At 35.1% G+C, this 72089-nt stretch overlaps 4 protein-coding genes across 7 annotated transcripts; 1 reads left to right on the plus strand and 3 right to left on the minus strand.

The window, feature by feature from the left end:
- Nucleotides 1–1392: 1392 nt before the first annotated feature.
- Nucleotides 1393–16686, minus strand: LOC115965924 (formin-like protein 20). Of its 3 annotated transcripts, none has more exons than XM_031085240.1 (17): nucleotides 16114–16686; nucleotides 14276–14979; nucleotides 13976–14197; nucleotides 11707–13898; nucleotides 11405–11534; nucleotides 10076–10147; nucleotides 9280–9378; nucleotides 8923–8964; nucleotides 8232–8312; nucleotides 8082–8132; nucleotides 7915–7996; nucleotides 6362–6456; nucleotides 5832–5903; nucleotides 5637–5753; nucleotides 3826–3894; nucleotides 3666–3732; nucleotides 1393–2362 (listed from the first exon to the last, which is right to left on the minus strand). In XM_031085240.1, exons 1-17 carry the CDS (start codon nucleotides 16184–16186, stop codon nucleotides 2211–2213), a joined length of 4320 nt encoding a protein of 1439 aa, XP_030941100.1. In that variant the 5' UTR covers nucleotides 16187–16686; the 3' UTR covers nucleotides 1393–2210. The 3 variants fall into 3 exon arrangements, 2 of the variants coding, with proteins under 2 accessions (XP_030941100.1, XP_030941099.1); XM_031085239.1 differs by having other exon boundaries at nucleotides 13976–14200; XR_004086224.1 differs by lacking the exons at nucleotides 1393–2362; nucleotides 3666–3732; nucleotides 3826–3894; ... (1 more) ...; nucleotides 5832–5903; nucleotides 6362–6456 and having other exon boundaries at nucleotides 7958–7996; nucleotides 8227–8312; nucleotides 13976–14200.
- A 16448-nt stretch (nucleotides 16687–33134) lies between these two features.
- LOC115963589 (protein IMPAIRED IN BABA-INDUCED STERILITY 1) lies at nucleotides 33135–40371 on the minus strand. Of its 2 annotated transcripts, none has more exons than XM_031082655.1 (9): nucleotides 39383–40371; nucleotides 38727–39011; nucleotides 38054–38371; nucleotides 36292–36519; nucleotides 35827–35924; nucleotides 34993–35083; nucleotides 34346–34888; nucleotides 33854–33986; nucleotides 33135–33626 (listed from the first exon to the last, which is right to left on the minus strand). In XM_031082655.1, exons 1-9 carry the CDS (start codon nucleotides 39788–39790, stop codon nucleotides 33580–33582), a joined length of 2151 nt encoding a protein of 716 aa, XP_030938515.1. In that variant the 5' UTR covers nucleotides 39791–40371; the 3' UTR covers nucleotides 33135–33579. The 2 variants fall into 2 exon arrangements, with proteins under 2 accessions (XP_030938515.1, XP_030938516.1); XM_031082656.1 differs by having other exon boundaries at nucleotides 33135–33621; nucleotides 39383–40369.
- A 15300-nt stretch (nucleotides 40372–55671) lies between these two features.
- LOC115965397 lies at nucleotides 55672–60556 on the minus strand. The gene is made up of 3 exons (XM_031084607.1): nucleotides 60115–60556; nucleotides 59280–59402; nucleotides 55672–56035 (listed from the first exon to the last, which is right to left on the minus strand). The coding sequence occupies exons 1-3, from the start codon at nucleotides 60383–60385 to the stop codon at nucleotides 55866–55868; spliced, it is 564 nt and encodes a 187-aa protein (XP_030940467.1). The 5' UTR covers nucleotides 60386–60556; the 3' UTR covers nucleotides 55672–55865.
- Nucleotides 60557–67465: 6909 nt separating this feature from the next.
- On the plus strand, nucleotides 67466–69029 carry LOC115964448. The gene is made up of 2 exons (XM_031083756.1): nucleotides 67466–68192; nucleotides 68371–69029. Exons 1-2 carry the CDS (start codon nucleotides 67466–67468, stop codon nucleotides 69027–69029), a joined length of 1386 nt encoding a protein of 461 aa, XP_030939616.1.
- Nucleotides 69030–72089: the final 3060 nt, after the last annotated feature.

Below are 72089 nucleotides of genomic sequence, written 5' to 3' on the forward strand. Positions count from 1 at the left end.
TTGTAAGTCATCAAACCAATGCAATGTTATGTATTTAAAGTTTGTCACATGTAATTACGATAGGCTACAGAGGTAGAAATGTCTTTTCCTCTTCCTTTTTTTTTTTTAGTATTAAGTTTGAGAATGTATTATATCATGGTGGATCAAATAGGTTAAGAAGGCCTATCACCAAAAAAAAAAAAAAAAAAAAAAAAAGAAAAGAAAGAAAGGTTGAGAAGGTATGATTCAAATGGGTAACAATTAAAGTCGTCTTCTTTTCTTAAGTCCTGTATCAGCTCAGTGTTGCTGGCACAGTGGCACTTACCATATTATCAAATCTTGTTTATAATTAACTAAACTAACTACCAGATATTCTCAAAAAAACAAAAAAAACAAAAAAAAAAAAAAAGGATCTAGGTATAAGGAAATTAAAGCATCAGGCCAAACCTATGGTGTGCCCTCCATGTAACGTGCCACTTGGCTGTTAATACTGAAAATAGTGTTATTGAAACTTATCTAAAAATTATTGCACTTTTAAAAAAAATTAAGTTGAATTCTTGATTTTTAATTTAACCTTAATATGTCGACCTAAAATCATAAATTTAATTGTCAAAAGTCTTGTAACTCAACTGACACTTTTTAGTGTGAGCAATTCACATTGTTGAAAATGCAACAATATTTTGATTTAAAAATAATAATAAATTAATAAACACGACGACTTTCAAATAAATTTCAAATTCAAATATTTTTAAATTTTTAATTAGAATATAATTTTCGGCCAATAAGTAAGAAATGGGATCATGGGATCCGCCTTGGATCACTTATGGACAAATTTCTTTCCATATGACAGAAAAACTTGACATCAAACCAATGAGTTCAAATTTAACTCAACATCAAACAAGAACTCATCAAACAAAGTCACCACCTGCCCAACTAGAATGCCCAAAAAAAAAAAAAAAAAAAAAAGAGGATAGCATGTCAGCATCTAGTTCTAATTTAAATTCCAATATTTCTCCAATTCAACCACTCTGATTTCTAACATGACTTCATTTTCCATGCTTCGAGGATGCTCAACTGCTCAACTTAGCATTCGGAAGCTCAAACAGTTCCTTAATGGCAAGGCACTACTTAACTACAGGAACTTCCCATAAAAAATGAAGACCAAACAAGATGAAACCGCAGAATCCTCCCTCTTTTTCTTATCCCCTTTCTGTCGGTGGACAAAAGGCAGCACAAGCTTGAGCTTGCATAGGTCTATTCATATGTAAATCTGCAGGCTAAATTCTTTAATCTACAACTTAGATGCAGAAAATCGAATAGCACGCACACTCCATCGCAAGTGAAAAATATAACAAATGAAAGTCTGAATAACATAAGGCGATACTAGTTGAGACTCAGGTGCAAGCAGAGAGGAAGAGAGAAAATACAAGAACCTTGACATTTTATGAATGAGAATATTTTAACAATGAATCAAATGAAAGAAGCAAGAAATTTCTACTCGCTGCCTATATTTTGTTTATGTTACAATTACACTAAGAGAAAGCCCGTCTTCTAACTTCTAACTTCTCTTTCTCAACCTGACACCTATACAATATCTTTCGTGACGGGTGGTTCCTATCAAAATCTCAACTAAAAGGAAAAAAAACAAAAATGAAAACTAACTTTTATGTTACATGAGAAAGAATGAATTCTAAGGGGAGCTTTGTACAAGGTTTAATGATACAGTTGGGCTTTTGTACTTTACAATCCCCAAGGTATCTGCTCTGGCGCCAAAAAAAAATGCCAAATGAATAGTGAAAGCAGAAACCAATGCGATCATGAAAACCGACCCACGGTTAAAGAATTACTTCTCAAAAATGGTGCTAGAGGAGCCCCAAGCCATCACCTTGATAGCAGTCGTTCCTACATGGGACACCTCTGCTTCTTAGTCAACGATGGCAACCACCCAATGTTTTTTGATGCTTGGTCTTGTCTGCAAGGTATCTAACGTGATTTATCAATGGACCATGATCATCTGATTGAAAATCAGATCAGCTTGTTCTAAGACTTCTGCACAGTAGGACTGTGCACCCCAAGGAGCACTACTGCATCATTTAAAGCATTGTGAAAGGCTCCGACTGTCCAAACAAGCTTTCCTTTGCCATCATCTAGTTACCAACATTGGGGCAGAGCTCTGCTGTATAGCAGGAGCTAAATTTCGTATGCAGGGGTGGGTAAAAGTCAATCTTCACCTATCTTGCTGCCCTCCTAGTAAGGTTAATGCCCTTTGCCTTATCCATTTCGGCCTCCTTGTCAGCTTTCTTCTTCTCCAATTCAACCTGCTTGCAATTCTCTTCATGTGCTTTCCGAAACAACCTTACAAAATTTAGGAGGGTCGCAGTAACTGCATTTATTGATGTAGCATTCAGATTAACCATTACCACACAGAAGTAACAAATGAGGGAATCAAATCATTTGAATTCTCTTTAATGATGGGTCATGATTATGTTAAACCAAAAGGGTTACACCACTAAATTAAAGTTCCATTAGATTAATATTTTGCACCAGATATAGCTTTTTTCATGTATGTATACCTGTATATGTGTTTATCAAACAAAAAAAAAAAAAAAAGAATACCTGTATATATGATGAATGTATGCAATATATGTATATCTGTACAAACACAAATTAAACTACAAATAATCAGAGGATGATAGAGCAATGTGGATGCCATTGAAGAAATGAGTGTTCACAGTGAGATCGTGCTAGGACGCCCTTAGGGGTTCTACAGGTTTAATTTTCCCTTAGAAGAGTATCTGGATGGCTAACCCATGGGAAAACGCTAACAAATTCTGACCCGCAAGAGGCACATTTTGATAGTTGATTGGTGTTGTATGTGTAAAATTCATGGGGAATTGATCATATTGAGGTTAGTTACAACAGCACAGCCAAGTTAAGGTGTGGTGAGCCTTGCCCTTGTGCATCATGTGGAAGCTGTGGTACGAAAGAAATAGGAGGATCTTAGATAGAGGCAAACGTCCTGCCTATGCTATCAAAGAGCATATATTGCAGACCATGTTTGATTGAATGTGTGCTCTAGGCAGAATCCCTTCTATGTCTTCTGTTGATTTTATTGACTATCTTTCTTTGAGAGTTGTATTTTTTGGAAAGGGCTTGTACACATGCTATTATGTGTCATTCCCTTTTCCTTTTCTAATAAAACTTTTACTTACAAAATAAAAGTCTCTCTCAAGCAATATATGTAGTCCTCTATATTCAGTAATATCAATGTTATTAAATCCTTTATTGTCTTTAAAGACTTATCTCCACTTGAAATCCTATTTACAAGATTGGCCCATAATCTAGAGGATGCATTATGGCTCCTCCATGAAAACATGTGGTACAAAAGAAGGAAGAAAAAAAGTCAAGAAAGATGTAAATTCCCTAGGGACATCCAAGACATACAATCGCTTAATTCTATTAAGGAAGCATCCAAACTCTTTCTAGCAAAAATTATACATCCAATAAATAAGGTATAAGTATGGATTAGTCCATTTGACCATAAGGAAAAGACCAATAAGTCCTAATAGAGCACTTACTGATACAATGAAAATAGATTAGGATTTATTTGTCTTTCTTAAGGAAAAGTAAGACATACCCGTACTTTTATAATCATTAAATGGGCAGATGTCATATCCATAACTTACCTTGTTCAAATGGGCAACGGGCAGGGTCCTCACCAAAATATAGTGCAAGTGCATCTGCATTTCTTCCCTGTCCACCAAAGGAATATTCAAGAAACGTAATAAACTCTTCACTTCATTAGATGATGTATTTGAAGTGGTAGTTTATATCATATCAACTTACCACCACAGAGTATAGATTTGTTACAGATGCCACCTCTGTCTCGGCAACGCTGATGAATTCTTTCAATGTCTGGAATAAAATATAAGAACTGTAAGGCTTTGTCTGGTTGTGGGAATAAAAAAGATTTAGTTTTCCCTCGTATGTATTTGGTTGGGGTAGAAAAGTGAAAAAGATGAAAAACTCTTTTTTATTATTGAGAAGAAAAATGAGATAATAGAAAATGGTGTTTGTATATAAATTTACTCTCATGCCTCTATTGTATTAAAAAAAATTAATAGTTTATAAGGGAAAAAAAAAAAAAAAATTAACGTGGAGGGAGGAGAGGGCCATATGGGTAACTTCCCATCTAAGCCCCTCTTTCTCCCCTATTTTCTCCCCAATTTGGGGAGAAAACAAAACACCCCAAAATGGTGGGCCCAATGAGAAATCACCCATGCCACCACCAAAATCAACCGCCCCAACCAAAACAGGGCCTTGGACGTTAAAAAAATACAAGCAAATCCAGCGATAAAAAAAAAATGTGCATATTTTATGGCAAATGGAAAATCAATGGATAACATTTTTTGCAAGTCAAATGTTATGACTTGAAAGGACTTTCTAAGGGACAAAAAGAAATTTCAGGGTAAATGTTTTATAATAAAGACCCACAACAACCACCACATTCCCCAAATATTATAACTACATTTAAATCTAAACATCATTGCTGATCAAATGCCAGAAGCATTGAATTATAACAGTGTCATTAATGACCAAATCCTTGTTATCTGTAAATAAATACAGTAGGAAAAAAATACATGGGAAAAGAAACATATCTAACACCATAAACACAAAATAGAATAGATATGCAGCAAAGCCGCAATCTTGGGAAAGGATGTACTTCATAGTTGGATGACCTTTGGATTAAGGAACACTGAAATGAAAAGATTACATATTCAAAGCGGTACAAGGGTATATGAATTGTAAGTAAATTGATCAACCCATATATCCCAAAATATTTATAAGTTTGCAAACAGCATGCATTTTAATGAAACAAAATAAACATAACAATCTACCTAAAAATAACCTTAGGTTGGCCAAAAAAGGTAGGCTCTAATTGACCACTCCCTTCCACACCCCCTCCCCCCCCCCCCCCCCCCCCCCGGGGGGGGGGGGGGGGGGGGGGGGGAAACTAGATTCATAGTTAAGGGTAAGATAGAAAGCTGAACTGATAAAGGCTTTTATTTTTTAGAAACTTCCATATGCTTTGGGACAATCCAAAAAAGAAATAACCCCCTTTTATTTTGGGATGGAGAGAGTATGTAAAAAAGTACTTATGCAATCAAATAATAACACATAACAACAACAGTGAGCAAGCCTTAGTCCCAAAAGTTTGGAGAATCAAAGAATATAGATGAACTATTACAGAAAATTTCATATTATCAACAGAAAAAGTAAACTACGTATAGAAAATTATCAGCTCTAGATAATAATAGTATCTTAGCCTAGTGGTATTGAGGATGTTAATGGATCAGGTCCAAGCACCATGCATGCCCTAAAGGATGATGCCCCCCCCCCCCCCCCCCAAAAAAAAAAAAAAAAAAAAAAAAAAAAAACCTCTTACACATTATAATTCGAAATTTTCAAGGCATAAATTTTAGACTTTCTAATTGACTGACAAATTACCACACATGCCTGAAAACAAGTAATTGTCTTAAATTTCTCCCATATATTTGTATTTCCCTAAGTTGTTAATGCACAAACATGTCATTAGGACACATATAGATAGTAAAAAGAATACTAAAGAATAAGCACTTGACAAAAAGACTACAAACCTTACGGAAAACTTCAGACACAGGGCCATCATTTTCAGACGCAGTCAGCTCCTGCTTGACCTTTTCTAGTCCCTTGATTATAGCTTGCATTTCTTCTGCTAACGACTTCAATTGTATCTACAAGGAAGAAAGACACAATGTAAACATCACTAAAAGACAATACTTGAGATCAAGAACAAAAAAACAAATGGTCACCTTAGTTGCAGCTTCCAGGTTAACAAATTCCAGGTGAAAATCAAGTAGTTCAGCTGAATTAGAAGCCAAAAGCTGAGTGACAAGAAAACCAAAATGGAAATTTAGGCATAGAAGGATAACTGCCAGCAAAAGACATCAGCGGTGAAGGAACTTATGTGCAGGAAAACTTAGTATGAAAAACACAAATCAAGTAGTTGTAGTTACACCAAAGCCAATAGGGCACTAGTACAAATTAACCAAAATTTCCTAAAGCTTGTTGCTATATTGTTTACTATGATCCAACAAAGTACTAGAAAAATTCATTTCATTTACAACCCCTACCAACTCAACTTTATTTAAAATAACTCAATTCATTTAGTTCAGTTCATATGCTCTTGGTTCGTTGTGAACTGATCTACAAAATCATTTAGGTCAACTCGACCTGAACACATGGATGAACAACCCAATTCGGCCCAGGTTGCACTCTTCTGATGAGCCACAAAAATGATATTGATATGCATAACAATAACAACAAAATGTAGGGACCATACCTTGCAAAGATAATGCATAAGTGTCATCTTACTGTTGGAAGCACGTGTGTCAGTGAGCTTTAAAAGACTGTCCAACTTGAACCCAATTGCAGAACCTGTATAATTTGGGATCATTTGATGATTTAGATTAGCCAGCAAGGTGACAACAAGAACAAAAAAAAAAAATTGACATCAAATCAACTCCAAAAAATCCCATACATTGAGAGCAAATAAGACATGTCATCAATGCAAAGAAGTTCACAGAGGACCCAAAGAATAGGGTATCATGTAGGATGCAAAAAACAACAACAATAATAACAGTAATTTTTTATTAGTACTGTTACTTATAAATAAATAAAAAAGTTAAAAAATTTATTGGTACTGTTGCAACAATAATTATTTAAAGAAAAAAAAATCCTAACTACGAATCCATGAACAAGTTTAGGTTTTTCTTTCCCAATTTTTAATTTCGGCAACTTTTCACATATCCCATGCATGAAGCATGAGCCTCTGGAAATGAAAGTTGCACATCATCAACAACACAACAAAGCCTTAGTCCGAAAATTGGGGTCAGCTATGAATCCTTGACAAATTATATTGGATCAGCCACATAAATTCTTTTCCTCCATTCTATCCTAGTTGAAATCATGCTCTCCATTACTTCCCTAAATTACATGTCATTTTTTATTACTTCTAATAAAGTTATTTTTGGCATTCCTCTACCTTTTTTCATTCCCTCAACTCACTCTTTCTTACCAGTTCATTACTTACTCTCCTTTGGACATGACCAAACCATTTCAAACAACTCTCCCTATCTTTTCATCAATAGGGGTACCCCTATCTTTAAAAGGATTTCCTCACTTCGAATCCTCTCTTTCTGTGTATTCTTGCTTATCCATCTCAACGTTCTTATTTCCGCTTTTATGGATATGTTGCTTCTTAACCACACAACATTTGATAACATAAAGCATAGCTGACTATAGTCATATAGCAGTCTTATAAAAATTTTCCCTTTAACATTATAGGTATTTTGCAGTCACACAATACTCCTAATGCGCCTCTCCACTTCATCCACCCTACTCTTATCCTATGATTCACATCCTCTTCAATCTCCCCATCTTTATGAATTATTGATCCAAGAAAAAGAAAAATTATTGATCCAAGATATCAAAAACTCTCGCTCTTTAGTATCTCTTCGTCATCAAGTTGTACCCCCCTTTGTCTTTATTTCTACTTTTACTGAACTTACATTCCATGTACTCCGTTTTAGTCCTACTTTAAAAGGTTGCACATAGATTACCATAAAAGAGTTCATTTAACAAGTAAATATCAGTGAATACCAAAAGGCTAAAACTCAGCCACGTCAACTCCAGAGAGCATTAAATAGATAGCAGTATAGAGAATTTACAAAAAAAATCTTCTCATCATAATTTTTAAGAAACTGAGGTTGTTGGTAATGACATTAGCTAATTCTTCATAATGGAGTGCGTATAAACCTCCTTAAGCAAGATAGAAAAGAAAACCTCGAATACACAATGAACTAACAAAGGAAATATAAAAATGAAGATCCTTACCCCTTGCAGTTCCTTGGTTCAATGTATTCCCAATGAAAAGAATAAGCTTCATAATCTCCTTCAGTTTCGTTGATTTCCTGACCTAATTAGCCAACAAAGGTGTACCTAAGTTCAAAAGAGAAGTATAGAGACTGAACTGGAATGATTGATAATCATTAGCAATATACCTCTTCACATGCAGAGTTTACAGTGTTTAAACTCTTTTTAAATTCTGAAATCTGCCCAAAAAAAAGTCCAACAATAAGACAACTACAGCAAAGACTAATCTATGACATTTAAAAATAAATCTAAATCAAACATTGCAGATACCACCAAACCTGAGAGCTGAACTGAATCTTGAAAGAGAATACTCTTAATTTTGACTCCACCCGAGGCACTTTCATCAGCTCCAAGAAATACTGAAACATAAAAACACATAATAAATAAATTCTTACAACATGTCCCAACCATATAATTAACAGAAAATAAAATCAAATACAAATTTTATCTAACAAAAAACAAGAAAGTGACATTTCCACAACTAAATGAACATCATATATAAGAAAAACAGTCAAATTTGGAAAATATTTTATGAAAATTAAACACATGAAAACTTCTCGCTTAAAGGGGCAGCTCGTGATTCTATTTGATTACTACAAAGTCTTTATTGAACAGAGAGAGATGACTGAGTAAAACAGATGGGCAAACACTTCTATTTTGAGACCAAAGCCACCATCAGAGCACTTTTTTTACACTAATTTAGTGAGAAAAGTATCCACTGTTAAATTAACCTACAGTGGAGAGAGATACTTCACATAATTTTAATATAACGGAAAAAAAGACAAGACCATATCACCTTTCAGAATAGTTACATGACTAGTAAAATACTGCAGGAGATACACAATAATACATAATTTAATAAAAAATAGCACTTATCAAAGTACAACAGATTGACAAGATGCTAAAGATTGTGATTCAGTATCCAATAACAAATAACAAGATCTGGTCAACTAAAAAACTTTTGCAGACCTGTTCGCACTTTCCCAGATTTTCCATGTCGCCTGTGTAACCCTAAAAAAACATAATACAAAGAAATCAAAATCCAATAAAGAAAAGAAATGGTGACAGACTATATACTCAAACCAAATAGCCAATGAGCTCTAGCTCAGCTAGCACCACCTCCCCTTATAAGTTACTTATAGGTGAGGTTGAGGTTGTGGTTCAAGACCCATCGGGTTTGTGTGTAACTTACAAATAAATAAATATGCTCTTAACCGAATAAATATGGCAAAAACTATCTTCAATGTGAAAAGAATTATAAATAAAAAAAATTAAAAAAAGCTAAGAGAAAATAAAAGGAAATGATAAATTATTTGAAAGCATCACCTTGAGAAGTTCCATCTCCTCTTTGGTAGGGCAAAATTTTATGAGATTCTCCACCTGATCAACATCTAATACTGACTCATCCAATGCTAAAACTGCAGCCTGACCATATGCAAATCGGTAGATTGTTAGCTCATACCCATTAGAGAATGTTCAGTAAACGCATTACCAGCCAAATTCAACCATAAGTTTACTGAACAGTTTACAGAACCACAGATCATTTTGATTTTAAAAATAAGCAATAGCCATCAGTAAGTTTAAAACATACCTAAAATTAATTTAAAACAATAATTCTTTCGTTTACCAGCATACTAAATACTACTATCTACAAATCAAGACAACAAACAAGCCACTCATTTACTCTTTTTTTTGGGACCATTTTAAGAACATTTTGTTTCCAAATCTATCCATAAGCTTTTAAAAATGAAAGAAGTTCCAATTCTTTAACAAAACTCTGACATTTGACCCTATAAAAATGTTTCCAATAGGTGTAGTTGTAGAAAAAACGTAAGTCCTTCCTATAAATATATATGTCATTTTTAGAGTTTCAGTGGGTGCATCTCATGGAAATGTGGGTCTGCTGTTGATCTCTCCCCCATACAAATACTGAGTTAAAATAGTTTCACATCAAACATCATGTATCTATCTCAGAAATTTCAATAAAAAAAATTTCGTTACCTATCAAAAAAAATCTATCTCAGAGAGAATCATGTCTTCCTCTACAAATCACACACACGGGCTCGCGCCCGTGCACACACACACGCGCACACACAAAAGTTATATGAGGACAAGAGCATACCATCATATCAGAAAGCGGCATCTTAACTTTTGTGAGCATAATTTCAGTGTTGTTGGCTCTCCTCAGATCAATCTACAATCCATAATGAGTAACTTTATTAAGAACAAGAGATATAATATCAGAATATCTTAATGCAAAAGTGTTTCATGATAAATTCAGCTTTAATCATCAACACCTAACAAGCATCACTAATACAAATCGTAAAAATTTCCACTAATGAATTCTACCACCAATAGAGTGGAAGCAAGGAATACAAATATATTTTTGTATCCAACATATACTATTCTTGCTATCATCTATTGTATGCCTTCTTTTTTCATTCAAAATATGTTGAAGTAAAATAAAAATTCCAACATATACCATTAATACTTTCTTGAGCATAAGAAAAGCATGACGTAAATATTAATTTTCTTGCATTTACAAAGTTGATGTGGCTAACAATACATATAGTGTTCTTCTGAATCATATGTGCATGTGTACTGACTTTTTTATGATAAGTAATTAATTGAAAAAAGGAAGCTCATGTACACAGGATTATACATAAACTAACCTAAAGAATTACAATGAAAAAAGATTAGGCTTTAAAAGAAAGAGAGCAAATGAAATCTACAACTTAGTGCTCCTCACTAGTTCTGACAAGACAAGACCACTCAAGCAACACACTCTCTAAAAAGAATACTTCAACTCCACACAAACATGCTATATCAAAGATTAGTTAATTTTAGTATCTCATCAAAATTTGGTGAAATATCAGAGATTAGTTTATTTCAATCCCATGAGTCTATGAGAGTGTCATCTGTATTACCTATCAACAAAAGAGGGATCAAATTTCTTATAAAGAGGATGGTGGAATACTCAAGGAAAAAAAATTTAGTTCTAAACTGTAGCTCTTTTCTCACAATCTGAGAGCTAAAAAGAAGTGGCTATTCTTTAAATTCCTAATGCCAGAAACTAGACATGATATGATTTTTTCCTCCTGTTGAATTATAGCTATTTGATGATGCAATTATTTAAGTATTTTTAATATTGAAAATTGCCTCAGATCGAGAATCAGCCATAAATCACATAAGACTAGAACTTTTAACTTGGTCTGAGATCAGATGAAAGTGTTTTAAGTAAACAGAAACTTCTTCACAAGAAATTGCATCTTAAAATTATCTACCAAAGAAGCAAAAACTTAAGTGCTGACAATAAAATCAGACATCATGTCATTGGCAGGAACCCCCCCCCCCCCTTCTCCACAAAAATGAAAAATAAATAAATAAATAAAACAAAAAAAAAAAAAATCAAGAAATGAATTTCTAGAGCATCAACATTATATCAGATTACCAGGTGGACTTTCTCAGTTTTTGATCCAACAGATTTGCGTCGCGCCCCAGATTTGCCTCCAGCATCAGCAGGTTTTGGAACTGTTGCAGAGAAAAGGCTCTCTAACTCTGACACATCAAATCCTGGTGCACTAAGATAAAAGGACACAAAAGTACTGATCATGAAAGGAAGAATACTATTAAAAAATGAAAAAGGCAAATATATCATCTTTTGGAATTGAAGCTACAATATTTTAGAAAGAAGAATAAATCTGTTATGTAAAAGCAAGTAAAAGAATGGATCAGCGAGAGAAGTTAGAATACATTTGAGTCTCTCCATATCTTTGCAATTCGTCCCACAAACTTCCTTGCAAAGCCCTGGTAACCTTGCTCCAATGCAAAGGCTTCAAGGAGGATCTTCGAGGAGCTGTAGCAGTTGCCCCCATCCCAAAAGGACGTGATAGTCCACGCCCTCTCCCAGAAGGTAGGCCTCTTGCATCAGCTCCAATATTGGGTCCTTTGGTGCCAAATGGTGGAGGAGGAGGTGGTGCACCACCTGGAGGTCTAGGTGGAGCTGGAGGACCAGGTGCACGAGCTCCTAGAGGAGGTGGAGGAGGTGGTGCTCCATGCAATGGGGGAGGTGGGGGAGGTGCGCCTCGGCCTATAGGGGGTGGAGGAGGTGGGGCACCACGCATTGAAGGAGGTGGTGGTGGGGGGGGTGCTCCACGCATTGGAGGAGGTGGTGGAGGTGGCACTCCACGCATTGGAGGTGGTGGAGGAGGAGGCGGTGCTCCGCGCACTGAAGGAGGTGGTGGTGGTGGAGGTGGTGGGGCCCTGCATGCTGAAGGAGGTGGGGGAGGTGGGGGAGGTGGAGCTCCACGCATTGGTGGTGGCTGTGTAGGTGAAGCTCCAAATGGTGGAGGTGGTGGTGGTGGTGGTGGTGGACCTCCGCGTGAAGGAGGTGGAGGTGGTGGAGGTGGAGATGGAAATCCATACTTAGGAGGAGGTGGTGGAGTACCGTGCATGGGGGGAGGTGGTGGAGGAGGGGGAGGAGGAGGAGCTGGAGAACTTTTCACTGTTGCAAATGCAGTAGTACTATTTTGCCTGCTAGATGGGGGAAGAGGGGGAGGAGGAGGAGGTGGTGGAGGAGCTGTGTGGTGTAAACTAATCCCAATGTTGTGTTTATTAGACAATGAAAGCAATGAAGGTAGAGGAGGCGGTGGAGGTGGAGGTGGAGGTGGGGAATTTTTTGACACAACATTACCCATGATTGAAGGAGGCAATGATGGAGGTGGAGGAGGCGGAGGTCTAGCAACTACCTGCAAAGGTTGTGAAGGTGGTGAAGGCCTGGGTGGCAAAGTAGACAATGAATATATGTTAGAAAATGGTGGAGGTGGAGGTGGAGGTGGAGGTGGAGGTGGAGGAGGAGGTGGAGGAGGGGGCAGTGCTTGCAGTGGGCTGAGATGCAGTTCTTGAGTTGGTGAGGAAGAATATTTCTCTTGAATTGGTGGTAATAATGATGGTGTGCAGGAGGCAACTTTCCCTCGTGCAGAGTCTGAAGGCTTCACAGGATCCACATTTTGACTTTTCAGCTCATTGCCCACATCATTTGAAACCACAGAGGCAGGGGTAGCAGTAACAGCAGATGTCTTTGATTTGGAACCTGCATTCGAATCCTTCAAAGGAGCATTATTGCCAAGAGCAGCTGGTGCGCTATTATATCTTGAAGGTGGATATGAAACATGCATTGAATTAGTGTAAGAGCCTTTATTAGTAGGGATCCACCTAGATACTGCATTTGGCTTTGCTAGTTTTACATGAGGTGCTTGAGGTTCTTGCAGTTTAGTCTTTTGTTTGGAAACTGTATCTGCAGCTGATTTCGTATTTACAGTAGCTAGTTTCCTAGGCGCAGTAGACAGTAATTTATCAGATTTTTGTCTAGGGACATCAGCAATCAACTTGTCTTGGGGAACCTTGGAATCTAAATTCTTCTGTGTAACAGCATTTTCTCCATCACCTCTGTCTTGCATCCTCTCCAATTTGCCAGAATAATCTTCGGTCACTTCCTTAGTTTGCACATCAGTATCAGCTACCACTGAATTTAACTTGATATCACCATCATCAACAGCAATGTCTTTTACCACCTGAAGATCAGAATCCACCTGCTCATCCAGCTTATACTTCACATCATCAACAGCAATGTCCTTCACTGCATCAATAGTGGAATCTACCTTTCCATCCTGTTTGTGAGTTCCATCATCCGATGCACAGTCTTGAAATGTATGAGGATCCAAATCCTCTTTCCAGACTTCTTTATTATCCGTATCATTCGGTATATTGTCCTGACCCACATTATTATAATCCCCCTTCCCTTCCTGCCCATCTACTACATTGCTAAAGATCTCTTCAACCTCAAAAAATTCCTCAGGTGAAGCACTTTCCATCTCATTTCCATCTTCACTGGCTACAACAGTGGTAAGAGTAGGCACAACAGCATCAGCATCTGAAAAAAGTACCTGATACACATATGAGAATGAATTCAGCTCCTACAGCTTCAGAAAAGGACATTCACAGAGAAATAACAATAACTTACCTCTGCTCGAAAGTCCTTGGGGAATTGATCCTTGGCATCCCACAGAACATCAATTTCATCACGGTTGAGTATCAGAATACTTGATCGCACAAAAGCTGTGTGGAACATTAGTCTGAACATCATTTCCTCATGCACCAGATCTTCATCCAAATGGACGCACTCAAGAACAACATCCCCTTGAACACGGCAGTGAATATCAATTTTCACCAGCATACATTCTGCCTGCTGTTAGAGTTCATAAGAACACTTTTATATATGGTAAAATCACCTTTCAGTTTAATGTCGTGACTTAGAAATTACCTGTAGGTAGTGTCGCACATGTTTTTTCGTCTTTGAAGTCGAAAACAAAAGCTTAGAACTTCTATTAGCAGGTGTTGAAGGGTCCTGACCATAAACACGTATAACAGGCCTGCAACCTTTTCCCCCATCTAAAAGTGGAAGAACTCTGAGTATCAGACAATCCAAAAGTAAAGGTGTATCTGATGGAGGCCAATCAGAACCCAAATTTCTTCTGGAAATATACTGAAGATATCTCATCTGAGAAGGCTGTGGATTTAAAGGAGACAAAAGATGAAGAAGTTCCTTAGGTGCTTGCTTGTAGACCATGTCAAGAGTCTTCTGCTCCCCATTGTACTGTTTACGGTATAACAGAAGACCAGCTAGCATGAATGCAAGCACAGGCCAACCTCCTCTTTCACAGTGCATCAACAGCACGTTTTGTTGTCCTTCTAACGACAACCAGCTTTCACTTGATCGAAGGAAGTGATGGATCATCTCCAACGGCAGCAGAGGACACCCCTCATATTGCCGAGGATAGTCCATAACTGTCATGTCATACTGAGACAGTATATCTGAAATTTGGCTTCGCCTATCCCCTTCTCTAAAGTTGAACACCATAAAAGAAGCATCAGGAAAGTGGTCCTGTAGCTGCGCTACAATGCCACCCATGTACACTCTGTACTCATCTTCTTCCAAAACATCCGTGGAGAAGCAACAATCAAACACTAGAAAAGAAGAAGATGGAAAATGAGACAATCAGCACCCATCATTGATAATAGGATCTTCAAAAGTAAAATAAATGACTACAGAAGAAAGTTCAGACATTCAAACGAAACTGACAAGACCATCGAATGGAAAAAATGACAAAATCCTCTTGCATATATAGAAAACACAGGAACAGCTTAAACATTTGTGCTCAGAAGAAGTTTCTTTTAAAACACACACACATAAAACAGTTTTCAAGGGAACGCTCATGAAGATCCAGCCCATGCTAAACTTTTCTAAAAATTTACACACCAAATTACTGCTCTCACTAGCACCAAAAGAACACCCTCTGTGTTAAAATTATTAAACGGAAACGGAAAGCACTTGCATGCCAGTTTCTCCAAATGCAGTTATCATGCATTACACAGCAAAACCATCCACATTTCTGATAATCTTCTGAACGGTTGCTTACTTTTCCTCAGCTCGATTCCTATTCATCTTTTTCAGGTCTACTTCTCAAGAGAAACTTCCGTCCCTCCCTCATACATATGATTTTTTTTTTTGTTGGTAAGTTACACACACCTAGTGGGTTACTTAAATGTGGCCGACCCTAACTAATCTATTGTAAGTTACAAGCAAACCCAGCGGGTTGTTGAAGTCACGACCTTGCTCTTACAAAGGGAGTTGCTACCATTACCATTTGAGCTAGAGCTCATTGGCAAGAGCTTGCTTACTTCATCAATCCAAACTCATAAACATGAATTACAGTCAGCTTGCTCCGCCATTAAACTCCATTTACTAGCACAAGCTACATTATACTCTGATAAACTCAATCTAATGCCCTAGATATACACTCAAATTCTACCTTCTCAATTTTATTGTATAAGAGAAAATTACAACAAAATTCTCAACAAGTAGCAAACTACTTCCCAACACCCACCACCAAAAACAAAAATTGAAAATCAATGGCACTATTCACTACACATTGTTTCAAAATGCAATGCTAGCTCCAAGTACAGAAACTCACAAAAAAACCTAAATTGCACAATCAATCACCAAACAAAAATAGCAATTCCACAACTTCAATCATTGAATTTTAGCTCTAAGGCAACGAGAAGCTCAGAAAAACAATGGAAAAAAGAGCAAAACGGTACCGTAAACTCTTTCAGAGATCTCGAGAAGCCGATCCGGCGGCTTCCGGTAAAAGAACCGTCTGAACAGCGCCATCTGATGGCGCTGTTTCTCCGTCGATCGGATCCAAACCGGAAAATCCGAACCAGCACGAATTCAAAAAAAAAAACCAGATCAACGATTCGGATGAAGAAGCTTCCAGATCTCGGAGTTTCACAATTCGACGCCAAATCAGAATTCCGCAAAATTTACTTTCCTGATGCTAATACGGCGTGGAAAATAATTGGAATTTGAGGGGGGAAAGAGGAAGGAAATAATGAAGGGAGAGGAGAAAAAAAAAAAGTAGGGAAATTAATTTCCAGAGAGAGTGGGAAAATGGGAGAGGAGTAAAGAAGAGAGGGATTTTTTATTTTCTTTTAGAGATGAGGAAAATGTAAGAAGAAGAAGAAGAGGAATCCCGTAGAATTCAGCATTGTCACATGGAAGAGAGAGAGAGAGAAAGGAAAGGAAAAATGGAAATAGAAAGAATTCAAAGAAAGGAAAGAAGAATCGTAAGTGGACAGAGTGATGAAAAGGTGAAGACTCTTACAACAACAACAACAACAACAACACCCTCATCTCCTGAAAACAACAACAATTAACAACAACAAAAATTGAATTTTCTTTTTCTTTTTTTCTTTTTTTTTGGGGTTGGGCGGGCCAGGCTTTTGAGAAATCAGACGGGTTAATGTGTTGACACGTGGTATTTTTACTTATTTTTAATTTTTTTTTTTAAAAAAAAAAAACAGTAGCAAGAGAAAGAGAAAAATGAGAGATGGTAAAAAAGTTTCTGAGTTTTGAGAAGGAAGGTTGCAGTGAATTTCATTAAAATAAATTAGGAATAAATAGCGTTGATTGGTTCATTAATTCTAAATTTGTTTTTGTTTTTTGTTGTTTTTTTAATTTTAAAATTTTAAAAATTAAACCCATCTCTCTCTCTATCTCTTTCTGTCTTCTCTCTTTATCTTAGATGTAACGTAAGCTTTCCTCCTAATTAAGTAAAAAAAAAAATACTATTTTTCCTTTTTTGTCATTTGATTTTATTCTTTTTCAAATTTCACTAATTTTTATTCTAACGGTCAATTTGTTTTTGTTTAAAACACCAAAAAATTTTTTTTTTGAGAGAAAATATGTTTACTAACAAGTTTTATTTATAACCTTTTAAAAAAATTAGGTATAGTTATATTTTTACGTAATTTATTTTTAAAAATATATAATAAATCAGTTCCCAAAAAAAATCCAAACATATGCTAAACAACAAAGAATAACATTATCCTTTTACAAGAAGCAAGCTGCGAACAAAAAACAACAACCAGCTGACACTCAAGCAACTACAAAGCCTAAATAGCATTTAGCTGAATATTCAAAGATGATTATGGATTGGGTTAAAGATCTTGATTCGACCAAAAAAGATTTGATATTTGATCTAATCAAGATATAATTTGATTTGAAAATTTTAATAATTTATATGGTATATGTTTGGATTGCGTTTTAGGCCTTTAGTTTTGGGTTTACATTTCATTTTTGTGGGTCTCGTTCACTATTCATGAGACTCACAAGTACAGAATCTAGCAAAATCAATTTTAAAATTGGGTCTCACAATATTATTCACACATTTAAAAATTATTTTGCTATAGTGTTTTTAGTTTTCAACGATAAGGGATATCCAAACAAACCCATAATACCATTAATTTGATTGATAATCAATCAATAGCAAATTATAAATGAAAACAATTTTTCTTTTCATAAAAAAGAAGTACTAAACATTTTAATGAAGCTCTATAATGGGTTTCAATTAGCTCCATTAGTAATTTTAGTGCTCAAACTTGCAATTTGATTTACCATTTAAACTAAACACATGCTAACGATCTTCTTTTGAAGATGCATGAATCCCTTTTTTTAATTTAACAAGAAAGTACATTTTATGGTTCATCTTGATATTGAACATTAATAAAATTAGAGTTACAACAATTTTACCGTGATCACCTAAAATATTAACCGCTTCACGCTTGGATCCACCTCAATCTATAATTTTATTTTTACTAACACATGTTTGAGGCAATAGGCAGATTAGGAGGTGTTGTTAAAATTTTCATTTTTGTACTTTTTTGTTGTGATCTGCTTGAGCATTGTGGTGCACGTGCATTAGAGGTTCCGTAACTATGAAGGTTGGGTAGATTAAAGTACATTTCTAAACTTGGAAAATGATAGAATGCTACAATAGAATACTTAGGCAAAGTTGGGGAAACAAAGGTGCTCTCTTCAATCTTTATAGATATCTTTAGTGGCATTGGATGGTTGTGTACGTATTATTAAAAAAGTAACTCAATTATAAATAATAAAAATAAATAAATAAAAAGAAACAAATTTTATATAAATCTAATCCTTGGTTTAATATGGGGGGGGGGGGGGGGGGGAGGAAAAACAATAAGGCATTTATAAAAATTATATATGAATCAAGTGGAGATTATGGAGTACCTTTACTTTGTGTTGAAATTCCATCTCTTCTCTCATGTTTTTGTGTGTTTGTTTTTCAAAAAATAGAAGTAATTATTCCTTATTACGAGTGTGTTGTGTGTATACAACTTGTCTAACTTTCCTTTAAAAATTATTATGACTTTTAAGTGGAGTTTTGTAATGTATCTTTATATTAAAATTTCATCCTTTTTCCCATATGTTTGTGTGTGATTTTGCTAACAAAGAAAAAAAAAATTTATTCCATGTTGCTTAAGAGTGTGTGTTGAGTAATATAAGTTGCCCCACCTTTCATTTGAAAGTTACCCTGATTTTTTAGTGAAATTTGTGGCATGTCTTTGTGTTAGAATTTCATCCTTCTCTCTACCGCATGTGTGTGTGTGTGTGTTTCTAAAGAGGAAAAAAAAATTCGCTTCTATTAGATTCACGTTAGATAAGAAAGATAAATGAATTAAAAATAACTAGTCACTACCAAATGTCAAGAGAAGAACAAAGTTTGGTTGGAGGAAAATAGCTCTAAACCAATTTAATTCGAGCAAAACTATCTTCATAAAAAACAAAGAGAAATTTTTAAAAAATATATATAATTCAATGTTTTCATATTAAGGTTATAGTTGTATTTGATTCTTAAAAAAAAGAAAAGAAAAAAGGGTTATAGTTGTATTTTATAGGTTTACTTTTCAATTCAACCCAAAAAAAAGTTTACTATTTAAAACATGTGAATTTACACATGCAAAATTTAAAAGTATGATTGCAAACAAAGGATGGCCAGGGGGTGAGGCAAGATTAAATCATGGGTCCTCTATCCCATCTTTAAGGTGGGAAAAACCAATGTAGTGTGGGAACGTGGCAAGTCAGGTTTGAATGTATTTTATTAATTTTAATGAGATAGTTCCAACATTGTTAAGTTAAAAATAAAACATGAAGAGAAAAAGCAGCTACGTGAGTACCAAGTGAGAAAGATAAACAAATGTTTTGGAGATGATAATGAAATAGAAATAAAATATAAAATATAAAATAAATTATAACCATGATATGTACCCAAAAAAAAAAAATTAAGGGCCTGTTTAGATTGAAGAGGGAGGAGAAGTAGAGTAGAGTTTGTTGAAAATAGACTAATTTTGAATCTATTCTATTCTACTTTACTTTACTCCCCTTTCACTTTCCCTCAATTTAAACGGATCATAAATTATATATATAATTTAAATATATATTAAATAAAACATGTATACATACATTCAGGATGACACATGACAAAACTGGGTGAGACAAGCAAAACTTGTCCTTGCACTATCAGTTATTCAAGGTTAAGTAAAATACGTACAAGATAAAGTAGGGTAAAACAGATCAAACAGGATTTCGTATTTTTGTCGTTTCAACTTTCTTTTTCTTTTTTTTTTTTTTCTTTTTAGGGGAGGAAAACTTTGAAACTTCAAACGAGGAAAACACACCTTTTTAATTGACTGATTAAAAATTAATTTTTTGTTTAGAAAAAAATCACAATTATTAACATCTATATTAAAAAGAGATAAACCAATTACATTTTGATAATACCTAAAAAAAATTACATAAGATCAATATAATAGACATATTATTACTAACATATTTATTACTACTATTTATCTTTGGTTTTCTTCCCCCAATGTCCAACAAACTTTTACCCCTTGACATTGATTGAGGATTGAGCATGCATCGTGGCAATGGCAAGTTGGCAAATCCCCAAAATCCAAAAATGTTGGCGTGCAAGAATGAGTGTGATACGATTTGTGTATGTCGTCTTCTCTCTCTCTCGGTAACTTGCATCGTAGGTGCCAGACTGCCAGTCCACCACAGCATTTCACATCACATGAACTTGTCACCATAATTCAACGCCACCTTTTTCACTCAACGTTTTCCTTCTTTCTATATATATATATATATATATATATATATTTTTTTTTTTTTTTTGGGTTTTGTCGTTCGCTATTGGATGATGATGACATGATGCTTTGGGGCAACATCATTGCTCACGTGGCCTCTTTCGGTCAAACACCAAACATGTGCCAAATTATCTGATGTACACTCAACCTATAGACTCAGCTCGTTATTCTCCAATCACATAATGGCTAGTAGTATGATAATTTCTTTTTTTCTATGAACAAAAAAATATAGCTCCCAACTTCCTTATTTCGACATTACCACAATAGCATCTTATCCACTGAATCTATACCTAAAATTGCAAGCAAGAGGAACCAATGAGCCATAATTGTTATCTCAACTTTACAAAGGCACTAATGGTATGATATTGATACATTCACCACCAACAAATTTTACGATACTTTTCAAAATAGTTAAATTGGTAAGTCTTTATTAATATTCATTTAGACCCGCCATTTGATAATTTATTATCCAACAATTATAAAATCGTTTGTAAAATGAGTGACCTTAGAAATACTAATAAATTTTATAATATAACATTTACAAATTGATGTGTCAAATTGTCAATGTCACTGATAATAGCGGGTTTCAGTTAGCTCAACTGATAAAGTCTCTGGTGGTTGTATAAAAGATCTGAGGTTCAATCCCCGCCTACACCAAAAACTTATTGGTGTCTTGGTCTGATGATAAAGAGCTATCATCAGGAACGGACGCCATAAGTTGAAACTCTCTCAAAAAAAAAAATGTCACTGATAATAAAAAAGTTTTTTTTTTTTTTTTGAGAAATGAACACATACGCATAAGGAGAGTTTAATGAGTTTTAACATAAAAACACACCACAATAGATTCTCTTAAGCAATGTAGAACAATTACTAAGCAACATGGGACAAAAGTAATTCTAAAGATTCATATATTATATTTTTAAATTTCACTTATTACATTCATTGTCATATTAATTTGTAAAATTAATAATAACTTTAACATTTTGCTTGTGTGTTAGTGAAAATAATTATAAAGTTCGTATATCATGTTTTCTCCAAAAAAAAAATAAAAATCTTTGACATATCATTTTGCAAAATTTATAAGCATTTTCCTTATGTGTGTAGTGTGTTTCTTTAAAAAAAAAAAAAAAAAAAAAAAAAAAAACCTTCTGTCATCTTGCTCGTGGAAAATTTGGTGTATCGAAAGTGATTGATCCACTTTAGAAGATTCTCTTGGTTATTGGATATTAACTTTATCTAATGGATCAGACCACCGTTATCCGGTGTTTCACGAACCACTGGAAATTGCCTCAAACATGTTGGCCCCTCAAAGTGTAGGGGTGTCCCTTCCTTTGCTTTATATTTTGGCTTTTGGGTCATTTCCTAGGGCACCAATCACTGCGAGATCTTCTGTGGCACTTGCTTGGTATATAATTTTACAGATAAAGTCCCTTTAAAATATTACAAGTAAAGTGCTTAGTGCTTAGTGAATTATTACTTGCCTTCATAGCAAAAAATATGTATACCCTCTGATTAGTTAGGAATGAATGATACTGAAGACGATTAGTTGATGGGAATGATAATGAGTAATTATATAATACTTAATGAGTACAATAATGTTGTATTAATTAAATTTGTGATGAGACATGTTATTCATGGAAAATGAGCAAGTATGATATTATTGCACCCTCGAAATGCTGTATAATTTTTCTATCGATGCTCATGTTAAAACAATGAAAACACAAATTAATAATTATAGACAAATATGGTGGCTAAGATAACCTTGTAACTTAATGGACATTTCCTAGTGTTTCTTACAAAAATAGTTAGGATTTAAAATTTTCTCAACTTATTGTTGTACCGTGTAATTATCTAATTGCGGACCTAGGAAAAAAAAAAAAAAGGGGGGGGGGGGGGGGGAAGAAGGGAGAGAGATAAACACAGAGATTGAGAGTTTAATAAATTCTCAAAAAGCAATTCAACATGTATTTTGTATGTTTTAACAATTTCCAATGTTAAATACCAAATGTCCTCAGCCTCACTTAGTTTTACAAGTTGACGTATGAATATGATTATCCATAGTTTCTTTAATTTGTCTAATTATTAAGTAATTCTTCTCTCTCTCTCTTTTTGGGTGGCAAATCATTACGCTGTTCCTTGAATGATTTAATTAAGATTCTTCCCTTAACTCGATGTTAGAAGTAACGAATGGTCCGTACTCATGTGATATACATATGATATAACTAAATGACTGGGGAAAAAAAGCCTTAAAAAAATATGTCAGATCCTATATTTAAACCTCTATAAGAGATCTGCATCAAAGAAAAAAAAAGTATTTTACAAATTAATATTATTGTGTTTTGACACGTCACCATTTCATCAACAAGATTTTTAATTGCTACATTGAAAATCATAAAGTTTAGAGTAAAATAAAATCGTTAGGCTTCCATCCAAAAGAAATGTTAATTCACACGTGTCATGCGCTACACAATGCGTAGGCAAGACTATATTGGATGAAAAATGTGAAACATTTAGCGCCTATTTTGGATGAAAAACCTAATTGTTTTTTTTTTTTTTTTTCTTCTACACACTTTTTCCCTTCATCTTTTTTTTTTCGCTTGGACTTTTTCCCTTCATCTAAACATACTATAAGGATTCAGTAAATGTAGCAATAGGAATTTCATCTAAACATACTATAAGGATTTAGTAAATGTAGTAATAGAAATTTTGTGGACTGAGGTTTATGTGATTTGAACGCTACCTCCTACTCCTACTCTCCCAATATCTACCTATAAAAAATATTTTTTAGATTAAATTATTAAAGTGACAAACCACAATGGATAATTTATAATTTATTAAAAAAATCAAATACACTTTCTATTAATCAGGGGTGTACATTAAACCTACCAACCCAACAAAACTGATCCAATCCAACCCAACTTGACACCTATTGATGCCTCCTTTGGCAGAAAGACCCAATAGTAGGAAGAAGCCCAACAATATAAGAGGAAAAGAGTTAGTAAATTGGGAAGAAAGCCATCCATTATGCTCGAATGGCAGGAATAACGGATTATAGGCCTATAAATAATAAATGGGCCTCAAAGAAAGCAAGCGGGCCTAAAGGAGCCCAGAAAAAAGAAGTAAACCCATGGGCATTATATGAAAAATAAAGCAAGCAAGAATTAGTCAAAGAGGCCTGAAATAATGAATTAAGTGAGTAGAGGGTTGATGGAAAGTTCATGAACCCCAAAAGTAAAGGATGGGGCAATTTGGGCTAGAGAAACCCAAAAGACTTAACAAAGGTCCATGGGAGTAAAATGGGCTGAGGATGCCCAAAGAAAAGGAAACGAGCTGAGGATGTCCAAGGAAAGCAAATGGGTCAAGGATGTCCAAAAGGATGAGATGGGACAAGGAAGCCCAGAAGCAATAGAATGGGTCAAGGAAGCCCAAAATAGTATGAATACTAGCCCAATGGTAATACTGGGCCACGAGAATTAAGCAAAGGGAAAGTATACAACAAGCCCAAAAGGAGCCCAACAAGCACGAGTCATACAATGACACAACAGGAATGGCATAATGGCATGGCAAAAGTGCTAACGGGCCTACGAAAGGGGCAAAAGATGGATTAGAGAAGGAATAAGCCACAATCAAGCAAGGTCCATCCTAGGAAGGAAGTAAAACATGAAGAACGAAGGCTCAGGGAAGCATTCACGCCACAAGAGGTCAAGAACGAGCAACTGAATGTACAGATAGGCCTTCAAGTCATGGCAAATGCATGAGTAGCAGACAAGCCATGGACACACATGGAAGTGGAGCACACACACAAGGCTTAAGCACTATCAACCTATACCTAGCCAATACAGGAAGTGATGAGCCATGGGTCAAAGGTAAGAGAGGGTATGGTCTGGTGGTGGAGAGAAGGAGAAAGCCCATTCTAGGGTTCTTGCTCAAATTCTTTTGGGAAAAATGTACTGCTGGGATGACATATCACCCAAAAGAGGGAAAAATGAGTTAGAATCACTAGGTGCATGCCATGAGGGATAGTGAAAGAGAATGCCTACCCCTATCCAGATGGGAATGCCACGGTAAGCAAGCAAACAAAATAAAACTTTTTGTCTGGTAATGGGATATAGCACGGCCAGCACAGATATGTGGTGGTGGCTGAGCAGCTGACAAACCAGTGGGTGGTCTGAAAGGACACCCACACCCAGACAAAAGCAGTTAAGGAGTAAAATAGTAAAAACCCATCACAGCAAGCAGTATAAAAAAGATCCCCCGCCGTGCATAGAAAAGGGGAAAAGGAACACAGAAGCAAAGAGATAACATAACAACACTGCAAAAGAAGAGAGTGGAAAACAGAATAGCAAAACTTAGAAAAGAAAGAGAGTTAGAAAGAAAAACAGAGAGTAGGCAAGAGTGAGACGGCAGACATGTGCTAATAGGTTAATCCCTTCTCTCCCTCTAAAAGCCTACCCTCTATTAAGGATTAAGGAATCTGAGCATAAGCCATTTAGGCCCATTCTCTCAAAGTGGGTAATTTCCATGGCAGGATCTCCCTATGAGGTTACCCATATTGAAGAAATGGTTTCCTTCTTGGACTTAACTCTGTAAGACAACCAAGCACAACAGACTAACTGTTTCTTCTTTCGTTTTATTGATTAAGCATTAGTGTTATTTCCCTCCTATTATTATTATCTTATATATATTGCATTATATTGCTGCATTGCTTTACCTTTTATTTCATTCGATATTTTTTTTTTTTTTTTTCTGTTTTCCGACTGACAGTAAGCATACTCCCTTTTATTGTTGCTATATTATATCTGTCTACCATAACCCTTTTGTAATAGTTTCCTCTGCCATGGGCATATCACCAAAGTTTTAGCAAAAGGGCCTTAGTTTGCACACAAGCCGATTTGGGGCGTGTTGCAGCCAAGTTGGTCCTGACTCTCCTACCCAAAACCTTTGGGCCATAGTGTGGCAGGAGGCAGCCCATTCCGCAGTTGCAAAAAGGCCCACCACAACACCTTAGGTTGGTTTTCATGGGTTGGGTTTGAATTTTATTTTGAGCCTTAAATATGGTTGGGTTCGGGTTGATAGTTTTTTCAACCCATCTGACCTAACCTGACCTACTATGTATATATATTTATTTTGTATGTTATTCATATTTTAGTTTTTTTAGTTTGATTGATTTTGGTGTTTTAAGAATTAGTTTTGATGGATTTGAAAATTTGGAATATAATTTAACATTATTATATGAATTGTAATAATTTATGAAAAAAAGTTTTTAAATAATTGATGAAATCCCAAATTTTCATGAGATATAAACATGTGTGCACGATCCATTGATCCAACCCGACACACTCGACCCATGCACAATCTACCCTAGCATTCCCTTCCAATGCTCTATTTTGTATTTTATTTATTTATTTTGCATGTTACTGTTGCAACTAAAAGCTGAAAAAAAAAAAAAAAAAAAAAAAAAAAACCATACATTTGGTAATTTATCAGGAATTTTTCATTTTGCTATATCGAACATCTAAAAGTAAAGGTCTATTGTAGCATCATTTATATATTAAAACCATTATTTAATTTATGCCGGCACTAGTTATTTGAATAAAATAAAATAAAAATAAAGTATGGGATGTACGGTATATTAATTATTAAAATAGCAATGTAAAAATTGAATATAAAAAGAATAGTTAAATAGAGTATGTGAGTGTGTATTGTTAAAATAGTCTTTTGATGATGCAAAATGCTTTTTTTTTGGGTGCATTTTTGGATGTGAATGCTCTTACTTGCCATGTTATCAGTATAATGATTTTGGTTCTTACCGATTATGATGATCTCAATTCTATCAATAGACACTGAAATTACCACTTAACACAAAATCGAAGTTTAATTTGTTTCTTTCATTAGCCATGTGCAAGCTTCTTAATGTGATTATTACTGCATTGAACGTTTGATTGTTATATGGAAGACAAACTCGTTGAAGTCTTATTCCTATCAATTTCCATGTGCAAGCTTCTTAATGTGATCATCAATGCTTCATTAAACTTTTGATTGGCATGAGAGAAAAATTCGTTGTTTATAAACGTGCATGCCACAAATTCATTATTCTTTTAACACATAATGATTTTCCGTTAATCTTTTTTTTTTTTTTTTTTGACATCAAAGATAGAAGATTTTCCGTTAATCTATATTGTTGTTAAAATGAATTTTCAATGTTTAAACTTTCATTTTGTAAGGTGTTGATGGACAGAGGTAAAATGTTTCTTTCATTATGTTATTCTACAAGTGTCAAAGTTAAATGTTTTCAGCAGATAGAAAGGCAAATAAATAGTACTATTTCACATCACGTGAATAATACGTACCTTATAATATGGGACAAAGGAAAGCCAGCAAAGAGATCCCTTTTACAATCATCAGGCACTGGTTTTAAGTGGAGGTAGCTGATAAGGCGGTTTGACCATATTATGAGAAGCCCTAGATAATTCTTCGTAAATAAAGAACATGTTAATTGTTAAGATGTCAAAATTGTGAATGATGCACAATAATAGTGTCGTACTATGTTAATAATGGATCTATGTGAAAGTGATAATATTCTGATCACAATTTGTCACCTTAATATATATGTTGTGGAATTGGATGTGTTCTTAAACTTATTGAAAATTGTGGGTTTTGGAATTAGCTCAACTTGTAAAGTTTATTGTCGTCAAATAAGAAATTCAGTGTTCGGTATTTGGATCTTCTCCATTTCTATATTAAATGAAGAGCGTCCACTTAATGGTTGTGATTTAAAGTGTAATAAAGCTAGGGTTTAGATTGTGCTACATCTCCATTTCACTTAGAAATTATGGTCTACAAATATAAGTGCTTGTGGGATGTGGGGAGCAAGGGCTGAGGTTCAAGTCTCCAGGAGGGAGTTTTACACACATATACACTTAGATTAGGTTAGAGTAGAAATTCTATCTTATATAAAAAAAATAAAAATAAAAGAAATTAAAAGGGTCTAAATCGGTTCGAACTAGTTCGAATCCTTGCCTACACAAAAATCAATTAATGTCTTAATTTGACGATAAATAGCAATAACCATAGAGCAGATGCCTTGAATTCTATCTTATCTTAAAAAAATACTCATTGAAAATTATTAGCTAGCAGCTACTTTGAGAGTTTAATTATTATGTTATTACACACCGAGAATAAGTAAGTTTAATAAAAATATTAGCTTCTTTATAATCGTTCACTAGTAATGTCATTCATAAAAATTAAAAAAAAAAAAAAAAATCACAGAGCCTCAAATAGATCCACGTGTCATACATGCAATGGAGCGTGATATTTGATTAACACGTAAGGAAAAAGACAGAGGTACAAAACGCGGTATTAGTGAAATGATTGAGGCCACTCGATCGTTGCGTGGCATGTGCATGCAGTATCAGTATGATATGAGTGAATAAATATTTACTCTCAAGTATACTCGGAAATCCGTAGGGGGGGAGAGATGATGAGAAATCAGAAATCTTTTGTGATTTCAATGTGATTAATTTTGAAAGCCAGTTTGGTGTGGAAGTGGAACATTTATCAATGTTGCTATAAGAAATACCATCATGTGTTTGTTGGAGCAATTATGGAGAGAGCAAATTTACAGTTGCTTTAGCTAGGCCAATCTTATTTTAAAGAATCTGGACCCACCTCTAATGAATGAAATGTGTTAATTGCCAAAATAATACTATACTAATAAGAAGCAATGAAATACTAATTAACATCAGCAAAAGATTAAAATTTTGGAAGCATTCGTTTGGGAAATTATATAGAGTACAAATTGAAGAAAGGTCATGTGATCATTCCAATCAATAACAAGAAAGTATTCTTTTTATTAGTGGATCATTTCAAAGAGTTCATATGGTCATTAAAATCTACAATAATTTACTTATATTGATTATTTTTTTAAGAAGAATTTACTTATATGGATTAGAGAGACTACATGTATGATTCAATCAATGGATTAAATAAAATCACGTTACAATGCAACTTCATCACAACAATCAATATAGGGTTATAGTCCCTTCTGGGTCACCTGAGTGATGGGTTAATAGATGTGAATGATGTGTTAAAAACCCGAAAGTCTTAAGTTTCATCTATCATATTATCGGCTCATGATATTCTTTTTATCAATTGATCATTTCAAAGAGTTCATATAGTCATTAAAATCTACAATAATTTACTTATATTGATTTTTTTTTTTTTTTAAGAAGAATTTACTTATATGGATTAGAGAGACTATAAGTATGATTCAATCAATGGATTAAATAAAATCACGTTACAATGCTGCTTTATCACAACAATCAATATAAGGTTATAGTCCCTTCTGAGTCACCTAGGTGATGGGTTAATAGATTTGAATGATGTGTTAAAAATCCAAAAGTCTTAAGTTTCATCTATTATATTATTGGCTCATGGGATTCTTAGAGTATCTCAACGAGCATGGAGTGAAATAGACTAATCAAAAAACTAAGATACCACTTTTGTATATATATATATATATATGTATGTATCACAAGTCCTAAGCTCACTTCAAAAGCAAATACATGCAAAATTTACAGAAATAATTAGTCATCTGCCTTTCGCCAATTAAAGAAATATGGTTAAAGTTAGGTTAATTTTTTTTTTTTTTTGAGAAAAAAAGTTAGGTTAATTTATATGTGCTAATTACTTCTTCCCAGAGTGGAAGGTGTCCTAGCCAAAATTAGGAAGATTAGCTTCACGTAAACATCTGATCCTTTTCTTCTTCATTAAAAAGTTTTGAGTAAAAAAATTGTTGAATGTTAAAGGGTAAAAACTTAGATAATTTTAGGTGCAGTACATTAGCTATTACGTACTTTAGTTGAATTCAAACACTTGGTTATATTGACCAACAAGAAACAAATAGTTTTATCTTTTTTAACGACAATTAAATTCATGAAAACAAGTAAGTGTTTGAATTCAATCGAGAAATCTAATGTACTGTACCTAAGGTATTGTATTTAAGTTTTACCTGCGATTGAAAACTTCCTTTCTTCCATTCCAATCTCCTTTTTAAACGGAAAAGAGTTGATGTCTTTGACAAATAATACATGAATAATTGAGTGTAGTCAGAAAAATTCCATTTTAACACTCTCAATATAATAAATTTTAAGAGTTCATTATCAAGTGAAGTGGGGTCAATTTGGTCGAACATTTGCCTTCAAATTGATTGTTTATTAGACACAAGATATTTTCCAATATAGACAGGAAGAAAAGACGAGGGGGAACAAATTAAATTGAAAAAAAATTTAAGAAAAAAAAAAACCAATAAAAAGAGAGCATCCTCTTGTCAAAAAATTAAGAGCAAAGAGCCAAATACATATTCATTTTCTGTGGTAGTGACACAATGGCCCATTTTTTTTCCTTTACGACTTTATCATCACAATGATGCATTTGCAGCCAGTAGTACTCTTCTCCAATGATTCAAATTTCAATGACAAAACCACCCCTATTGTAATTGCCCACCAACTTATCTCACAAATTTGCCTTTGCCAGCGGCTTAATCCAATGCACCATCCTAGCTAGATAGTACTCTTGTGCCTGTTCTCATCCATTGATACTTGCTAGCTAACCACTGATGCTGATAGATTATGTGCTGTGTTCTCTTAAATTTGACTGTGATGTACTTGGCATTTAACAAATTAACTCTTTGTTTATAATTATTTGCTATCTTTCCTATTAACCCAACTAGCAAAATTGTTACAGCAAGAACGACAAGGATAATCCCATATAGCAGACCACGACAAAGGCTGCAAAAAATGCCATGGCTTTCAGTTTCTCAGTTTCAGCCAAGGCTATGGTTGCTATCAATGCATTGGATATTGGATAAAGGAAAAGCTTTAGGTTTGGGGTCCTTATCTTTTTGATTGACGGACAGAAATGTTGTGATTACAACTTTGATATTAATGTAAAAAAAGTTTTCAATATTCAATCAATGAATATTGAAAACTCTTATGAAAATCAATGTGTACTTAGGCAGTCAATGTTAGAGCAAATTAATATTCAATCAATGAATTCAAAGAAGATAACCATATCAACTAGTTTACTATTGATGCCTTTAAACATTTTGTATTTGAAATTGGGAAAAATTTGCTAAATAGTATAATTTTAAGAAATATTTGCTAAATAGCACATGATCAAACTTATTTATTTGTTTACCAAAAAAAAAAACTTATTTATTTAATTATATAGTATATTTTTGGAACTTAAGTTTGTCAAACTCGAGTTCCAAGTAAAACTCGAGTTTATCAAACTTGAGTTCTTAGCATTATGTTTGACTGGATTGCTATAATGCTTGAAATTCGAGTTTGACAAACTCGAGTTCTAAAAAAACATACTACATAACTAAATAAGTTTGACTTGATGCTTTTTTCCTAAGTATTTCCAAAATTCATGTTGCTTAGCAAAAAAGGCCTTTGAGATTGAGTAGCCTAAGTTTGTTTCAAAAAGTTCAGCCATGCAAAGTTTTGTTCTACTTGATAGGAGTTTCACATGAAGTTTGTAAAAAGGTTTTATTTCATACACAAAATTCAAAGATGATAAAAGCTTAGGGTGCAAATTGATAGAAGAATTATATGCTTGAAATTATAATGTGTCCTATTTTTGTACAGTTAGTATTTCAGGCAAGTAGGTCTAATAGTGGCCCAAAATCCAGAAAGTGGATACATAAGAAAGTTGGCAAGAAAATGCCAGAGCTTGGACCACTATATATCCATCATTACAATGGAAATTATTGTCAAAACAAGATTGACAGCTTTTAAATAATCTATGCTTATTTTTGCAGTTACACACCTTTTGAATAGTAAAGAGATGATTATAATTAGTCTCTAAAAAGAACGCAACTTGAGCATTTCATACCTCACAAGGTCACATGTCCACAAATATTAATGCACTCTTCAGAAAGGGATGCTTTACACCCCCCCCCCCCCCCCTCCCCCAAAGAAAAAACATGCACTTTGAACATTTAAGGTATAATTATATTAACTCACCTGAAAAAGGAAAAAAGGTACAATAATATTCCGTAGTATAAACAAGTTTTTAATAATTATATTATGCATGAAAGATTATATATTTGCTCGGTACAGCTAGGCCCAAGATAAATCATGAAAACTCTATCCTCATCTTGTTCACGCATCAGAGCAATAAAAACTTGCCTGGAGCGAGAGCAAGACAAATAATGGAGGTATTTTGCCACTCCTAATTAGATAACTAAGATTCCTTGGTAGCAGAGATCAAAGTGGCAAATCTAGTAGTAAAGAAAGCAACAACTATGGAATATAGATATGTAATCTGTGGTGGAGATGCACTAAATTTAAACCAACCTTTTCTATAAGAAAAAGAAAATGAAATCCAACCACTTTAGAACTTCTCTATCTCTCCACATGGTTCCATAGATGATTTAGAACTAGAACCAAAATTAATTATATTAAATTCCTTTATTGAATAGATTGTAAATCATACCTATATGTAAGCTAATTTCATTGCCCATAATTTTTCCAAATGGCCTCTTTTTTGTAATATTACATTCAAATATCTTCCATCCTTGATTTTTGCCTAGGGAGCAAGGAGCTAGATAGCTCTAGTTTTCTTTCTTAGTAATTTCTTTTCTCTTTCACTGGGACGTATTATTTAGATAGGAAAAAAAATTCAATGATTAGAAAAGAAAAAAAAAATGAAGAGGTGACAATGAGAGTACTAAGAGCTAAAGAGACCAGTGTGTTCAGGCGATGTAAATATAATATACACAAAAACACATTTAAACAATATATAAATAATATGAGATAAAATCTCCTGGTGAGATAAAAAAATAATGTAGGCCAAACGAAGTTTGACTTGTAACTCAATTGAAACATCCTGGAGTTTCTAAGAGAGACGTCCACGATTTAAATCTCCTCACCCCAACCACTTAATTATAAATTTTTTTTCTTAAAAAAAACACACACACGCCGTTGTATAGAGAACATGCACCAACATTACTTTTTGGGCTTATATTACTAATTTTATACATGTGTCAAATGGGTTTTGTTCGGATCTGTGGGCCTTAGATTATTTCCTGGCAGATATGGGCTTGGGAGAACCTACAAGTTCCTGTTTCACTGGCTAGGCTGGGTTCGTTCAAGGCTTGTATTTGATCTGGGCCTATATCCAAAGCAACACTAGACTCAGGTCCTGCTTATAGTAGGAGTATAAGGGTCTTCTCAAAGTTAAGAGAAGCCCAGAAAAACCTTATTAAAAGAGACTTCATTATTACTGATGATACTTTTCTTCTTTGAAAAGGTAGAGTTCCCAGAGTGCTATCCACTGTATGTATGAAATTTGTGGACTTAAAACTTGACAGTTTCTTCTATCACATGTGCAGAAAATACCCAAGAAAGAATAATATATATGAAGAAATTTCAAATTTGTTTGAAGAGATGCAGAAAATTTAATAATTTGCCCTTTCCGTTCAAAAATTGGGGGGACAAAATTATTCAGCGTATCCGATGTACTCTCTTTCTCAAATGGAATTTTGAGGTTGGTTTTAGTTGCTCTTTTGCTGAAGAAAGGCTTGGAAAAGAAGCAAAGCCAAAGGATGACAAAGAAAGGTAAGCCTGTTGCCCTGAGCCTCATGAACCATAAACAATGTACAGCAGTACAGAACTCTTCTCAAATCTATTACCATTTATATATACATAGCCGGATGGTTTACATCATATCAGAGAACATAGAGGCACTACATTTTAAATGAATGATAAAAAAAAGGCTAACTATTACTGAGTGAAAGAAGACAGCAATCCAGTCATTCCAACCTCTCCTTGTTTTCTACTTCCTTTGTCTTTTTAAGAGCTAAATATTAGTTGCATCATACTGTAGCTTCCAGCTTCATTGGCCATGAGTCACGCTGGATATTTTATTTTCCTGACAATTTAATGGCATGTTCACTGGATATGCCAATGTGGTATAAATATGTTCTTCCATGATGGAATTCTGTTAATAATCAGATTTTGTTTTTGGAGAACAATTCTCTTCCAAAATCACTCACACAAAGCATATCTGATAATTATTTCCCATGCTTCTTACCTGCACTTCAAATATCACACCGTTAACCACAAATAGAGACAGGTAAAGCTAATTGAATTTTTAGAAGTGATTTAGGGCTAAGCATGAGATGGAACAACACAAGTAAAGCTATAAAAAATAAAATAAATAAAAACATAGAAAGGGTAGAATTTGTTATACAAGTACTGAATTGAAACCATGAATGTTGAAGTAGGGAAGACAAGTACTGATGTTGTTATTATTATTGTTATACCTCTTTGGAACCACGATTTTCTCACTGTTCGGCGAATGTGGCGTTCGTGTTTCTCTAGAAGTTCATCAACTCTATGTGATTGAGATAGTAAGGGTCCAGAAAACTCAACCTTGTCCCCTTGATCCCGGTAGCCCTGTTAGAAGCCCAAAATTAATCAACTAAAGATATAACGAACGTATAAATATCTATCAATTTAAGGGCACCTTTAGTCTATATATGTATTGAGAAATGAATAGCCCCATTAAAATTTAAGCATGAATCTATCAACTTGAACGAACACCTCTTTGGATTTACTTCTGATTTCAAACAATTTATTATCATACAAGTTTTGGTCCCAAAAAAATTTGGGAATAAGGCTTTGTTATTGTTGTACAAGTTCTGAGCTTGTAAATGCATATCATTTCATATTACTACTACTATTTCTTTTCGTCTTTTTTAATAAAATTTCAAATGTAGAATATGTAAAATTGGAAATCATTCTAACAAACTTACGATATTGCTTCTTTTAGCTGCCATTTCCTCTTTTTGATACTGTGCCATTGATAGTTCCTGAGAGTGGTACTCATCAGATGCGTCAAATGAATCTGGACGCTCAAACTTGCACCAATTGTTCTGCATTGCAAGCTTGGCAATCTCATATGAATCATGGCCTCTAGAATTTGTGCGGGCCCCGTGAATAACATCCCCATTTTCATGCCTTTTGGAGTCAAAATTGTTCTTTGTATGCAATGCAGTAGGTTCTACAATATTGTAAATGTGTCCTCTTGAAGTAGACCTACTGTGTGATCTTATGGATGCATCATCTTTTCTCCTTTTCGCCCATGCAAAACCACTTGATGTAGAAACTTGTAAGGGGACAGAAAAAGGGATGTCACCTTGAGATGCATTCTTTACGTGGGAAGCGTCCTCAAGTTTATCAATTGATTGCTTTCGTGCTGCCACATCTACCATGGAGTTTACTTCTTTAACAATATCTCCATTGCTAACATTAATCTTATGAGAATGTTGAGTTTGGTAACTTTGGTTTGCTATTTCCTGCAAGAAAAAGGACAAGTACATCAGTAAGAAGTAGCTCCCCTTGGTAACTACACCATATATGTATATATATGTTCTACATGTGGATTCGGACACACACACACCTCTGCTGGTGCCAATCTACAGATTCCGTGGGGTTTTCTTGCAGGCTTTCTTGTCATTTCAGATCCACGAACTCTCCCACCAATCTTTTTCCTGCAAACTTCTCTGAATGTCATTGTAGTTTTGGAAAGATGAAATAACACAACACTAGTACAACATATAAAGCTGGAAATTGCAGACAATTAACATTTTAACGACAAAACTGAAATTTCTCAGCATCACTACATATTTTCCAAATCCCAAACCAGTGGTGAAGCCGAATTGATTTCAGTTAATTAGGGGTTTTTAAAAAAAAATAAATTAAAACATAAGTAAGCCATTTTATGGGTTTATTTATTTATTTATTTTTAAAGTCAAAATCTCATTAAGAGTTTGAGCTTGTTTTATCACTTTTGAAAAGTAATAACATTGTTCTTTTTTTCCCTTTTTTATTAAAACTCTTGCATCTTTTTTCTTTTTTTTTTTTCTTTTTTTTTTCTAGGTTTTGAACCTTTAAAAGACATTGATAAAATGTGAACATTTTCTTTTTCTTTTTTAAATGAAGTTTGACATAGAAATGAAATAATAGCCTATAAGTTATGATATAAATATATAATAAAATCCATTAAAAAATGAAAATAAGAGTAATCAAATCATTCCAGTTCAACTTCTCATGATCAGTTTAGTTTACCATCCTCCCTTCTTACACCGGCCTTAGTTGACAACTGAGCTCAAACAGCTCCTTTTTCATGATGGGATGTCCAAACCAGTTGTGTAATTTTTCTATTCTTTTCGTTTTATTTTCCTATAAAAACATGTAAAACTTTTGACAATATAAAGAAAATGATAATCCTCACCTCCTTGCCTCCTCACGGCTTTTTGCATCAATCTCTTTGCTAGGTGGGTATATTGGCAAGCTTGACGGATCGCATGCATAAGGCTTTGTTGTGAAATACTGAATATAGTATGAAGAGTATATGGCATTAGAAGAATCCTAAATGATGCAAAACAATGCTCAAGACAGTTGTGAAATGTTGCTAGGCATGCTGCGTTTATTTGACATTGTACCATGAAAGTGGGACAAATACAGGATTGATAAAATACTTGATATGAGAAAAAGAAAACGTGGACTACTCAAAAACTCATTGTCGATGAAAAAGAATTGCAATCACTATGGACTTGATGACCATATGATGTAGAAATAATGGATTTAATAGTGTAACCTCACTTCCATGCATACCAAATAAATCTAGGCAGTCTTTTCAACCATCATATCAAATAATTAAAATGAGACAAATAATCATATTACATCGCATAACTACCTCAGATGCAAGAGCAGAGGAGGCTGTCCCTCGCTTGTATGGTTCTACGGAAAGAAGGGTTTCTAGCAGGCTTGTGGTGGTTTTCGGTGAATCTTTAAAGGTCTCCCGTAGACAACTATCATAAGGTTGCTGTGGTTTGAATAGAGTTGCATGAGGAAGTTTGGTTCTTTTCCAGTATTCATCAGGTGGGGATCCGCAAAGCTTGAAAATTTTGTGTAATTGTTCAACCTGTAAAAGTAAAGCATAGCTATAAGAACATGAGTAGGAAACTTTAAATAAATATGTGAACAGCCATCATTCATAGAACTTCATTTATACATAATAGCATACTTTTATCAGTCTATATACATCTTTACGGAGGCTGTTCCTCTAGATATTTTTGATGTTTATCAACTTGACCTTTTGAGGATGCATTAATAAATTTAACCCAAGGGGGTTGTTTCTCAAAAAAAAAAAAAAAAACATCTTTACATACAGCTCCTACACTTTGCTTGCTCCATATGCACACATTGGGAACAGCCATATCGAATCATCCCAAATGTGCATGTTTATACCTCAACTATAATTCAAAGCAGACAATTAAAACTTCAAAAAGGAAATTTCTGTAACTTACTACGTTAAATTATCTTAATTACAGATAGCTGCCTAATTGGTGAAAGTTGTAACGTTCATTGGATAAAAATGTTACCAAAATAAAAGGATATTTTATTATTATAAATTGAATAACTACCTACAATAACTTTCTTTAATGATAGAACTTCCCCTTTTTCTATTAGGAAACATACCCATGTCTATAGTCAATTATTGGAGACCACTTGGGAGAAAAAGGATTAAAATGTCAATTTGAATGTCTGTGCCGATTTTTGGTTTCAGGCAGTGTTAAATGGCTTCTTACAATTTCAAAGTAGGTAGGAAAAAATGTGACTAATTTTATTCAAAAGTCTAAAAAGAAAGGTCTATCTGCATGAAAAGTGATGGTAATGCAGTGAAAATAGCATACACAGAGGTGAATACAGATATTTGAGGGTCTCACCTAGGATAACAGACCATATATATTGCTGGGAGAGGATCCTATTGACCAACTGCATTCTCAAGTACCAACAGGAAACAAGAAAATAGCTTGCTAGTGCTGACCAAAGGGGACATGCCTGGTAGCATTCTCAAAAGGAATCTTCTAGTTAAGCTTCAGTAATAAGAGTGTCTTCACAAGCGCTAAAGTATGTCTAACTTCCATGTCATATGGCACATTCATGGTTTCACCCATAAAGATCTTAAAGAGGCAGGAAGTACAAGATTATAGGGATCAGTTAAAAAGAATGACTTTGAAGGTTAAACAAAGTGCCTGAAAACATTGAAGTATGTCTCACTTTCGTGACATAAACAAAGGGCATTATTTTCAAAACTTTTAGCCTATTTATTTATTTTACTTCTTTTATTTGTTGCAATCAAAAGAGATGCTTGAAAGCACCATTTCCAGTAATATTTCTAACCATTGGAAGACTTTAACCTTGAAGTTGTCTCTAGCCAATCCACACCCTCAGATTGGTTTTACTCTCCCTTGTTTAAATTTTGCCCAGTTTGTGATTGCCATTTCTTGGACGTAAAAATTATCCCAATTCCGATTCAACTAACATAAGTCATTTCAACTGAATCTATACTTTTCCTAATGGGATCCTTATGGTATTGCAATATTCGTAAATATTAAGACTCAGATTTATAATTAAAAAAAATGCAAAATGAGTTACTTTATTAAGGTGATTACCTCTGTTCTTCCTTGAAGGATAGGTTTTCCAAGTAATAGTTCTGCAAATACACAGCCAACACTCCAGAGATCCACAGATGCTCCATAATCAGTCGATCCCAGCAGAAGTTCAGGAGGACGGTACCATAAAGTGACAACCCGACTTGTCAGGGGTTGCCTATGCCCAGAACTAGAGAAATTTGCAAGTCCAAAATCAGCCACCTTCAGAATTCCTTCATTATTTACCAAAAGATTTGATCCTTTAATGTCCCGATGCATTACACCCCTTGAGTGACAGTGATCAAGCCCAGATAGCAACTGCTTCATGTAGCATTTAATCTACATAATAAAATCAACCTCATTTTATTCAGTATACAAGTAAATATAATGATAACACACTATGGGAATATTTGGACACCAAATGGATAGTAAATTATTCCATTTATTTGCTCTTATACCATTTTTCTTATTCTGATTTAGCGAAGCATTAAAACGAGTTTACTTGTTTTTTCTTAGCATCATAACAAATTCAGTTCACAATTTAAGCGAATGAGCTTCATTAACATATTCAAATTTATTTAAGGTATTTCTGGTGAATGCTTGATGCAATGTTATATATGTCAGAACTCAGAAGAGTTCAGTACCGCATGCATTAAATCTTCACATTCAAGAGTTTAAGGCAATCCGGGCAAACCTGTGACTCACTGAACTTGATATCAGGGCAAGATAAGAGCCCAGTAATATCATGTTCCATGTACTCGAACACAAGGTATATGCTACACGATAATCTGGAAGTAATTAAGCCCTCAAGTTTTACAATGTTTGGATGGTCAAGCCTGCGTAGAATCAAAATTTCTCGTGCCATAAACCTAACACTCTCGGGCTCAAAATTGTCAAACCGCACTTTCTTCAGAGCAACTATCCTCCCAGTTTCCAGGTCACGTGCTCGGAACACACTGCTGTATGTACCCTGTCCGATCTACTCAAGCAGTTGAAAACAAATCCAGTCATAATCAAAAACACACAAAATAGCAAGCAAGTAAAACAATTCAAATGAAACAGCACCAATCATAGACACCCCAATAAACCCAACATACCATTCTTCCAAAAATGACTTTTTTCACAGCATAGATAACATAAGTACCGCATTAAAATCATTAGAATCAAAACCCCATTTCAGATTAAGCCCACTAAAGCATTTCAGAAAAACTTGGAAAAGTTTTGGCTTATTGTATAAGTTACTTACCATGCATGACACTTATTTTATAATTTCAAACAAGTAAAATCAAGCTATAAGCTTTTAATAGAAATGAATTTGAACATATATAGAGTAAGTCCAAAAATTACTACCTTTTCTAATTTTTCATAGGCATCAGGTCGGAGAGGAACCCAGCCGTGAATGGCTTCGCCGGCGACGGCGCTGAGCCAAGCCGGCCACCCAGCTGCCACGTGTTCACCCTCCACATACTTTTGCAAGTTCCCCAATCTGAAGCTCAGTGACGACTCGTTCCCATTCGAACTCGTTCTGCCTGACTCACCCAACTCGCTCCCACTCTGCCCCAACCCCACCACAACCGACTCACCACCATTCTTGAAACTGTTACCACTACTCTTATGACCGGACTTCTTCTTCTTTGCTCCATTGCTCTCTCCAGACCCGACCCGAATCCGACCGGAATTTCCCGCCCCGAACGCGCCCGAGTGGTCTAAAGCAGCTGGCGTCACGGAAACCGCCTGCTTGGAGCTCACGCAACCCATCTCCGCCGCTGCCCCCCCACACCCACTACAACCACCACCACGGCGACCCAGATAGCATCCCGGGTCGACCCGTCAAATTCTTGAAGTTCAGAAAAAACCCATCTCCGAAAATGAAGGAAGAAGAAGAAGAAGTTGGAAGTGGAAGACAAAAGCGCTTCAAAGAATTGAAAGCAGTGAAGCAAAATGAGGCTTTTTATTTATTTATATATATATATACAAAGATACAAACAGTCACTGAGATATTATTATAGAAAAAGATAACCCAAGATTGTAAAAGCTTGGCTTAAAGTTTTTGTCTCTCTCTGTGTATTGTGAAAGTTTCTTTGTTCAGTTTTTGCGAGGATTGCGGAAGATAGTGGATAGAGGATTTTAATGCGGCTTTCACACAACAGAATTTTTGCGGAATCAACGGAAGATTATCAACAAGTCTTTTGTTTTTGTTTTTTCATACCAAAAAAAGTGTTTTCTTTTTTCTTTTTATTTGTTTTTGTTTCCTTTTTTGAAAATGATGGGATACCTTAATAAATGGTGCAGTGGATTTTGAAATTGTGTTTTGTTTTTATTTATTGCATCTAGAATTCTAGTAAAGTAGTAGTATGTATTTTTTTTTTTTTTTTTTTTTTTTTTGTTGCTTTCAAACCTTTTTCAAATTAAAACTACTTTGCTGTTTGTATTTTCAATGGTGGGTCGTAGGCTGAACTTTGAATGCATGTAGTGGCGGAAATGCATGGGAATCTGAGGGATTAATGGGGTTGGCAAATTGGGTTGCGCGTGAGGCGCGAGGGTGATGAAATTATTATTAATTTTGTGAATATTAAGCATTTATTTAGATACTACCTATTTTATTAAAATTAAAAATTTATTATTAAAAATATTATAAATAAAGATAAAAATTAATTAAAATAGTACCGTAAAGTTTATGAATAATATTAAAAAGTATAATAAAATTAATAAATAATAATAAAAATAAATTAAATAATAAAATAATTTTAATTTAGAATTTTTTAATTGTAAACGGAGGTTAAAGAGGATTGTGTTTTGGTTGGGTGGTTGTTGACTTAAACCACAAGTCTCTGTCTTTGTGTTTTTGAAAAAATAAAAGGAATAAAAAATTTTGAAACTTTGTTTACATTACGTGGGATTAGGGATTTGTGGAAAGTAACAAGGGAGAGAGAGACAGACAGACTAGAGAGACCCAAATCAATTCTCAGAATGTGAAAGCAATAGCAAAAGAAAACTCAAAACCACTCACTTTTTTCTTCTTCTCCAGACTGTGTTTGGCTTTACTAGCTCCCAATTTCTGACACTTTCCTTTACTTCATGACTCTTAATGGCCCCCACCATGCATTGAGTTTGATAGGGTCCACTTGAAATAATGGAGGGAAAACTGCAAAAGAATCTCTATGCTAATTTCTAAACTTGGTCTTTTAAGGACTTTTTTTCAATCCTTGTGTTGCTGGTGATAATAGACTACAGTGCCAACTATATAGCCCATTTAAATAGTAATATCTAATCTTTCTTTTTCTGATGGTGATGTAGTTGCTGCCCATAATTTTTCTTTCTTTCTTAAAAGGAACACTTTTGGATGTTGGGAATTTATTTTGGGTAGAGCTTGCATGTTGATGATGGGAGTAGTACCCTTTGTCCAGGTAATTGAAAGTGTGGACCTTTAATGTCCCTGATGACTTTTTGTTGCCAACAGTTGTATTTTTAGTATTTTACTTCATCAGAAAAAAATAGTAGATTAAAATCTATAGATGTACTAAAGTGTAATCATCTTTTCTTTTTTGTAATCGGGATTTAATTAAACAAAACTAAGAAATACAAAATTTAGGACAACAAATATTCCTAGCATCCGAAAATAATTGGTACAAAAGAGAGAGAGAGGAGATGCGGATACAAAATACAACCATCACTGCTGGGAGATCTCTCTCTTTTGCCAAAATATCCACGCATTAATATCTTTCACGGAATGTGATGGATGTGAGCTTCCTCAAAATAATGGAGGAAGGGCCTGCAATAAAAAATTAGAGTATCACAAGGGTGAGATGAATAAGATAAGGCATCATGATTTTGTGTCAAGCTCAATGTAGAGTCTTCTGACATTCAGATTCTTTACAGGCACAAGACCATCACAGAAACCTCAAAGCTTAGCAGACATGGAATGTAATCATTTTTTTTTTTAATTGGATCTACCTAATGAGGCAGACTTATTATTACATAAGAAGGGAGAGTACGGATTTATAATTTTTTTAATATTATCTTATAAATTTTTGGTAAGAGTTAAGGATGAGTTTTTTTATTGTAATTGGTCATCTTTTTTAGGTGCAGTCGCACATTTGTCAATTAAAGAAATATTTATTTATTTATTTTTGTTATTTTTCAATAGGGCAAAACTTAGGTACAATACTTAAGTACCGTTCTTTAGGTCATTCTCTTAAAATTCTATCACGTAGATTTTTTCTTATGAGAATGAAATATATATTTTAATTAAGTAGTCACGTGACAGAATTTTAAGAAATGAACTTAATAAACAATACTTAAGATACTATATATAAATTTTATCATCCTCAATGCAATGAGTGCCTATAGATTGACACTGTTAACAAAAACCTTCCTTCTTCTTCTTCTTTTTTTTTAATTATTTTTTTTATTACTACATCAAAGAGGAAATACGAAGGCATTTACCAACATCGCCATCCTAGCTAGTAGCTTGTCAATAGATTGGCCCTTCTTAACAAAAACTTTATTTATTTATTTTTAACAACAAAAAAGAAATATGAAGGCATTTACCGACATTGTCAACCTAGCTAGCGGCCTAGCAACGTATTGGCACCTGTTAACAAAAACTTAATTTATTTATTTGTTTTTAACAACAAAAAAGAAATATAAATAATTTTTTGTGTTGAGTTTCATAGTATGATGTCTGTTTTTAATGATATTTTTTATCATTAGATTAAGATATTAATTAATTTTTTATATAGGTAGAGATTAAATTTTAAATCTCTTATTCATTTATCAAAAACTATTAGTTGAGCTAACTAAAACTCATATAAAACTATTTTTCTATATTATCAGCAACTTAGTAATACCCTAGTACCTGTCAACAAAAACCTTATTTATTTATTTATTTTTAACATCAAAGAGGAAATATGAAGACATTTACCGACATTGCCATCCTACTATCCTAGCTAGCAGCCTAGTAATATAATATAGACAGTGGCCATATGATATGACATGATATATCAGAATAAATAATACAATTACCATAGTTGTATGTACAAAGTTACCTGAAAAACAGCTGACTGACTGCAAGCATTTTACCTTTTGGACAATTTTTTTTTTTTTTTTTTTTGAGAATCTTTTGGACAAATTAATAGTTATACACTTTTTTTTTTTTTTTTTTTTGAGAAACAAATTAATAGTAGTACACAAAACTGAAAAGTTATTATTATTGTTGTTGTTACAAATAATGGGATTTGAGCTATATCGGAAAAAGTGTGGGCCAAAGTTGTTGCAAATTACAATCATATCAAACACCTACATGAGGTACAGAAATGAATGCAAAGGTGGACTAATTACAAATAGTCTGAAATTGGTTTTGCTTATTGACCTTTAAGTTGAGTTTATCGACCTTAAGACAAGATCAAGTTTGAATTATCCTTAACCAATAATAAGTGGAAAGAACATGGCAAAGTGGATGTGTTTTTGGCAAAGTCCAACCTTCTATGAGAGATTACTTTAGTCTCTTTTTTTTGGTTGAGGCACAAAGAAAATATTAATTGAACTTTTAATACATGCCCATTGCAACTTTGCAACCGAGGACATCATTTTTTATTTTTTTTATTAAAACTATTTTATTAGAGAAAACATACCCAAACCCCAAGGAATTAAGAGAGGTCATCTCTCTTTCTGTCAGATTTTTATTAAGAGAGTTTTAGCTTATGGGGTTTGCTCTTAATGACAATTCTTTATTATCAAATTAAGACACTAATTGGTTTTTAATGTAAACGGAGATTAAATTGCAGATCTCTTATTCAAGTATTCAACCATCAGAGATTTTACCAATTGAGTTAACTGGAAGTTACACAGTCAAATCCCTTGAAAATAAAGGATGAGACTAATCCATCTTTAAATCAAAGAAACAGAGGTCCTACATGCAAACTCGTGAGCCAAAAAACAACAGATTTACTGTTGCCATAAAACAACAGATTTTGTTCTTTTTATTTTTTATTTTTTGAGAATTAGAGAGTATTCGATAGAATTAATAACGTTTAAAGCATCTGCTGCCAAAATAAGTTTGGTGAACTCCTTTTCTTGCAATTATTTCCATTGCAAAAAGTGACACACCTTGGCATCAACAGTTACTATATTGTTAAATCCTAGTAAGGGAGTAATAAACCTTGAATCGTGGGATTCTTAATGTTGACTATTTATTACTCCCTTACTAGCATTTAACAATATAGTAACCCAATCTTCTCAAAAAAAAAAAAAAAAAAGTGAAAACTTTGAGCTGGGAATCTAAGAAGCCATACGAACTGAGCTAATTAAGATTATTTGAGCTAGCAAGAATGAGATGAAGAGGTGGGTTATTGTTCCCAGATCAACATTGTAGATTGAGCATTTTACATCTTCAATTAGGAAGAATTTGAAACGCTCGTGTATTTTTGATTTCCATACCTTATTTCAAGGATTTAGTGCCTGTTTGGCATTGCAATAGGAAGTAGAGTGTTACCAATAAAGCTTAAGAATTATAAATACTTCATTTAGGCTGTCATACCTATGTTGTATTTGTATTATATTAGTATCATATAGGTCGTTTCATATTATAATTTTTCAAAAAATGCTTGTGATATCGTGTCGTACCTGTACCCATGTTCATGTTCGTAATTCCTAAAGAAAAACTTTTGCAATATAAAGTTTTAATTGAAAAGTTCTTTAGAATTTTGAATGTTTGGCAAATTTAAATATGAATAATGCTTTCAAATATTTTGATTTATTAAACAAGAAATTAGCTAGAAAAGAGCTATCTAGTACACTTTTTGGCAATTTCACTGAAAAGCTTTGAGGAGTCGGTGGAATTTTGAGCTATAGCGTTAAAATTTTTAAGTAAGTTGTTCCAACTTTTAATAAAAATAATGAATTGACGTAATTGCTCATACTTGTTTTTCAAAATGACACTTGACAATCACAAATTTTGAGATAAGAGAGCACTAATAATAATAATTGGTTATTAATTGAATTAATTAGATTTTGGAAATAAAAATACAATGAGTCCTTAGTTCAAACCCTTGCCTTTGACAAGTTTTGTAACCTATAAAATGAAAATACTAGACATTTTTATTATGTTACATCAACACCAAACTACCACTAAAGAACTACAAAAAAGTTTTTTGGGAATTTTTATTTATTTATAAATTTGATGGTTACAAGTTACAATAATGGGAGAGGGGAGATTCAATTTCTAATTCTCTTGAGAAGGGAGAGCACGAAATGTTACTAAACTACAAAACTTTTGGATAAATTTTATGGGACTTAAATGGTCTTAAAATCTCTTTTGATTCTTGCTATCAAACATCATTTTTTTTCTTGTTTTCAAAAATCACTTCTCTTACCACAAACTATTTTACAATATTTTTATAAATTTTTGATGTGACAAATTCTTACTAGTTCTCACCTGGGCTTACCATTAGTATCATTTTTTTACTTACTAATAATCACCTACCATATTAGCAGTTTGTAAAAAAATTTGTAAAATAGTTTGTAGTTTGATTTTAACATTTTTCGGGGCACAATGTGGCTGGGGCATTGGTGAGTCCAAAAGTATAACCAAATTAATCAAATGTCTTAATCTTTCACAACAATGCTTTCACATAATTAAATTCCTGCAAAAACCTAGCATGTGAATGAAAAGTGAAGATAGAAGAGAGCTTCTACAAGTAAGTTCTAATAGTGCATGGCACAATGGCTTCTAAGGTTTTGAAACAATCCGAAATAATTAAGAAAAAAGGTGAGCAAGAAAACCCATTATAGAGTAAAAGAGAAAAAGAAAAAGAAAAAGGGCAAAGAAGATTCAAAGTATCAAGCTTGTTCCCATGAAGTGGGGTTGGTGAGGGAATTTTAGGTTTCTTGGGTATTGGGGTTAAGGCTTTGATAGTGTGGTCCTCTCCCAACTAAACTGAAAGGCTTTAGACAATAGATATAGCAATTGTAGAAGCAAATATGCAAACATAACCAAAGATCCAAATGTGCATATACTAACAAATCTTATAAATGTCAATTTCACTATTATAACTCCTCTTTGATAGTTGTTGCACTTTTGGGTGGATTTGGTACGACATAATAAACTTCCTTTTAGCAATGTCCATGTGAAGCGTGCTACTACAACTGTTACTAATCTCAAGCCATAATTGCTGCCTCCCATGATCTTACATGATCTCTTTTTCATGGTTCAAAAGCACTCAATTGCACTCATGCACAATCAAAAATCAGGAAATTAAATAAAAATCCTGCAGCACAAAAATTAAAAACACCCTTTTATTGCACATATTAGTGTCATGAAGCATCTTTGATCAATAAAAACATCAAAATTCTGGCGAATCAAGATGTTGATCTTGTTAAATTTATTGGGTTGTGAATTATTACTTTCTTAATTAAAGTTGTCTTTTGGTCGATGACAAGGATCTTGAAGGCAAGCATAGTGGGTACTAGTAGACCATAAAACTAACAAAAACATTTAAGATTCAATGAAAAAGAAAAAAAAAAAAATTCAAGGTTTATATCCAAACATAGGAAGATCTATTTGTTAAATAAAATCATGAATTTAAGCAGACAAAGACAGAGGCCTAAAAGATATATACATATATTTTCAAAGATGTTTGACAATCTTGGCATAACTGCATAAGATGTGTTCCACAAGCTGCACCAAAAGACTTCACTCAGCAATAGATTTTCATTTCATAAATTAATAATTCAATCTAAATCTTTAAATAGAAGAAGACATTAGTAAATATGAGTGTACACAGTGTGTTGTAATATCTTTAGGTCAAAGTCAAGACTTGTTCCGAAATCCAAGTTCACTAAAACCACAGTACCAAATAAACCCATCAGCAATAAAGAAAGTACCATGGTTTTTTTATTAGGTAGCTATCAATCTGCTAGAGAGAAGAAAAAGAAGGTGGGGCAGGTCAAAGGTAGGTCTAGGTGTAACTATCCAATCATTGTCCAACAATAATAATCCTTGCAATTCGGTGCTCACAATTAAGTTTTGTTTAATTTCTATGCTCAGTCGGTAAAAGCATTGATATACCTTTCATGACCATAGTTGGGACTAACTGTACATAATAAATTCTAGCTGAAACCATACCAAACTTATGCACTGCATGTGCCTGCAAACCCAGAAAGGAAGAAAAATTCTTTCATGAAAAGTACTATTTCCTTATGGTGATTGTTGCAGCACATGCATGCATAAGTTTTGTTTAGTTTTCACATAGCTGCTAATGCAGAAATATGATTGAAATATTAGGTAACTGATGGACTATAACTTGATATTGAGTAGTTATATTGGTTTAGGTGCATATGCATAGAGATTCTTCAATACCCAACACTACTATTACTCTTTTTTCTGCTCATAGTGCTTATAAAAATGATTAGCCACCCTCTCCACCAAGAAAAAAAGAGAGATTTTCAACCTATCCTTGTCCCCTTACAGTGCTTACAACCCTGTGGCTATGGTCAACGTACTTAATGGAACATAATTTTGACTTCTGAATAGAATTATGTTTGCCAGCTTTGGGTTATAATTACTACTAAAATATCTTTTAAAAAAAGATAACTTGAGGATAGGACAAGATCATTATAAAATAGAATTTAAAAAATTAATAATGGGACAGATGATATATGTATATATATATATTTACCATAATTCGAGATGTATTTTATAAATCAATTAATAGATGTATAACAAAAAAGTGATACAAGTTTGTGTTAATTTTCAGGTTTATCCCATATTGAAAGATTACAAAAGCATTTATAAAGTAACACAAACACCAACAAAAAGAAAGTAATTTGAGAGAATCTATGAACATGTAAAAGTTGTTTTTTGCATTAGAAATAACTAATTCGTGTGATAAAGATTAGATAGTGATATTTTGTTTTATTAAAATAAGTAGAGATGCATTAGATCATAATATGTGGAAGTTGTTTTTCAATGCAGAAATAATTGATTTTAAAATATAGTTGATATGCATTAGATCATAGATCATTGAAGTTATTTTATGATACATATATAACTCAATCGAGATCAAATGGTGATTTTTTTTAATCAAAATAAGTTAAGATGCACTCGATAAATAATTGAGATGAATTGGATCATAAACTATTGAAGTTATTTTATGATACAAAAATAACTGATGTGTGTGATCAAGATCGAATGGAGATGTTTTATTTTATTAAAATAAGTTGAGATGCATTGCATCATTTCTTATGGAAATTATTCTCTGATATAGAAATGATTGTTTGTTATAAGGCTACTGGTTATTATGGAAAGTCACACTGTTTAATTAGAAAGGGTGTCAATTCAAATGAGTTATATCTCTTCATTGTCTATAAATTAAGGGTCTGAACCATAGTCAAATACACAATTTCGTTAGAGTTTCTCTTAGATGGAGACTTCACATTTGTTGTATGTAGTTGGTGTTTTTGTTGTATCTTAGAGGTGAATTGTTGTTAACGCTTTCTAGAGGGGGCAATTATCATCATAAAAAATGTGTTTCTATACGACTCAAACTCACATTAATTTTCTAATCCCTCTCAATTTCCTCAACCAAAAAATTGTATATCAAACTTAATAAATATCTTATTAGATAAAGACAAATATTACTTTTATATAACTGATCAATTGTCATCTAGTTAAGTAAATAAATAAATAAAAAACTCGACAAATCGAATTAAAAATTTAGCTCATGAAATTTTAAAGAACCAAAGTAATCAAGTATCCAGCATTAATTCTTCTCCCAAAAAAAATCAAGTACGGGCTAAGGTTTTTAGTAATTTCCTTTCAATATAGACAACATAATGATCTTAAGTGAAAAAAAAAAAAGAAAAATGAAAAAAATACTACAACAACAACAACTAATCCTTGGACATTTATTTTAGGACGTTCTTTGTGATTTTAGCACTAGAATTCAAAGGTGTATTACATGCTAAACTATCAACAAATGTTTTTATAGTAATTGGGGGGGGGGGGGGGGGGGGTGCAAAAGGCTAATAGGCCCATATCGTTGCCTACTTTGGGCCAGGGGCCCAGCCCAAGAAAAATACCTCATCGGCAATGGAGAATCCTCCTCGGATGGATATAGCCGAGGGTAAAAGAGGCAACATGTCACCAGTAGCGGCACTCCATATCGTACCACAGGACAGGAAAAGCACTAAAGCAGGAAAAGACAACAGAAAGAATAAAAATGTCTGAGGGAAAGGCTGCCACGAGAGCATTCAGTGCCTGGTGCCTGACAGAGCCATACCTCTCTACACTTACAACCACTCCCAACAACTGAAGGGAAAGGCTGATGGGACAAATACCCACCCTAAGGACCCTATTCAAGAAGCAAAAAACGACTATAAAAAGGAAAAAGAAGAAAGAAAAGGGGGGTTTTTTGGGGGGCCTTCCCCCCCAATAGGCGAGGGAGGTCACGAAAAGCTCCTCGGATCGTACCGAGGACTAATTTCCTTTGGTAAACTTGGTCCATGAGAAACACTGTGATGGTCGTTTTTCATACATTCAAATCCAGCTCTTTGGCCCACTCTCTATAAATTCATTGTATAGGGGCTCCCTGGACTAAGACTCCATGCCTCTTGGCCTTGGTCTGGAAAATGTGTCTTTACAATTGGCGCCGTTTGTGGGAAGAGCTTGGGCGTTAGCAAGTGCAACGACCAATTACGGTGGGGTCAAGCTCCTGCCACCAAGAGTCCGTCACACCAGGAGTCCATCACGAAGACCGTTGTGGCGGTGGTACCAGCTGCACGAAAGCCTCCCTCTTATTTCCTAAAACACGTCGTCATTGTCGTCACTAAGCCTCCACTCAGGCCTGTACTTCGAAGCGTTGATTGCGTGGGAAGGGCTATCAAGTGAAACGTGACCCTAGGGGCTTCTAACGTCAAATATTTACTCAGGACATCTGACAAAGGGCTAACTCTCGTGGGCCTAGTAGTCCAGTCCGTTGGATCCCCCACGGAGATACACTCTGAAAATAAAGGCTAGGCGCTAGACAGAACCAAGACTTTGCATGGTCCTCGGACTCAAGCCTATGGGAAAACTAGACACTCAGGAAATAAAGCCTAGGTGCTAGACAGAACCAAGACTTTGCATGGTCCTCGGACTCAAGCTTATGGGGAAACTAGACACTCTGAAAATAAAGCCTAGAGGCTAGACATAACTAAGGCCTTGCATGATCCTCGGACTCAAGCCTATGGGGAAACTAGACACTCTGAAAATAAAGCCTAGAGGTTAGACAGAACCAAAGTCTTGCATGGTCCTCGAACTCAAGCCTATGGGGAAACTAGACACTCTGAAAACAAAGGCTAGAGGTTAGACAGAACCAAGGCCTTACATAGTCCTCGGACTCAAGCCTATGGGAAACTAGACACTTTGAAAATAAAGCCTAGAGGCTAGACAGAACCAAGACTTTGCATGGTCCTCGGACTCAAGCCTATGGGGAAACTAGACACTCTGAAAACAAAGGCTAGAGGCTAGACAGAACCAAGGCCTTGCATGGTCCTCGGACTCAAGCCTATGGGGAAACTAGACACTCTGAAAACAAAGGCTAGAGGCTAGACAGAACCAAGACCTTGCATGGTCCTCGGACTCAAGCTTATAGAGAAACTGGACACTCTGAAAATAAAGCCTAGAGGCTAGACAGAACCAAGGCCTTACATGGTCCTCGGACTCAAGCCTATGGGGAAACTAGACACTCTGAAAATAAAGCCTAGAGGCTAGACAGAACCAAGGCCTTACATGGTCCTCGGACTCAAGCCTATGAGAAACTAGACACTCTGAAAATAAAGCCTAGAGGCTAGACAGAACCAAGGCCTTGCATGGTCCTCGGACTCAAGCCTATGGGGAAACTAGACACTCTGAAAATAAAGTCTAGAGGCTAGACAGAACCAAGGCCTTGCATGGTCCTCGGACTCAAGCCTATGGGGAAACTAGACACTCTGAAAATAAAGCCTAGAGGCTAGACAGAACCAAGGCCTTGCATGGTCCTCGGACTCAAGCCTATGGGGAAACTAGACACCCTGAAAATAAAGGCTAGGTGCTAGACAGAATTAAGGCCTTGCATGGTCCTCGGACTCAAGCCTATGGGAAAATTAGACACTCTGAAAATAAAGCCTAGGTGCTAGACAGAACCAAGACCTTGCATGGTGCTAGACAGAATCAAGGTCTTGCATGGTCCTCGGACTCAAGCCTATGGGGAAACTAGACACTCTGAAAATAAAGTCTAGAGGCTAGACAGAACCAAGGCCTTGCATGGTCCTCGGACTCAAGTCTTGGGGAAACTAGACACTCTGAAAATAAAGCCTAGAGGCTAGACAGAACCAAGGCCTTGTATGGTCCTCAGACTCAAGCCTATGGGGAAACTAGACACTCTGAAAATAAAGGCTAGAGGCTAGACAGAACCAAGGCCTTGCATGGTCCTCGGACTCAAGCCTATGGGAAACTAGACACTCTAAAAAGAAAGCCTAGAGGCTAGACAGAATCAAGGCCTTGCATGGTCCTCGAACTCAAGCCTATGGGGAAACTAGACACTCTGAAAACAAAGGCTAGAGGCTAGACAGAACCAAGGCCTTGCATGGACCTCGGACTCAAGCCTATGAGAAAACTAGACACTCTGAAAATAAAGCCTAGAGGCTAGACAGAACCAAGGCCTTGCATGGTCCTCGGACTCAAGCCTATGGGGAAACTAAACACTCTGAAAATAAAGCCTAGAGGCTAGATAGAACCAAGACCTTGCATGGTCCTCGGACTCAAGCCTATGGGGAAACTAGACACTCTGAAAATAAGCCTATGAGGAAACCAGACACTCTGAAAACAAAGCCTAGAGGCTAGACAGAATTAAGGTATTGCGTAGTCCTCGGACTCAAACCTATAAGGGCTGTGAGCATTGTTAAGAACGTGGCAAAGCCTCCTAGTGCTTGGCGACCCTCTCGGATGGTTCCTTTTAGGTTACCCATCCTCGGGTGATCACACCATATGCAATACAGAGCATTCAGCAGTTATTTCGGTCATTCTCATATGGCTAACCTACTTCAAGTCGGCATTACTGTGCCTATCAGTTTTAATAAGTTCAAAGCGATAGCTCTTTGCTAACAAGGGTTTCGGCCCTAAGTATTGTTCAAAAGAAAAGGATACCAACACATCCATTCACAGAATAATTAGGGAAGAAACGAAAGAACATGCAAAATGAGATAAAGTCATCTTTTATTAGACAAAGAAATGGTACAGCGTACAATAATGGGCTTAAACAAGCCTATACCATAAGCTAAATACAGAAGCAAAAAGAAAACCAAAAAGAAAAAGAATACAGGGAAACGATAAATCCTTCAAAATTTTGCCCTAGCAGCAACTAAGTGCATCAGGATGGCACCAGTGATGGAAGAGAGGAAGAAGCAGTTGAGCCTAACCCCCATACCAGCTCCGACGGCAGTCGAGTAAGCATCATATTAGTTACAATCGCGCGAGAGCGGATGGTACCGACGATGGAAAATCTCAGTGCTGTCGCACCAAAAGTCTGATGCGACATCCACCTGCTTCGGATTTTGGCTGAAGGAAAAAGAGGCTCCTCCCTTGCATTGTCCAGGAGAAGGAGGGCCTTGAGCCTTTGTCTCCCTTGTCCTGACCGGTCCATTCTGAACCTCGGAGGTACCCAAGGCTTTTGAAGAGGGAGTTGTTCCTTCATCCTCACCCTAACTATGATCGTTTCACTCCCGAGATCTCAGTCACTCTCACAGTAGGGACTTTGGGAACTAAAGGCTTTACAAACAAAGATGGACTATCTCCCACCGCGTGTCTTATATAGGGGACAAATCAGGAAGCAATCAATTCGCTCCGAAACCCCAGGAAGGAATTACAAACGAGATTAATCTCGCTCGAATTCCAAAGTAATTTTCAGCCGTTGAATTTATGTCACCTCGTGAAAGAGCCCCAATTAAAAACGCGCCTCGTGTACTGAAACGACAGGGATGTGGCTAGGATAGACTAAAAGAATGTTTCATAGCCAGGAACGCGCCTCGAGCAAACGAAGGGACTCTGGCATTAATGGAAGGCAAGGCTTGGGAAACCGTGACAGAGGCTCAATGTCACCAAAACCCTCTATCCGTCCGAGGAGCCAAACAGCAGGATTTTGAGGAGCTATTGTGGGGGGGGGGGGGGTAAAAGGCTAATAGGCCCATATCATTGCCTACCTTGGGCTAGGGGCCCAGCCCAAGAAAAATACCTCATCAGCAATGGAGAATCCTCCTCGAATGGATATAGCCAAGGGTAAAAGAGGCAACATGTCACCAGTGGCGACACTCCATATTGTTCCACAAGACAGGAAAAGCACTAAAGCAGGAAAAGACAACAGAAAGAATAAAAACGTCTGAGGGAAAGGCTGCCACGAGGGCATTTAGTGCCTGGTGCCTGACAGAGCCATACCTCTCTGCACTTACAACCACTCCCAACAACTGAAGGGAAAGGCTGATGGGACAAATACCCACCCTAAGGACCCTATTCAAGAAGCAGAAAACGACTATAAAAAGGAAAAAGAAGAAAGAAAAGGGGGGTTTTTTGGGGGGCCTTCCCCCCCCAACAGGCGAGGGAGGTCACGAAAAGCTCCTCGGATCGTACCGAGGACTAATTTCCTTTGGTAAACTTGGCCCATGAGAAACACTGTGATGGTCGTTTTTCATACATTCAAATCCAGCTCTTTGGCCCACTCTCTATAAATTCATTGTATAGGGGCTCCCTGGACTAAGACTCCATGCCTCTTGGCCTTGGTCTAGAAAATGTGTCCTTACAGTAATATATCAATAATTCTTAATTTATAAATACATAAATTTAAAAAGAAAAATACAATAAGGATTAATAATAAGCCATCTAAGTTATTGGTAATATTAGTTAGATTTAATAAGTTTAAAAAAATGTTTGGCTCTAACTATTAATAGAAAGATGACACGTACCTTGCTATGGACAATGCACATAACTCACTTGGATTTTTTTTTTTTTGGTGTGAAGATACTAACTTGATTAGTTGACTTAAGTGAATCATGTTCATTACACATGATAAATATAAATGTCATATTTCTATTGGTGGTTGGGAGCTCAAAACTCCAAACATTTTCAAAGCCAAACTCTTATTCATAAGTTTATATTTAACAAACCATTAGTTTAGCTTAATGTATTGAAGTGATAACATTAATTTGAATGAAATAAAAAATGAATTAGATTTAAGAATTATCCTTTGAATAAAATGAAATCAATTAAAGTTTTATCTATAGTGAGGGCAAAAATGGACATTTGCCCCTTTCACCCAAAATAAGTAACAAAATGCCCCTGTTTTGAAACTCGATTTAAAAAAAAAATCAAGTTTTAATGAAAAACTAGATTTAATGAAAATCAAGTTACTTGCAAAATGTTACATGAAACTCAAGTTCCATGTATTTTTTTTTTTTTTTTAAAGTTTTTTTACTTATAACTCGATTTTCTAAAAATCAAGTTTTTCATTGAAACTCGATTTTTAGAAAATCGAGTTTAAAATAGGAGCATATAGCTAAATAGTTTCAGAACATGGGCATTTTGCTACTTGTTTTGGGTGAAAGAGGCAAATGCCCATTTTGGCCCTGAGAGTAAAAAATATTTGGAGAAAAGAAAGAGAACAATTAGGGAAGAAACTTACATATTTTTACCTTGATTTGATATAGAAGAATGATCACATAAAAGATGCCACCCACACCCCTAATCGCAATGTGAAAGTTTGAAAGATTGTATATTAAACTGTGTGTAATAAAGTATAAGGGTCTGCCTTATTTATAGGTAGACAATGTATGTTGTATAAGTAACCTATAATTATGGGTCAAAGCCTATTGAGCTTATATTTTTAGTAGTATTCTAACATGAAATTTGCAAAAATGAAGCATAAAAGAAAAAAAAATGAATTTTCTCACTCTCACCTTAGTCTTTTAAGCATAGTGTAAAAGGAAACATGTAGATTTCTTTTTTGGTAGTCACGAGAGAATTGAGTCACTGATAAAGTCTGAAACACTGAATTTGTATATTCCTTTTCATCTTTATTGCCCCCAACGAGTTTCGAGCCCAAACTCACCCCGTGGATGGAGTCAAGCTCAAATGTGCCAATTAACGAAGGGATCGTTAGTAAAAAAAGGGTTGATTACTGTTTGGTACATTTGAAAACTCAAGTCACAAATTATGAATTAATAACAAGCTAATATATATACACACCTTTTTATTTTTTGGGATCAAGAAACTAGGGCAAGTGTGAGTGCACCTTTTAAAGAGCTTAACCTGCAAAAAAAAAAAAAAAAAAAAAAAAAAGTTCTTATCTAATCCTATTTTCATGTTTGGTGTTAAACTCAAGTCATAGTTTTAATATTAATTAAATTAAATTCACTTTTGAAGAATTCTCATCAATATATCAAGGATAATCCTATATAATATATATATATATATATATATATATATATTGTTATCATCATATTCTATACAAAATTATAATATGTTACTGTATTGTCACTTTTCATTGCTTTTACCTTTATTAATTTAGTTTATACATTACCAAATTATCTTTAACAAGTATCCCTTATCTCTCTTTATTACTAAAAGCCAACCCTCTATTTTAACATTCTCATTTTATGGACTTCAAATTCAAGAATAATAACAATATTAAGATATTGCAGTGAATCAAAGTATAGAAGATACCCCATTGAGCAGGGATCTATTTGAAAATGTTTAGAAAATGGCCAAGATGGTACAAATGTTTAGATAACCCCTTTGACGTCTTTATCAGAGTACTATCACCAGATTTTATGTCGGTTGCTGTAATGATTCATCATTGTAGGGCAATTTGCAGGCAGCCAAGTCGTCCTTTGACTTGTATTGGCCAAGCATTTCGGCAATAGTTCTACAACGGCATTGGTTTCCAGGGCGGATCACATCCCCATAAACAGCCATTTCAATTATATCAAGCTCCTTATCTGCAAGTTGGAGAAATTTGTGATTATTGAATGAAAAACACAACCTACTGATACATAAGAAACGAAAGAAAAGAATGTACACTCAGTAGGTAAGAAGGCAGTCATTCCACTAAAAATAATTTTGTTTAAGCTGATAATTGCCATTTTTTGGTAAGGGAAAGGGGAGATTGAAATTATTCAGCGCACCTAACATACTACACCTTCCTTTCATATAAAGGTAGACCTGTTTTTCGTTGAATGCAAGCTTTTCACCAATGAAGGAAGCTGAGGTTCAGCCCCAACTTAAGCAATGAGAGCCCTAAGCCCACCAAGGGTTGGGGAACTCCCGGTCAATTCAAAAGCTTCACAATGTGGTGAAGTGTTTTCATCCCCAAGCCTTGTTCCTCATGGAAACAAGAATTGATATACAAGGTGAGTCAGACTAGGTTTACAACAAGCTTGCTTGGTGAAGCCTGACTGCCTAAAGGCTATGGAGATGGTCTGCCTTTGGAGTGGGGCTCCGACGAGAATGTGGAAGTGCAGAGTTACTCGAGACATCATATTGATGCTCTGGTACAAGTGAGAAAGCACTTGGACTAGGAAGTGGCCAACGTGAGTTGACCTCAGCGTTTCCTGCATGCTACAGTCCAACATGTTTGTATGACAACCTTAGATCATTATACACTTTTCATTGACATCAAGGGCTATAATGGTTTCCATGGTTTAAGGTAGAGGCAAGAGCTGGACGACACACCTGGAGTGTGAGGAGATTATTGCTCAAGCCTGGAGATCAGAGTTTCGAGGGGCCAAGATGTATGTGATGTGTTAAAAGATTAAGTGCTGCTGCCAAGGGCTGATAAAGTGGACCAAGACCATTGGGGAATCGCTAGTGAATCAGGTGAGGGAGAAGCAACGAGTTTTAGAGCATTTAGAAAACACAGATGCCTCTCCCGAAATGTCTGAGCAAATCAAACAACTTTGAACGGAAATTGATACTTGGCTTGATGGTGAAGAATTACATTGGAAGCAATGATCCAAGGTGCCTTGATTACATGAAGTGGACAAAAAAAGCATGTTGTTCCATGTTAAAGCAATGCAGAGACAAATGTAGAAATAGGATTACGGGCTGAAGGACGACCAAGGGACATGTCATGAGCAATTTGAACAATGGCAAGGAGCTAATATGTTGGAGGCAATACCTTCTGTCATTGTCAAACATATACTTGAAAATGTAGCTTTGTCTTAGCATTAATAAAAATAATTTGTTTTATTTAACAAAAAAAATCAAATGAAGAACAATAATAAATGTGTTAAAGGATTCACAAAAGTGATTGGTACAACCATCACTTAATCCCATGTATCTATCTAGTCTATTTAATTGACATCCCTGAATCCCATGTTTAATGGTCTCTAAACCCAAGCCTTGCTTATTGACAAGCTTGATCAAGCTCCCACATACACTCTTAATATCTTTTAGATTAAGATAATGAGATTGAAATTAGACTTGCAATAGTACATCCGAAATAATAGACTAATTTTATTAATCAAAAGCAAATCTAAGAAACAATCTTCAAACCCTTCCAAAATAATTCCTAAAGCAGGGCCAGAACATAAGTTAGATACTTTTCTACATCCTGCAACTAACACCCAAATCCTTTAAAACTTTTAGAGACCACTAAGACATTGGACCATCATATATCTAATGTTTCATAACCTATAATCTTATCTTTCCATGTATTTCCATTTATCCATCTTAGCATTCTCATTTCAAGTACACTTAAATTTATGAATATGTTGCTTCTTTACAGCCTAACATTCAATATCATAGAGCAAAACTAGTCTTATAGTGAAATTTCCCATTAACTTAATAGGTATTCTACGATCACACAATACTCCTAATTCGCTTCTCCACATCATCCATCTTTCTCTTATCCTATGCTATGATTCATATCATTTTTAATCTCTCAATCTTTTTGAATTATTGATCCAAGATATTAAAAATAATCCCTCTTTGGAATCTCATGACCATCAAGTCTTTTTTTTGATAGGTAATCAAAAAACTTTTATAAATGATAGAAAAAAAGAGGAATACAAGAAGTTCATGATGATGAACAACTAGAAAAAAAAAAAGAAAAAAAGAAAAAAGGAACAAACAACACAACAAACAGAGGGAAGTCAGGAAACTAAATAAAGGGAGGACAAAAACTCAGAGAGAGAAGAACTCTATGTGTTTCTTTTACTATGTTTCTCCTTTTACTAACCTTACATTCTATATATTGTGTTTTAGTCCTACTTGATCAAAAGCCTTTAGATTCAAAGTGTCTGGCCAAAATTCTAACTTAACATTAACTCTATGTCTAGTTTCATTCACTAAAACTATATTATCTGCAAAAAACATACACCAAGCGACTTCCTCTTAAATCGATTTAGTGAGCTTATCCATCACTAGTGCAAAGAGACATCAAGGAACAACACTAAAGTAATGTATAGATGAATCATACTAAGAACATTTAAAAATAGTTTATTGACATGTACACATCTGAAGTATGTTTCATCAAAATGAACAATGAAACAGAAATAAATAAAGAAAATTCACTATTTTATGAACTTATTTAACCTAATATGTAACAAGACAGCAGTTCCATTACTAATCCAGAATGCAACCTAAAACCATGTAGGTCTCACAACAATGATGAACAGATATACGATGAATAGATGTGGATTTGATACTGTCACTATAACTATCTCTTAGGACATCCAAGGGATAGATCACTTGACAGCCATTTGAAAAGGGTAACAAATAACTTATGGCTAAAACTCAAATATATTAGTGATGCAGTGAAAAAAGTATGTAGACTTGAATTCTATGCTTGAACAACAGCACATTGATTTGCTGCCATATACTAGTTGTCAAATTATGGATGTAGGCAAGGAACAAACCTTCCCCCCATCCCCTTTTGTAAAGTCAAGTGACAAACGCAAGATATTCACTAACTGGCCAACTCAACAAACAGTAATCAAAGCATACCATGTTGATGACTCTCTGAACCTAAACTGTAGCGTTTCTACGAATCCAAAAGTAAAACATCATTCCCCTAACATGGAGAGCTATTAAATGAGACAATATTTCCAGGAAAACAGAATCATCGTTGAGAAATTTTTTAGAAGCCAATAACCAAGCATAACTAACTAGAAGGTATAAATCAATGAAGAAGAACATTCATTTCAAATTTTGGGTCAAGAATAGAGAATGGTGCAAACATACCGGTAAACTTGACATCACAGGAGTAACCTTTCAATTGAGTTGGATCTACATTGTCTTTGTCTGATTTATATCTGTTCACCCTTGTTTGAAGTATCTGACAATTATCATATGTAGATTCACCGCCTGCAACACAACCCAAATCACAAATGCTCAATTTCAAACTGATAAACAGTCCATAATCTATGTCCTGCTTAAAATTGAAGAAAAAAAAAATCAAGGCTTTAAATACATTGCTAGTTCCTAAAGTTTAGCACATGAGTGATTCTAGTTTCTAAAGTTAAAAGTAATCGTTTTAGTCCCTTAGATAACGTGGCAAAACTAAAAATCTAGACATTATTACTTTAGAGAGACTAAAAGCAACCACTTTAAGTTTTGTAGGGACTAACTTGTAAAAACTACCACTTTAAGGTTGCGTTCAGCATTGACTTAAAAAGCTAGATGTTTTTATTATTTAACTTTTTGGTACTATTTATGATCTCACTTACTATTCCAACTACCTTTTTAGTTTTATTTACCATATTTTCAGTAAAAAGTTTTTAATTTTAGCTAAATAATTTGTTCCCATTTTAAACTTAGAGACTAAAATCCTAGGATACACGGGCACAGACGTAGTTACGGGTATAATTTGAGTAAATTTTGAAAATTATAACTGTTACGACGGGTACAACAAATGAAATGTCCGTGCATTCTAGCTAAAATAAAATGGCTTACGAGCTTAAGTCTAAGAACCTAGAGTTATGCATACAGAAGTTTGACACTTACAAAGAATGAATGAAATATAGAATTGCAGAAACAATGAAATGTATAAGAGAGAGAGAGAGAGAGAGAGAGGGACCTTTGGAGAAGGGGACAATGTGGTCGTACTCAAAGCAGAGGCAGCCTTGGCAGTTGCAGAAGCGCTTGCAGACGATGTTACCGGCGGCGTCCTTGCGCCACCTTTCTGGGTGCCTTCCTGGGACTATCCCTGCATTTGCCCAGCACTTGTTCTTCGCCTTTGAGTCAAAGAACCGAGGCCTCTCCTCACCACTACTGTTTTTACTATGACCACGAGAACGATGAGGTGATGAAGATGAAGACGAAGACGAAGACGAAGAAGAAGTACTCATTTTGGGCTCTCACCCCCGGTCTCTGGTTTTGCTTAGTACTTTGCTTGGAGAGAAAGATACGGGAGCGAGAAAGAGAAGGATCGAGAAAGGTCTATCATCTGCTTGTCATAATGTCCCAACCAGTAAATTCGTCTCCTTTTTTTTTTGATCGGCTGTTTCACCAAAATTTAATTTAATTACTGAAATTTAAAACTCTACCCATTTAAAATTTGACTTAAATTTAAGTTATTTATGTTTTAAAATCTCGATGTAAGTGTTCTGATGATTCTTTTTAATTTTATTAGATATTGTATTTTTTTTTTTATTTATGTTTTTTGTGTTTTTGGAGGAGAGAGATGTAAAAGTAAAGTAAAACTACATATTTAGTCATGTTTTTAATAGAGATGAGTTATGAAATTCTAACTGAGCTAACCTCAAGTAAGTAAAATGTCAAATATCAACCATAGGTAAGTAAATTATAATTTGCTATTGGCGTAAAACCCATTTTCGTCCCTACATTTTTCACACTATTCCCACTTTGATCCCTAATTTTTTTTTTCACTGCTTTTAGTCCCTAATATCAAAAAAGCAATTTCGTTTTTGTCCCTACCGTCAGTGCCCTAACAGCAAAGTCCTAGGTGGCAGACGGAACACCCTATTAGCTGACGTAGCGCTGATGTGGCACTGATGTGGCAATTTAAATTTTATTAAAAAAATTTATTTTGCATTTTTATATGTTACGTCAGCATTTTAATTTTTTATAAAAAACCATGTCAGAAAATTTAAACCAAAAAAAGAAAATAAATTAAAAAACAAAACTTAAATTAAAAACACAAACCCAGACAGATCTAACACAAACTCAAATCTAACACAAATCCAGAAATAAAGAAAATTAAAAACAAACATTAAAACCTAAATAAAATATATAAAAAATTTCATTAGTTTTTCAGAAGAACATGATTGTTCATTCTTCATGTTCTTCCCCAAACATGTTTCTTGCCCAGAAAATTAAAATATTTAAGATTTCATTTTTCTTTTCTTTCATTTTCTTAGTAAACAAACTTGCAAATACACATAGCAAAGCAAATATAAATCGATCCCCTGCAAAATGTTTCAAACCTAGATGGGTGAGGTTGCAGTTACAGTTGCAACTACAACTCTTAAACCCAGATCTCCTACAAAATCAATCTCCAACAAAGAACCAAACCCAAATCTCTAGCAAAACAACCAAACCTAGAAAACCAATAAACCCAACAACCAAACCGATCAACAAAGTAAACCTTAACCTTCAAACCCGTAAATTTTCTTGGGAAACAAACACAAAAAATCCAGACTGGTTGAATTGTGTGAGAGAGAAAATGAATTGTTGATGAATATCGAGTTAGATACCCACAGGAAAAACAAACCAAAACCCCCAATATTCTCAAACCCAAACAGGCAACTTTCCGTTAGTCCTTCCTCTGCTCGTTGTTGATGAAGATCGGGTCAGATACCCATAGAAAACGCCCCTTGCTCTGCTCTGCGTTGGTCGAGGAAAAACCCGAAAAGTGAAAGGGCCAGTTCAGAGGTTCCTTCCCCTTGATCTAATCCAAATCACTGCCAATCTTAGCCCCTCTCTTTAAACCCAAATCCAAACCATCGCCGATCTCAGCCCCTCTCTCTCTACCCAAATCCAAACCATCACATCTCAGCCTCTCTTTCTCTAAACCCAGATCAAAGCCATATCCCAAAAACTGCAACTTGAACTTAAAGAGAAAAAGAAATAAGAGAAAGCCAAGAGGGAGAGAGAGGAGTTTGACCCGAGAGGGAGATAGAGATAAGAAAATGAAAATTCGGTTTTATATATTTTATTTAGGTTTTAATGTTTGTTTTTAATTTTCTTTATTTCTGGGTTTGTGTTAGATTTGAGTTTGTGTTAGATCCATCTGGGTTTGTGTTTTTAATTTAAGTTTTGTTTTTTAATCTATTTTCTTTTTTTGGTTTAAATTTTCTAACATGAATTTTTATAAAATAAAATAAAATAAAATGCTGATGTGGCATATAAAAATGCCAAATAATATTTTAATTGCCACATCAGTGCCACATCAGCACCACGTCAGCTAATAGGGTGTTCTGTCTGCCACCTAGGACTTTGCCGTTAGGGCATTGATGGTAGGGATAAAAACGAGATCGCTTTTTTGATTTTAGAGACTAAAAGCGGTGAAAAAAAAAGTTAGGGACCGAAGTGGGAATCGCATGAAAATGTAGGGACAAAAATGGGTTTTACGCCTTTGCCATTTTTTTGAGTGATGTAGATCCACAACATTTTTATAGAATTAATATTTTCATAATAAATCATATTCCATAGTAATCGTTATTAATTTTAATTTAAGCTTACCACAATTGGGTTATGCGTAGCAATTTTGTAATACTTCGTGAGTATTACAAAATCTTAACTTACCATTTAAATTACTTTTTTGCCTATCGACAAAAAAAAAAATATATATATATATATATATATCATAGCAATCCCAAGTAAATGGAAAAAATAAGAAAATAATTTAAGAAAAGAAATTTTATATTTTTGTCACGCGGCATGAATAACGCCATCTTCCATACTTTTTTCCCTTTTTTTTTTAAGGTAAAATATATCAATATCATTTATCAAAAATAGAATTACAACAGAGAGTGGAGCTGCAAGAGTAGTTACAAGCCACGGTCCTAAAGAATAAGATGCTCTACAAAGCTTGGGATGACACCTTTCCAAACCTGAGAGACACCTAACATCCTAGCTGCTTTTGCAAGATCATGGGCAACTTTGTTGCCATCCCGTTTCAGATGCTGGAATAAACACCAGGAAAAAGAGGAAGAAAGGTCCCTAATGTTCTGAATGATGTGCCCGAACTCACCACCAACATTACCTTCGTTAACTGCTTGTATAGCCAAAGCTTCTATAGTCTCAGCTGGGAAAGGTGATGAAAGGACCCTGTTAGAGGTTGCAATAGAAGAGCCCTGGCTGTCTCGAATTATCACACTAATGCTAGATGGCCTGCCATCATCCGAGGCTGTGCCATCAACATTAATTTTGATGAAACCAGTAGGGGGGGCCCTCCATTTCATCAAGGAAGGGACTAGGGGCAAGTTAGAATATGAGCAAGCTTCCTTATAATCACCAAGAATTCTATTAGCCATTTCCCAAATCTGTGTTGGAAGGGCACCTAAATCTTCATAAAGTGCTTGATTGCGATTCCACCAAATGGACCAAGTGATTGCAAAGAAGAGTTCCAAAGCAAAAGAGGAGTCTTTTTCAGCAATGTCCAATGCAATATCCACTGGTTCTAGGGTACAGGGGGTTAAATCAATTGGATAATTATGCCAATGAGCCCAAGTTAGCTTGGCATGTTCACAATGGAGAAGCGCGTGGGCTGTGGTTTCAATGGCCTTGTCATATAGAGGGCAGAAACTCAAGCAGTGGATACCTCTGTGGTTTAAATTAAACATGGTAGGAAGGCCGTTGACACATGTCCTCCAAGCAAATATTTTGAGTTTTGGTGGAATTTTTTGGTGCGAAATCCTCTTCCACAGTTAGGTCCTTGCATTACTAAATGAGCTCTCTCCATCCTCGTCTGAGTCCACCACACTTGAGGCAATATGGTACGCACTTTTGACTGTACATGTACCTTTTTTGTTACCAATCCATATAAGGCTGTCCTCAGTAAGGTTGTAACTCAGAGGGATTTTCAAAATTGTGTTGGCTTTAAAAGGCAAGAAAATGGATCTTACCACATCAACTTTCCACCATTTAGTGTCATTGTCAATGAGAGAAGACACCATGGGGAAATCTTCAAAATCTGTTTGGGGTGAGATCACTTTGTGAGTTGTTGGTGTTGGCAGCCACTTATCGTCCAAATATGGATTCTTCGACCATTACCTACCCTCCATCTTGTGCCCTTTCTGAATACTTCAAGGCTGTTGTGGATACTACGCTATGCATAAGAGGGGTTGCTACCTTTCTTGGAGTTAAGCACTTCATCATGAGGGAAGTACTTGGCTTTATAAACCCGAGCCATTAGAGAATTTGGATTTGTGAGGATTCTCCATCCTTGATTGGCCAACATGGCTAGGATGAAGGCTTGGAGGTTTCGAAAGCCCATTCCTCCATAAAACTTTGATTTGCACATTCTCTTCCAACTAACCCATGTAATTTTATTCTCCTCATCCTTTTGCCCCCACCAAAAGTTTTGCATTATATTCTCCAAGTCTTTGCATAGATTCTTAGGAATTTGGAAGTAGCTCATAGTGTATGTGAGCATTGCTTAGGCAATTGCTTTGATAAGGATCTCCTTCCCGCCTATTGAAAGGAGCTTTTCTTTCCAACCAGCAAGTTTTTTAGCAACCCGGTCTGTAATTTCAGCAAACACCTGAGATTTTGATTTCCTAATGATAGATGGGAGCCCCAAGTATTTGGTGTGCTTGAAATCTTGCATTGTCCAAGAATGTTTAGAATACTCTCTCTCATCTCTTGAGGGGTGTTCGGGCTAAAGAAGACTGATGACTTGTCAGTATTAATTTTCTACCCCGAAGCCACTTCATATTTATTGAGAGTACTGAAAAGCTTTTGGCATTCTTGGTCCTTTGCAAAAAAGGAGGCTATCATCAGCGGAGAAAAGATGAGTAATTCTTGGGCAACCTAAGCAAATAAAGATTCCATTAATTTGTTGGTTTTGGGCTGCTTCATGGATAAGTGCAGAAAGACTTTCAGCACAGAGGAGAAATAAGTAAGAAGAGAGGGGATCTCCCTGTCTAATGCCCCTTGAAGGGATGATGTTTCCATGAGCCTCACCATTTATGATCACTGAGTAAGACATAGAAGAGACAATGCATAATAAGATCAACCCATTTATTAGCAAAGCCCAATTTCTCCATCACTCCTTTAATAAAATTTCATTCAACTCTATTGAAAGCTTTACTCATATCTAGCTTGATTGACATGTAATTTTCCTTCCCAACATTTTTATGATTTAAATAATGCATGAATTCAAAGGCCACAAGCAAGGTTGTTAAACCCGGACCAGACCGTATGGTTTGACAGGAAAACCCGTGAATTGTTCAGTTTCACGGTCCGTTTAAGGTAAGGAACCGTTCCATGCGAAAAAAGCATGGCACCATCCGGACCGCAGTCCGATCGCCCGGTTCTGTGAGCTGTGACTGGTTTGAACGGTTGCTTTGTTTCAGCCTTAAAACGGCTTTGTTCCACCTCTTTTTTTTCTTTTTTTCCCCCCTAATACGGCGTCGTTTGGAGCATTTTGGATCATACGTTTAACCCTCTCTCAAAAATCACTCTGAAACCCTCTCTTAATCACTGATTCACTCTCGGCCTCTTCCTCACTCTCTCAATCACTCTCTCGTCTCTGCCTCTCTCCCTCGTTGCCGTCGCCCTGTCGTATCTCAGCCCAAATCTCTTCCTCACTCTCTCAAAGTCTCAATCACTCTCTCATCTCTGCCTCTCTCCCTCCTAGTCATCGCCCTGTCGCAGCTCAGCCCAGATCGCAGCTTTCTCTCTCACGCTCATCTCTGCCTCTCTCCCTTGTCGTCGTCGCAGCTCACTCTGTGCCTCGTCGCCGTCATAGCTCACTCTGTGCCTCGTCGCCGTCATAGCTCACTCTGTGCCTCGTCGCCGTCGCTGTCGTTTGGTACTTTATTACCTCTAATCTGTTTTTTCTTTGTTAGTATTTGCAAGTTGATTGTGGATGATGATATAGATCTGAAGTGTTGGTGTGTAAATTGATTTGGGTCAATTGAAAATGTTTATTGTTGAATTTTTTGATTGTGGACTTCTTGGGGGTGTGGGTGAAGATATATTATTAACAGAGTTTTACTGCTATATTATTCCGATAATTTTATTATAGGTTTGAAGGTTTGTAATTTTAACTCTTGGGTTTGAAGGTTTTTGCTGAAGCTTAGAATCATGCTCCTGCTGTATGTGAAGACAAAGCTTGTGATATATGTTTTTGTCTGCCAAAATCACTTTGTTGTGTCTGCAGCTTCTTGCTGCATGTTTTTTTTTTGTATTTTTTTATTGCTATTGGTTTCAATAATTTTTACTTCATTCATGTTCTCGGTATCTATATTTTTTTAGTTCTTTTGTGAAATTCAACTTGGCTGTTTGTTACATTTGCTTTACTGTTGTGATTTCCTGTTTTAATCCAATTGAATTTATTCATTAATGTATCCATTATTCTTTCTGCCATAGTTGTAACCTCTAGCTCTATCATAAGATGAAATAATCTCTTGAATGGTGTTCAATATATTTAAATTCTATCATTCTTCTTCTAAAAAAAAAAATTAACAATAATTATAATAAAAAGCTTGTGAATTTTTGTGTATGTGTTAACTAGAAATTAAATACATAAAAGACTTTTTTGCATTATGCAAATGAAGATGCAATATGTCATGATTAATATTTGCTTAAGTCCTTGCATAAATGAGAAGTTGATTTGCACTAGAATTATATATTCAGATTTCATGAGTAATGAAATACTTAGAAATCATCTGTTTTGGTATTAACTCTTGTAAACGGTTTAATCACTAATTTGTCCATGAAAACACTTTTAAAAACTAGAATGCACAGATAGTAACTCATCCAAGATTTCATTAACATTTTTCTCTAACTTGTCCATTGAACCTATTTAGAATGCAATTAATCATGATATTACAGGGTTGCATATTTATCATCATGCCCATATCAATTGTAAAATTATTGTTGATTGTGGAAAGCTTTTTGTTTTTGTTTTTGTTTTTTTCTTCTTCTTAATCTGTATTTTCATGTTTAACAATGGATTTAGTTGGATGAATTACGTATTGTTTGTATTGGTTGTTTGTCAGAATAGGTTTCTAATTTGTATATTACATTATTCGCAAATTTTTTAGGTGCTTGAAGTTTATGATTCTCTCTATATCAGCACCTATAGATCAATTTGTGATTCTTTGACTCTATGACTTTGTATATATTAGTTTGTTAATTTCACTCTGTGTATGAAGTTGTGATTCTTTGACTATCTGTATTTCAAAAATTGATGGGTCTATGCGTGTTTGATTGGTTGTTTAGTCTTTTAGATTAAAATGGAAACAGAGACTGGGTCTACTCCATCACATGAAGTTGATTCCAATGTAATGGAGTCTAGCTCAAGAGTAAGGGAAAATGTTGATCCGGATTGGAAACATTTTAGCCTTGGGGTGGATCAGAAGGGACGTAATACTTTTACATGTGTGTATTGTAGGCAAACATATAAAGGTGGGGGTATTAATAGGATGAAAAAACACCTTGCGGGGATAAAAGGTGATATTGGATCGTGTAAAAAGGTTTCTCATGATGTGAGATACCAAATGTTGGAATATGTGAAGGAGTTTGAGTTGAAGAAAAAAGCTGAGAAACAACGTCAAGAAGAAATGTTTAGTGTGCCTTCCACAAATAATGATATGCAAGAAGATGAAGATATTCAAGAAATATTTAGTAGTGGGTTTCCTAAAAAACCTGTTTTAGGTAAAAGAAAGGATACAAATCCAGTGGATAATTACTTTGCTCCAAGAATTACTCCAGGAGCTCAACCTGGTCTTAAAAGTGTGTTCCAAAGTAAAGAAAGGGTGAGGCAAGCTGATATGGCTATTGCAAGGTTTCTGTATGACAATTGCCTTCCTTTTAATGTAGTCAATTTAGTGTACTACCAAAAGATGATTGATGCCATAGCTGCTGCTAGTCTTGGTTACAAAGGTCCATCTTATCATGCTGTACGGGTCCCTTTGTTGAGGGATCAAAAGAAAAAGGTTCAGTTGTTGGTTGAGTCACAATGTAGGCATTGGGCAGAAGTTTGATGTACACTTATGGCTGATGGTTGGACAGATACTAGACATAGGTCATTGATTAATTTCCTTGTTTATTGTCCTAGGGGAATGGTATTTGTAAAATCATGTGGAGAGACTCAAAAAACGTGCATCCAAAGTTACAGTTTTTATTTATAATCATGTAGCTTTGATTGCTTGGTTGAGGAAGAGACCTGGTTGGACATATATTGTACGTGTAGGAGTAACAAGATTTGCTACTACTTTCCTTTCATTTGGAAGCCTTCATGTGCATAAGCATGACTTGCAAGCCTTAGTGACTAGCAAGTTCTTTGTGGACAATAGATTGGCAAGAGAGTCAAAGGCAAAAGAAGTAGTTTCTATCATTTTAGATAATTCTTTTTGGGATGATATTAATGTTCTTGTCAAGATTTCATCGCCACTCATTCGTTTGTTACAGATTGTTGATTCTGATCAAAGGCCTGCAATAGGATATGTGTATGAGGGCATGCATAGAGCACGATTGAGAATCAAGAAGATCTTCCGAATGAAGAAGCACTTGTACAAGCCATACACCTCAATTATAAAAAACCGTTGGGACAAACATTTGCGTAAAGATTTTCATGCTGTTGCATATTGGTTAAATCCCACTTTTCAATATGATGAGGAGAATTTTTGTCGGAAACCAGCAGTACATATGGTTGTTTTGGACTACATTGGGACAAAATATGATGGTGACAAAGAAAAGGTAATTAAGGAAACCCAATATTTTCGAGACCGTATTGGGAGCTTTGATAGAGATCTTGCATTGTCAACAAGCACAACCACTCATCCAAGTGAGAAGTAATTAGTTTACTTTAATACTATAAGCAAATCTTAGTTTTTTTTGTTTATGTTGAAAGTTAGTTTTGTCACTATAGTTAGAATAACTGAAGTGATTATTCAATTGAAAGGTTGTTTGTTTATGTTGATTAATATTAGATTATGTTGTGTTATGAAAATTAGATGAATGGTGGAAGTTGTGGGTGCTGATGCTCCAAACTTGCAAAAATTGGCAATTAGAATCCTTAGAAAAACTTCCGCCTCTTCTGGATGTGAGCGTTGTTGGAGTTTATTTGACCAAATACATTCTAAGAGGAGAAATAGGTTGGAGCATCAAAGGTTCAATGATCTTGTGTTTGTTAATCATAACTTGCGATTGAAACATAGGTAACTAAATGCTATATCTTGTCATTATATTAATTTTTAAGAAGTCATTTATATAATATAATTGTTAGTTACTAATTATGTTCAAATTCCAATAATGAGCATGACATTTTATGATGCAGGCTTTGCAACAAAAAGTTTAATTTTGACCCCATTGATTATGCAAGTATCGACAAAACTGATTTTTGGGTATTTGTGGAAGAGGAAGATCCATATCTTAATTATGAAGAGTTGGAGAATGCAATTTATGGAGGGTGCATATCCAACAAGTGCAGGGCCTTCTTCTAATATTGAAAGTTAGTTTATATGTAAACAATTTGATAACCTATAGTGATTTTTCTTTTATTTTTTTCAAACTTGTGTAAACGTTATAATGATTTTTCTTTTTATTTTGTTCAAACTTGTGTGTAGAATCTGTAGATGATAGCAATGAGGTTGAAGGAATTGATTTGGGAACATTTGGACAACTTGTTGGCCATCCTCCTGGATTTCTAGGGAATGATGATGAGCATGATAACTATCATGACATTGATGATTTATGATCATACTAATTCTGTTTGAACTTTGAAGTTCTATTTTGTATTTTAGAGATAATTTCTATGTCTTTTTGTAAGATGCAGTGTGTAACTTGGAGTTTGAAGTTTTATTATTGTTTTTTAGAAATAAGTTTTTATGTATTTTTGTAAGAAACAATGTGTAGTTGTGTTTGTGTATTGTAACTTGGAAAACATTATTGTGAGAAACAAGGCTATACACAATGTGTAGTTGTATTATGAGAAACAATGTGTAGTTGTATTTTGGATTAACAAACACAGTTAATGCATACAGTGTTTGTACAGTTTATGTTTGGATTAACAATGTTTTATGCACACAGTTTATGTTAATCCAAACACAAACACAGTTTATGCACAGTTTATGTTTGAATTAACGTTGTTTTATGCACATAGTTTATGCATACAGTTTATGCACACAGTGTGTAACAATGTATAGTTGTGTACTGTATTTTTGTAAGTTTTATGTATTTTTTAGAAATAAGCTTCTCTAAATGAATTAGATTATTTTAGTTAATTTTTTTTTATTAATTTAATGTTTATATATATATTTAAAATAATTATTAAATAAATTATGACATCATTATGGTTCGACCTTGGTTTGATCTCGATTCGACCTTAAAACCCTTGAACCTCTCCCTTTTACGGTTCAATGAACGGTCCGGGTCTGAAAACCTTGGCCACAAGGACATTATCTATAATTAGATGGCCAGGGGTGAAAGCGCTCTGATTTTCCGAGATAATGCTTGGCAAAATGACTTTGAATCTATTGGCGAAGATTTTGGAGATGAGTTTGTATATGGTATTGCACAGGCTAATGGGACGAAATTCTATCATTTTTGTGGGGTGATTTGTTTTTGGGATGAGGGAGATATTGGTTTTGTTAATTTCAATCATGAGCAGATTGGAATTCAATACATTTAACATCATGTTTGTGATATTTAACCCCACAATGTCCCAGTATTTATGAAAAAAGATTGCGGACATACCATCAGGCCCAAGTGCTTTGGTGGGGTAAAGCTGTTGAAGCACTTCGGTGACTTCGTCTCTTGTGAAAACCTTGGTGAGCTCAGTGTTCATCTCCTCTGTAACACATCTAGGAATTGCATTAATGATCTCATCAATACCCATGGGGAAAGAGGTGGAGTACATATTCTAGAAATAGGATGTTGCAGTGGTTGTAATGCTTTCCTTACTCTCACACCATTCGCCATTATCATTCCACAACCCCAGTATAGTGTTTTTCCTCCTCCTTTCTGACGCTTGGGCATGGAAAAATTTTGTGTTTCGGTCCCTTTCCCTATACCAATGAACCTTGCTGTGTTGCCGCCATATGGTCTTCTCATTGTCTAAGAGATCATTAATCTTCTTTCTGAGTTGGTGTTGAGGTCTAAAAATTTATAACACCAAGGCCCAAAATAGCACAATGGGTGAATTCCATGGAAAATAATATTAAAAGGGTTGAGCTCACCACAAGAGAAAATGATGGTAAGCCCAAGTCCATTAAAAAAGATTTAAAGCCCAAAACCCATGAAGGGACAGGCCTTAGGGCCCATGAAGCGAAGGGAAGAAAAAGCCTAGCCTACCAAGATCAGAAAATCAAAGGGAGTCCAGTAGAAAGAATTGGGCTGGGATACCCAAAGGCTGCCAAGGGCTCGGGATCCTCGGGACATGTAGAGCAGTTAGGATGAGATTGAGACAGCTCAAAAAAAGCACCAAGAAACACAAGGAATGAAGAACAGATACGTCCTTCTCAATCAACCAATGATGAAGAAAGGAATCAGAAGGCTTAGAGAGCAACAATTCATGAACAAGGGGCAGGTATCTCGAGCAACCCAGAAAGAAGAACTATAAAGGGAAGTAGCTGGGAAAACTTTCAACCTAGCAGAAATGGATTCGGCTCACCTGGGAAAAATGACAAAAAGAAGGACAGCCAAAAAGCTGAGTCTGAAACAATAAGGTTTAGAAGCCTTGAAGGAAGAGAGATTGAAGGTCAGCCTTCTAAGGACACCCCAGAATGGAAAGTCAACAAGAAGTTTTTAGGGAAATAGCACCAAAAGAAGAAAACTATGAGAAACAAGGAAATGACTAGTCATTAAAGTGGCTGGCATAACATGGGCTCTAGTACCCAAGGGAGCAAATGAGGGGAA

This window comes from Quercus lobata, chromosome 10 (assembly GCF_001633185.2).
Source record: "Quercus lobata isolate SW786 chromosome 10, ValleyOak3.0 Primary Assembly, whole genome shotgun sequence".
In the NCBI taxonomy this organism is placed as follows: domain Eukaryota; kingdom Viridiplantae; phylum Streptophyta; class Magnoliopsida; order Fagales; family Fagaceae; genus Quercus; species Quercus lobata.

Bases quoted from the DNA above. Each gene is read 5' to 3' on its own strand.
- LOC115964448 (XM_031083756.1), top strand. From the start codon at position 67,466: ATGGAAACAGAGACTGGGTCTACTCCATCACATGAAGTTGATTCCAAT. The intron at 68,193-68,370 runs GTAGGCATTGGG...ATAATCATGTAG, and splicing joins GTTGTTGGTTGAGTCACAAT to CTTTGATTGCTTGGTTGAGG.
- LOC115965397 (XM_031084607.1), bottom strand. From the start codon at position 60,385: ATGAGTACTTCTTCTTCGTCTTCGTCTTCGTCTTCATCTTCATCACCT. The intron at 59,403-60,114 runs GTCCCTCTCTCT...GTTGTGTTGCAG, and splicing joins CATTGTCCCCTTCTCCAAAG to GCGGTGAATCTACATATGAT. The intron at 56,036-59,279 runs GTATGTTTGCAC...TCCAACTTGCAG, and splicing joins CTGTGATGTCAAGTTTACCG to ATAAGGAGCTTGATATAATT.
- LOC115965924 (XM_031085239.1), bottom strand. From the start codon at position 16,186: ATGGCGCTGTTCAGACGGTTCTTTTACCGGAAGCCGCCGGATCGGCTT. The intron at 9,379-10,075 runs GTATGCTCTTGT...GCATATGGTCAG, and splicing joins TGCCGCTTTCTGATATGATG to GCTGCAGTTTTAGCATTGGA. The intron at 8,965-9,279 runs GTGATGCTTTCA...ATGTTTTTTTAG, and splicing joins AGGAGATGGAACTTCTCAAG to GGTTACACAGGCGACATGGA.
- LOC115963589 (XM_031082655.1), bottom strand. From the start codon at position 39,790: ATGGGTTGCGTGAGCTCCAAGCAGGCGGTTTCCGTGACGCCAGCTGCT. The intron at 38,372-38,726 runs GTTTGCCCGGAT...TTTATTATGTAG, and splicing joins TCAAGTTCAGTGAGTCACAG to ATTAAATGCTACATGAAGCA. The intron at 35,925-36,291 runs GTAGTTATGCGA...TACTATATTCAG, and splicing joins CCTCTGCTCTTGCATCTGAG to TATTTCACAACAAAGCCTTA.